This window comes from Meles meles, chromosome 19, assembly GCF_922984935.1.
Source record: "Meles meles chromosome 19, mMelMel3.1 paternal haplotype, whole genome shotgun sequence".
NCBI classification, from domain to species: Eukaryota; Metazoa; Chordata; class Mammalia; order Carnivora; family Mustelidae; genus Meles; species Meles meles.
Window position 1 is genome coordinate 32,310,692 of NC_060084.1, and position 63,530 is coordinate 32,374,221.

Consider the following 63,530-nt stretch of genomic DNA (forward strand, 5'->3'; position numbering starts at 1 on the left):
CCTTCCCGATCTTTTGTATCAGAACAGTGGACTGGACAGAAACGAACACCGTGGGCAGAGAGCCCACAGGCAAGCCCACACGCAGGAGCCCACGGACATGCCACCATATTTCGCAAGCCAGACCCACAAAACCTGGCCAGGGAGCAGATCTCACTTCGGTGAGAAGGCCCCCTGAGCTCATTAAATGCAGCTGAGAATGATTTCAGCAAGACCTTCCCAGGAGGCTGCTTTCTAAGAGCTGTTCCAGAACCTTCTCCATCCTTCTCCTGCCAAAGACTCCTGGAGCCTACATTGGCCCTGCCACCCCACAGGGCACCACGAGACTTCCGCACAGCCTCAGACTTCACGCAGGGTTAGACCTTTCTAAGCTGAAGCCCAGAGCATTTTGTTTGCAGGCCTAGTTCTAAGAACTGCCTTTGCCCTAAACAATAAATTTTCTGGTCCAAACATCATTCTTCCCCCTCCAAGTAGAAAACTGCTGCTTTAATATCTGACAACGTTCAGGAATTTTTTTTTTTTTTAATATTTGGTCACAGTGAAGACAGCTGGGGTGGGGGAGGGCTCTCCACCATTTTCTTCGCTGTGACTATTTACAGCGTAAAATCCGTGGCTGTATTTTTTATAAGAAACAAACTGGGGAGAATAAAATAAAGTGGTTTGTAAATATTAACCAGTGTTCACAAATAATAATGTTTAAGTAATAACACGTGCACAGCACCTGACAGTTTACAGAGCCTTCAACATGCATCATTTGGGGAAAAAAAAAAATCCGGGAAAACATCTGTCTTATAAGGAAAAGTCTTTGATCTTGCCCCTGTAAACTTCTGATCCATAACTTTCTATCACGTAACACCGAACCACCTCTTCTGAATCTATTTTGGAAGTCTGCCGTCAGAGTCCCTCTCCCAGGCACCAGCCAGAGCCCTGGGGGGATCACTCAAAATCCTGGCCAGGACTGATTCTAAAACACTGCATTTGGGTGGAGAGCGGCTTCCAAAAGCTTAACTGAAGACTAATTGATTTCCCAGGAAATAAAAGTGTGTGTGCGATATCAGCTGTAGTGTGGTCTTATTTTCCTTGAAAATCCAGAATGTCTGGGGGAGCTAAATGGCTGTCACATGTCCCCTTTCAATAATGTCTTAAGTATTGGGAAGGACAGCAGGTAAATTATAGCACTTCCCACCCTGCATTTGCGGCTCTAAATATCAAAGCTGACAACACCCAGTATTCTGAATCCTTCCCATGTGCAGGGGGATCCAGAATGGGGGAGGGACCAGATGTGGGGAACAGCATGGAGAGATGACCATCCAGGAGTTAAAACCTGGCAGAAAGTTGCATCCTGAGTACCCCTCCTCATTGTGAGTCAGGTGGGAAGGGGCCTCTCCTACGGATCCAGGTCTTGAACCCACAATGATGCGATAATATCCATGGGCCCTGCTGCCTGTGTCAGATCAGCAGAAGGCAGGAAGGAGCTGCCCTTCTGCTACATTCCGTGCCCATTTCTTGGGCAGAACCGGACGTAAAATTGGCTGCAGAAAAGTATGCTCCGAAGGACCCTGTTGCTCCTTCCTCTGCTGGAACAGAGATGACCTGCTGCACCAGCCCTGATCTGGGCAGGACACGGCCCTGTATCCAGCTTCAGGGGTCCAAACCCGCAGCCTGTTCGCAAACACGCTGAGATCAACGTTGGCCCCCAGGCTTCAGAGCAAGAGTCTGGTGTCTCTCTGGCCCAGCCTCTCCACTTCCTCAGCAGAGAACATGTTGCCTCGGAGCCTAAAGGGGACAAAGCAAAGAGAGGTTCGGATGAGTGCTGAGCCACGATGGTCTTTTAATGGGAGGCTGCTACTTTCTAAACCTGGGCCTCGATGGCCTGGTCCTTGGGCCCCACTGCAGCCCTGCCCTGCTGGCGTTAGCCTCAGTCCACCCAGGGCAGCTCACAAAATCATTGTGTGTGATGAAGCAAGACTTTATGACTCTACAGAGAAAATCCGCACCAGACCCGGCTGGCCCCGACTCCCCAAAGCCAACAATTCTTTTTAAGGCAACAGCAGAATCTACCAAGAATGCAATGAGCAAACCCTCATGCCCTCCCAAGTCCTGCCAACAGGTGGCAAATAACATCAGAACCCTTAAAATATCAACCCGATGCTGGCTTCTTCCCCCTGGACGCAGAATGTGACATTTCCTATGACTGTGCGATGGTTTAAAACAAACACAGAAACAAAAACCCACGCTCTGCCCAGGTCCCGAGGACCTCACGGCCTACGAGGCTTATGCAATCATACAGAAAGGAAAAATCTCTTCCCGGGGCATGACAAGTTTTTATTCTTAACTTCATCATCAAATTTTTTTTTTAATATTTTATTTTATTTATTTGTCAGAGAGAAGGAGAGAGAGAGAGAGCACACAGGCAGGCAGAGAGGCAGGCAGAGGTGGAGAGAGAAGCAGGCTCCCTGCCGAGCAAGGAGGCCATGCGGGACTCTATCCCAGGACCCTGAGATCATGACCCGAGCTGAAGGCAGCGGCTTAACCCACTGAGCGTCCCCATCATCAAATATTTATTGTCACTGTTGCCTTGATATGATTTTTGAGGGAGGGACCGGTCCACCAGCATATGCAAAGCAGGGGTTACAAGCTTCAGGGACGAGACAGGCCACACAGAGCAGTCAAAGGGGCCTGGTGCAGGACACCAGGCTTGCTGGATATGGGTGGGCATGAGCTGCTCTGCCCAGCTCAGTGGGGTCAGCCCTGCTCTACTCTGCTTACTTGCTGGCATTTTCCATGGGGATCCAGAATTGGAAGCCTTGAGAAGAAAACTCAGAAATATAGATTTCCATGGGGGAATCTCCTAGTTTTTGAAAGGAGGGCTTGTAGCTCAGTGCCCAAAACACGTACAGTGAGACATTCACTCGTTAGATGCCAAACTGGGGGGAACCTTTGTACTTACTCTGGGAGTGAAAAATACATCCGTGGAGGGAAGGAGCATATATCTCTGAAGGTGAGACTCAGTGTTTTTTTCAAACACATGAAGGATCATGGTTTTAATTACTAAGATCCAGAAACACTGTGCAACAGCACCTCCCTCCCCCCACTCACCCCTGCTCCCCCTACCCCAGCCAATGTCACCTGCACCCAGAGACCACAGCCCTGACCTGAGAAGGCAGGTGCAATGCCCCCAAGTTCGTGTCCATGTCCATCTTCCACCACACCCCTTCCTACACTGTCACCCAGAATGGAAACCTTCCTGAATACTCGGGATTTAAAAATGAACCACTTGGTCCATGCTGGGAGATGGGAAAACATATTCCCCAACAGAAATTAGATCCACTGTAAGCAGAACAGCATAGAATGTCAGAGCCCAGAGGGAAAATGCTCGGGTTCCCCCTTTCTCCTGGCCCCATTTTACAGATTGGAAAAGGGAAGCTCAGAGAGGTAAAGGGGCTGGCCCAGGGGCCTTACCAGACTTCTAGGATGGTATCATTCCTTTCCAGGGCCCGCAGGAGGGCTTCTGCCCCAAAGTAGGTGATACAGTTGTCAGACAGCCTAGAGAAGAAGAGGGAAAGGTGAGCTTCAAGGATGCTTGGTTCTCCTCTTGGGCCTGTCCGATTAAAAGCGGCTTTGGGAGAGGGCCAGCCTACAGAAGCCCACCTGCCCCCTTGACATGTCCCTCTTCTGTTTGAGATTCCCAAAGAACTCATCCATAAAGGCTCAAGGCCCCCAAGGAAATGTACCCCTCTCTCCCCCATTCCCCGGATTCGTGTATCTAGTCAAGTAGCTACTCCCTTTGGAAGGAGATCTGGCATGAGGGGTTAAGTATGTGTGTTTTACTCCCTGGGTTCCAATCCAGCTTATACTGCTCCTTTTTTGATTTCCGGCAAATTAATTCCAAATTCCTTTAGGTCTTCCTCTGTAAGACCTAAAAGAGCACCTACCTTGTGTAGTTGAAGAGTTAAAACAAAGGAATGGAGGGTTGGTTCAACATCCGCAAATCAATCAATGTGATAGAACACATTAATAAAAGAAAGAACAAGAACCATATGATACTCTCAATAGATGCTGAAAAAGCATTTGACAAAGTACAGCATCCCTTCCTGATCAAAACTCTTCAAAGTGTAGGGATAGAAGGCACATACCTCAATATTATCAAAGCCATCTATGAAAAACCCACCGCAAATATCATTCTCAATGGAGAAAAACTGAAAGCTTTTCCGTTAAGGTCAGGAACACGGCAGGGATGTCCATTATCACCACTGCTATTCAACATAGTACTAGAAGTCCTAGCCTCAGCAATCAGACAACAAAAAGAAATTAAAGGCATCCAAATTGGTAAAGAAGAAGTCAAACTATCACTCTTCGCAGATGATATGATACTATATGTGGAAAACCCAAAAGACTCCACTCCAAAACTGCTAGAACTTGTTCAGGAATTCAGTAAAGTGTCAGGATATAAAATCAATGCACAGAAATCAGTTGCATTTCTGTACACCAACAACAAGACTGAAGAAAGAGAAATTAAGGAGTCAATCCCATTTACAATTGTACCCAAAACTATAAGATACCTAGGAATAAACCTAACCAAAGAGACTAAGAATCTATACACAGAAAATTATAAAGTACTCATGAAAGAAATTGAGGAAGACACCAAAAAATGGAAAAATGTTCCATGCTCCTGGATTGGAAGAATAAATATTGTGAAAATGTCTATGCTACCTAAAGCAATCTACACATTTAATGCAATCCCTATCAAAATACCATCCATTTTTTTTCAAAGAAATGGAACAAATAATCCTAAAATTTATATGGAACCAGAAAAGACCTCGAATAGCCAAAGGAATATTGAAGAACAAAGCCAAAGTTGGTGGCATTACAATTCCGGACTTTAAGCTCTATTACAAAGCTGTCATCATCAAGACAGCATGGTACTGGCACAAAAACAGACACATAGATCAGTGGAACAGAATAGAGAGCCCAGAAATCGACCCTCAACTCTATGGTCAACTAATCTTCGACAAAGCAGGAAAGAATGTCCAATGGAAAAAAGACAGCCTCTTCAATAAATGGTGCTGGGAAAATTGGACAGCCACATGCAGAAAAATGAAATTGGACCACTTCCTTACACCACACACAAAAATAGACTCCAAATGGATGAAGGACCTCAATGTGAGAAAGGAATCCATCAAAATCCTTGAGGAGAATGCAGGCAGCAACCTCTTCGACCTCAGCCGTAGCAACATCTTCCTAGGAACAACAGCAAAGGCAAGGGAAGCAAGGGCAAAAATGAACTGTTGGGATTTCATCAAGATCAAAAGCTTTTGCACAGCAAAGGAAACAGTTAACAAAACCAAAAGACAACTGACAGAATGGGAGAAGATATTTGCAAACGACATATCAGATAAAGGGCTAGTATCCAAAATCTATAAGGAACTTAGCAAACTCAACACCCAAAGAACAAACAATCCAATCAAGAAATGGGCAGAGGACATGAACAGACATTTCTGCAAAGAAGACATCCAGATGGCCAACAGACACATGAAAAAGTGCTCCACGTCACTCGGCATCAGGGAAATACAAATCAAAACCACAATGAGATATCACCTCACACCAGTCAGAATGGCTAAAATGAACAAGTCAGGAAATGACAGATGCTGGCGAGGATGTGGAGAAAGGGGAACCCTCCTCCACTGTTGGTGGGAATGCAAGCTGGTGCAACCACTCTGGAAAACAGCATGGAGGTTCCTCAAAATGTTGAAAATAGAACTACCCTATGACCCAGCAATTGCACTACTGGGTATTTACCCTAAAGATACAAACATAGTGATCCGAAGGGGCACGTGTACCCGAATGTTTATAGCAGCAATGTCTACAATAGCCAGACTATGGAAAGAACCTAGATGTCCATCAACAGATGAATGGATAAAGAAGAGGTGGTATATATACACAATGGAATACTATGCAGCCATCAAAAGAAATGAAATCTTGCCATTTGCGACAACGTGGATGGAACTAGAGCGTATCATGCTTAGTGAAATAAGTCAATCGGAGAAAGACAACTATCATATGATCTCCCTGATATGAGGACATGGAGAAGCAACATGGGGGGGTAGGAGATAGGAGAAGAATAAATGAAACAAGATGGGATTGGGAGGGAGACAAACCATAAATGACTCTTAATCTCACAAAACAAACTGGGGGTTGCTGCGAGGAGGTGGGATTGGGGGAGGGGGAGCGGGCTATGGACATTGGGGAGGGGAAGCGAACCATAAGAGACTATGGACTCTGAAAAACAACCTGAGGGTTTTGAAGGGTCAGGGGTGGGAGGTTGGGGCAACCTGAGGGTTTTGAAGGGTCAGGGGTGGGAGGTTGGGGGAACAGGTGGTGGGTAATGGAGAAGGCACGTTTTGCATGGAGCACTGGGTGTTGTGCAAAAAGAATGAATACTGTTACGCTGAAAAAATAATAAAATGAGAAAAAAAAAACAAAAAAAAAAACAAAAAAAAAACAAAGGAATGGTGGTGCATTTGGCCCCGTACTCAACTGATAAGACATAATCAATGGACGGCAATATTTCCATTTGGGGAGTAGATGGGGGACACAGGGACATGGATTTGAGCAAATTCAAGGTTGGCAGTTGGGAGGGGAGAAGGCACCCTGTTAGGGACAATGGGGGAAGAGCCACTACCCTTTGCCGTTCTTTTAGCTCATAGCTTGGCCTTCCAGACATCTCCAGGAAGTGTCAGCCTCCTCCAGGATTTCAGGACCATTCAGGAAGCAGCCCCAAAGTCAATGCTAATAATAACAAGGGCCAGTATCTGCTGAACTCTTACAATGCAGCAGCCCCATACCTCCGTCAGCTCAGTGATGCTCACGACCCTAAGAGCAGGGTCCCATTATAACCTGCCCCCCCTTTACACTCAGTGCCAGTGAAACACAAATCCAAAGAGAAACAGTGGGTAATGTTGGAGCCAGGGTCCAAACCCAACCCATCAGGTGCCGGAGCCCATACACTGAACCAACGTTTGGTAGTCACTTTGTCTGGAAAAAGAAGGAAGCAGGCTTTTTTTTTTTTCCTTTTTTTCCTTTTTTCTTTCTTTCTTCCTTTCTTTTTTTTTTTTATAAGATACACAAGAAGCTCGCTTTTTTTTTTTTTTTAAGATTTTACTATTTATTTGAGGGGGAAGGGGGAAGGGGCAGAGGGACAAGCAGACTCGTCTCTGAGCAGGGAGCCTGATATTGGGCTCGATCCAAGGACCCCAAGATCATGACCTGAGGCAAACCCAGATGCTTAACTGACTGAGCCACTCAGGTGCCCCCAGGAAGCTCGCTTTAATGGGGAAACCATGAGGGATGATGGAATTCAGGGGTGTTTCCTTTCTAAGGCTCTCAACCAGGCAGCAGGGAACAAGGCCGGCTGCTCTCCCTGGCAGTCCTTGGGGTCGCCTGGGCTAAGTCTGTGTCGGCGACGGAGGACAAACATGCCGGGTCCACACCGGTTAGTACTAAACTAGGAACTACTGCCAGACCCCATCCCCCATGTGCAAAGCCTGGTGTCCCCCCTTAGACAATCCAGGCATCCCCCAGTCCTCCCAGCCCGGTTTCACCCAAGTGACGAGTGGAAGTGTTTTCCCCCAAACATTTGGCAACTTCCTCGCCCCTGCAAAGCAACACAAACAAGTGTTGCCAGAGTGGCTGCCGGGCTGGCAGCAAAGCAGACACTCTCCCAGAGGCAGCTGTCTGCCCGCCTCTGAAGCCGAGCGTGTTCCATGGGCCACATTTGCCAGGGCGGATGTCACCCTTCCTGCCGTACAAGGAGCCGTGTGAGGCTGTCCCTCTCCAGTAAGACCATTGGTACCCCAGCAGGCACGGCTCCATCCTTGAGAAGCCCACGCACCAGCCGGTGATGACCCCTAGCTGGGCTCCTGTCACATCCTTTGTCCCTTTCCTGGGGGGGTGGGGGGGGCGCTGCCAAGCCCACCACTAGGGGAGGCCACCACTTCTGGCCAACGCTGCCGCCCTCCAGCTGGTGGCTCCTGGACCCTCCGCAGGACCTTCAACCAGAGCCTACCCACCTTCACCAGCCTTCTCCACCACCACCAGCCTGATCCAAGTTTCCTTCATCTCCCGCCTGGAAGACAGCAGGCACTCCTGCCTTGTCTCCCCGCTTCCATCTTACCCCTCTCCCATCTGTTTTACACAAAGCAGCAAGTATGATCTCATTGTGTAAATCGGATCATGTCACCACCCAGATTAAAATCCTCCCAAGGCTTCTCAATGCCCCTAGAATAAAGCCCCAGATCCTTCCCAGGGCTCTGAGGCCTATGTACCCCACCCACCCTGCCCTTTCCTCCCTCCACCCTCCCCTCCAACCTTGTAGGCCCTGCCTGCCCTTCCCAACATCACAAAGCTTTTCCTGCCACAGGGCCTTTGCACTTGCTGTTTGGCCCACCTGGGGTGCACATTCCTGAGACCTGAGCATTACAAGAACAATAATGTTTCTGGTTATTCAGGTTTCGGCTCCAAAGCCACCTTCCCAGAGAGGCCTTGCCCAGGCAGCAGCAACCCTGCCCCTCCAGACACTCCCAGACACATCTTCCCCTTGAATTCTCTTTAGAGCCCTTAGACATCATCTTGTGTATCTGCTTACTTGCTCATTATCTGTGTCTCCCACTAGAAATGAAGAGCTGAGGGGGTTGAAGCCTGCACGGTTCCTTCCACCACTCTATCCTCGGGTCCTCCAACAGTGCCTGGCACAGTCAGTGTTCCGGAAATATTTCTTGCATCAATACATAAATGGATGAATGTAGGCATGGATGCACAGCAAAGAAATAAATGAATGCACCCATGAATAAAGGCAAGCGTGCCTGCCTGCACAGCGCAAGAGAAACCGCTGGCGACGATGGAAGAAGACATCTGCCTGAGCTAGAGGTGACCCCGGCCCCCAGAGAGGGGGCAGGCAAGTCCTGTAAACCCCAGAGCAGATGCCATCGGCAATCCATCCATATGCCCTCAGCTTTCCCCTCTAACTCCAGGGGCTGCGTGCTGGGAAAACCTCCACTCTCTGCCAGAGGACTTTCTACAGACCCCCAGCGTGTGCTTGGCCATGTGCAGGGCAAACCAGAAGCCCTAGAAAATTCACATCCCCACAAGCACACGGTCACAGTACAGGCAGTTGGTGGATAAATATCCCAGCTGCCTCGCTCCTTGGTTGGGGAGGGGTTCCCGGAGCTCCCCCAGCAGGTCTGAGACCCTGCTGCCCTTGGTGATAAGCAGGGTCATAACTGCCTGATGACACCCTTGTTCCTGGGTCCGTGTCCTCCCCGATGTCATGTCACTGACCTCTCAGCATCATGAACTGGGACCACCTCCCCAGTAAACAACTCGCACTAGAATCCCCCTCTGTGTCTGGGGGATCCCTGAGTTAGCTGGGTGGAAAGCTTCCCGGATTACTGACCCACACCCAGGCCCCTACCAGGCCAGTCATTGTCATCCCAGCTCTTGCTCACGGGTCCTTACTTCAGAACTTTCAAACTTGAATTCCTCTCAAGTCCTTCGGCAAGAGAACACACACCTTCATCCTGGAGACGGTTCTCCTCTAGGCTGGCAAGAGCAAGAGAGAAAACCCGGTTGATATGGTAACGTTTATTAGGGAAGAGGCTTCTTCTAACTGCTTCCCCCCCAGTTAGAAAAGCCGACTTTTGAAAAATCTACATTTACAGGAAAAGTGAGAACAGGGAGAGTTGGGGGTGAAGGTTTTTATTCTGGGGGTGTCTCTAGGAGAGAATTCACCCCAGGCTTCCTCATGTCCCAGTGACCTAACAGCCATTTTCCGTTTCTTATTCATGGAAGCCTTACTCCATTTGGGCAGCCCTGTGCTTGATTCAAAAACAAACAAACAAACAAAGCTCCATTTCCCACTCTCCACGATGGCCGGGTTGGCCAGGGATGTCCACATGGCCAAGTGCTGGCAGATGGGGCTTCTGGAAGTCGTCTTTCAAAGACAGAAACCTCGGTTGCCTGTGCCTCCTGCCCTTCCTGGATATATAGACTGAATCTGGGGACACAGAAATAGTGCTGCAGGTACCAGAAGCCGTCTGGTGACCATGAGGCACCCAACCTTGAAGCCACAGACTGAGGATGTGAAGGGACAGACAGACAGCGTTTCCCAGCCCCTGCTGGCCTGCCGGAGCCATTACACCAGCTCCACGTCCCGATCCCTGCCTCCAGACTGGTCCGACGTGAAGACAATAAATCCTTTACTGGTTTGAGCCCCTGGACATGGAGTTTTTCCTGCCCTGCAGCCCAGCTATGTCATCATAACTGATACACCCAAGGGTGAGACCTGCCCCTAACGAGAATTTCCAAAGGGTACAGTCAATCAGGATATAACCAATGGGACGTCAGCAGAGCTATGGAGCACTGCTGACAGTCAAGGCCACTAAAATATCCATTTTGTGACAATGATCAGAGGTTTCAATGCCCTTCCACTTCCTGGAGAAAGCAGCATATGATCTCCCTGATATAATCAGGGACTGCCCAGAACATGTCATATGAAGACCAGACTAGTGGCATCTAAAGGACGGGAAACCTAGAATCAGTTTCAGGTCAACAATGTAAGTACAATTTACAGTTCACCTTTTAACTTCCTCCAAACCCCTCTCCACCTTCCAAGGTGGCCCTCACTCTACTTTCCAGTGATCTTAGATACTCGACTTAGAAATAACAAAACAGGGTGCCTGGGTGGCTCAGTGGGTTAAAGCCTCTGCCTTCAGCCCAGGTCATGATCCCAGCATCCTGGGATCAAGTCCCGTATAGGGCTCTCTACTCAGCAGGGAGCCTGCTTCCCTCTCTCTCTCTGCCTGCCTCTCTACCTACTTGTAATCTCTATCAAATAAATTTAAAAATAAAATAAAATTAATTAATTAAAAATTAAAAAACTAAAAAAATTTAAAAAAAAGAATAACAAAACAGGGACGCCTGGGTGGCTCAGTCGGTTAAGCGAGTGCCTTCAGCTCTGGTCATGATTCGGGGGTCCTAGGATCAAGCCCCGCACCGGGCTCCCCAGTTGGTGGGAAGCTTGCTTCTCCCTCTCCCTCTGCTCGTGTTTCCTCTCTCTCCATCAAATAAATAAATAAAATCTTTAAAAATGAAAAGAAGAAGCAAAAACATTTTGCGTACGATAACATCTGCTTTACCATTCGAAGCCGTCATCCCCTCATTTTCCCGTGTCCCCAGATTCAATCGGTAAGAAACCTGGGATGCAGGGATGGTTCGACGACTTGCCGGAGACCACAGCAGGCCTGGAAGCTCGGCCGGCTCGATTCCAGAGTCTCTGCTCCCCACCATTATGCCACATGGAGGAAGGACACAAACCCATATGCTCCATGCCACCCGGGACCGAGAGAAAGACAATCCCCAAAGGACAACTGCTCGATTATCCAGCCTGTTTTATTCCACAGAGGAGACCCGGGAATGAAGAAAGGCTGTTAACTGCCTCCCCAGAGCAGGGGATCCCCCCCCCACCCTCCACCAACTCACCAGAGTTCTTCCAATGCTACGTTCTTTTCCAGCATTAATGCCAAGGCTTGAGCCCCCGCGCTGCCAATGTTGTTGCCCACCAGGCTAAACGAAATCAAGGATCGAGAACATGTCAGGGCCGGGAGGGACCTCAGAGATCAGCTTAGCCAAGAAGGGAAAAATGTATGACATGCATGGCCTACTCCCTAGTCCGTTTCTCGGACGTGACTGATTGATTACCGTGTTCTCCTTCCTGAAGCCAGGAAGCAGCCTTACACTCCTTCCCAACATGATGTCCTGGGCAGCCACCAATAATGGACGGGAGTTGGTCCTTGAGATAAAATATATGGGAGGCAGCCCCACATCTTCAACTTATAGATAAGGAATCAAGACCCATTTTAGAATTTTTTTTTTTAATTTTTTAGCAAGAGAGACAGAGAGAAGGAGAGAGAGAATGGGGAGGGGGAGAGGGAGAGGGAAAGAGAGAGAATCTTAAGCAGGCTCTATGCTCAGTGCAGAGCCAGACATGGGGCTCGATCTCCTGACCTTGAGATCACGACCTGAGCCGAAATCGAGGCCCAGATGCTTAACTGACTGAGCCACCTAGTTGCCCTTGAGAATCAAGACCCTTGAGAGGAGAAGGGACACTCCAAAGTCACCCAGAAAAACTCAGCTGTCCTGATTCCAAATCCAAGGGTCTTTTTTTCTCAGGGTGGGGGGAGGGGGTAAAAATAAAGTTGAAGCAAATGAAGGATTTTCAAATCTGGCCCAGGCTCCTCCCGCCTCATGCTGGCTCCCCACAGCCATGCAGACCCCAAAGCTTACCTGAGCCACCTCAAGCTCTGGTGATCCCCCAAGGCTTCAGCCAAGGCCTGGGCCCCCTCGTCACCCACCTTGTTGCCCCACAACCTAAAAAGGCCAACAGATTCTGTCAGTCGGTCCATGAGTAACTGCTATGTGTTCTAGACCCGCAGAAGGAGTACCCTTCCCCTCTATGTCCCCGGTCAGAGAAGCTAGGACCACCCAATTCCAGAAGGGTCTCAGTGGGGCTCCAAGGTCCCCAGCACAGCGGACCCACCTCCACATTTTTGAAGGGATGGACAAACTACACAGCCAGATTTACAAACAGTCAGATTTACAGAACAGGAGCACATGCCCTCAGGGACAGGGACAACTCATAGGGTTGTGACATTTTTCCTGAGCTTTAGGTCAAAGCAGCTTCCCAGTGATGGCTACCCCAGGCCCTGAACTACCCTCCTGGACCACCCAAAACAAGTCTCACTCTTTTCCCACAAACCAGCTCTCTTTCTTGCTCCTCCCTAGCGTTCCCCATTCCTAAATGGTACCAAACTCCTTCACCTCCGCGGTTGTCCCCCCTCAGACCCCCTGGGTTGAGATGGATGTTTCCCTTTTCAAAGGTGGTGCCCAGCTCAGACCTTGTGACCTGGCTGTTTTACACAGGGAAAGTGAGCCCGGACCTGGATGGGCCCACAGGAGCAAAGCTGGCCAAACTAAGAGGTTGACTGCAATTTCATTCATCGGGTAGATATTTCCTGAGCCCTGGCTACAGACCAACACGGTTCTGTGCCCCAGGGAGATTGCAGAAAACCCTGTAACAGCAAAAAAAAAAAAAAAAAAACAAAACAAAACAAAAAAAAAAACAACCTGGAACAACCTCAGTGCGTCTGAACAGGAGCCCCGGTTAAATAGATTATAGCCATCCAGCCCGGGGAATACTAAGCAGCTTGTCTTTCCAAAATGAGGTCATTAGGGTATGAAAGATTATCGCTAAGCAAGAAGAAAAAAACCAACATTGTGAACAGTTCGCATCAGAGGACAACATCCGGAGGTCTGAGCACAGTGCCTGGTCCAGACAGGTGCCTTAAGAAACACCTGTTGAAAGAGAATGCACCCACCCCAATCCACTAGTTGTGACCCCAAGCCCAGAGAGCTTGGTGGAGCCGGGGCCGCCTTTGTGCTGGACTCCGTGGGGCTCAGCATGCAGCTTGGAGAGGAGCTGATCTCTCAAGCTTGTAGGCAGCTCGTCTGCCTATGAAATGGGTTGGGTCCTAAGGGTTTAGCCTCTCTTCTTAGAGCCTTGGGTCTTCAAACTCCTATTTCTTATCCAACGACCCTAGCTCATGCCAGGGGAGGTGGGACGGAAGGGGGTTGCTGCATGGATGCCATCCTGGGGGGGTGGTCACTCTGCCTGGCAACCAAAGGAAACCACCTCCCCTCGACCACCGCCACCCCAGAAATACTCTCTTGGGGGCCTGTGTTCTATGGGACAGCCCTCCCAGCCCGCATCTGACTCGTCTGCCCTCCCTGGAAGGCCTGGCCCGGCTCCATGGCAACGCTTGCTCTGAAGGACCCGGCGAAGCCCTCCTACCATGCTGGGGCCAGTCTCTAGCCCCGTCCACCTCCATCTCTTTCCCTGCTTCTCATCTCTGGCTGCATATTCTCTGTGGAGCTTTTTTGAATGACCGATTCTTAAGTCCCACCCCTGGGCATTTCATTTAATCAGTCTAGGCAGGGGCCCAGGGAATGGCATTCTTCAGAGGCTCCCAAGTGGTTCTGATGGACACACGAAGACGAGAACCACGGCCCTGGCCCCAGCGAGGCCCAGAGGGCTTCCTGTGGCCACCAGCTTATGGGCACTGCCCACCACCACCACCACCACCACCACCACCGTCCCCCCTCCCCCCACCGCCGCCACCACCGGACATCTTGAACTTCTTGAGTGAAAGACAAACACCAAAGCAGCCAACGGCCATCCACACTCTCCCACCACCTCTGGGGCCCTCTGGCTGAAATGCATTACCTACCTCTAAGTCCCCTAATCCCCCCACCCCAACGCAGGTCCCTCAGACCCAGAATCCAACCTACCCCAAGAACTGCAAGGATGCATTGGCTCTGAGCCCCTCGGCCAGCACCTGGGCTCCTGTGGCAGTGATGTGGTTATTCCCCAGCCTGGAAGGGAAGGCAGGGAGGCTAAGAGAACGCGGGACAGGGGGATGTGAGTGCCCAGAAAGCCAGGGGCTGGTGGGGAAAGTGTGTCCCAGACACAGAACATGGAGAAAAGCTTTGAGGACCTCCCTGTAGGATGCAGGATCCCATCCTCTTGCTCCTGTCTGCCCAAAAGGGAGTGCCTGTGCTTTTCTATTCCTGTTTGGGGGAACTTAGTAATGATTCCCGCTACTTCAATTCCCAGCTGCAAAGGGAAAGAAGTGGGGGAAACCTGTTTTGCAAAGCAGTGTGGCAGGTATAGGCAGGAGGCACAATAGGCAGGTGTCCTCAGAGGTGGTTTCCCCAGGGGAGGGAGGGTGACTCACTGTCACACCTTTTCCTCCCGTGTCAGCCACAGGCTGGGGCTAGACTCTATGCTCCCTCAGCTTTCCTGGGTCCACTGCAGCTGGAGCGAGCATTCACCTGTTCCAGAAAGAGGGCAGGCCCAGGCTGCTGGGAGAGGGAAAGGGATCCCGCTGAGCAGGGGCTGGAGGGGGGAGGCTTCAGCCACATCTAGATGACTCTGAGAGTTTCAGGGAGGACCCCAGAACTCTTGCTCACAACCCCAGGCTTCCTGGAATTAATAATACACATTCCTCTTTCAAGAGAACTTCCAGACCTTTGAAGTCACTGTAGCTCACAGTGCCGTAGGGCAGACAGCATCATCCCCTTCGAGAAGGAGCGCGGTGGCCTCTCACACCTCTGACCACAGGCCCTGTAACTAAGGGCCCTGCTGCTGGGCTGGGAAACCCAAGGTCGCCTCTGTACCAAGGCCCACTTCCCACAGGTGGCTCCCAGCCAGTGACCGGGAGACCTGAGACCCATTGGGCAAACTCAGTGGGAGGATTGGCCCCGGTCATCTTTGCGCTCAGAACTGCACGGAAAGCCATAATACTTCCTCCCAGCCCTCTTTCCCTCCTTCTCCCCCTCACTCAGGGCCAGACCTGCCCTGTGGTCCGCTGACTCTCCCAGCCTCCCTCAGCACCTTCCCCCACTGCTTCTCATTGGCATTTTCCCCGACAAATTTCTTGCACATCTAATCCCTCCTCAGAGGCCTGAACTACCGTTGGACGTACACACGGAGAACTTTTGTGATGATACTCCATCTTTTAGCCACTGAGCTCACTACTTGAAGTATTGACTCTATTCTGTCAGCTTTCTACATATGTTAACTCGTTTCATCATCGTAACAACCTACGAGGAAGCTGTCATTATTATCCACATTTTACAGAAGGGGAAACAGAGTCACAGAGACACTGGGTAGACCCAAGGCCATGCAGCAAATGAGGATTCCAATCTCAGGGGCCCTGGACCCAGACCTCGGTTGGTCTCATCCCAGAGCCCCGTGCTCTCAACTCTTCTGCTATTCTAGCCCAAAACCCAGGCCTCAAGTTCACGTGCGTAACACCTTCCTGCTACCCCACAGCCCTCCCTGGCCTCGGGCCACAGCAGGTCTCAGGATTCTAAGTCTTGGGGAGCAGGTGGTGGTGGCAGAAAAGAGTCCTTTATACAGAAAGGCCCCTCTGGGGTTGGCCTCAGTAGACTGGCCTAAGCCTGAGCTCCATGGTTAGCAATTTAAAAATGGCAGCTCCCATCCCCATACCCAGCCCAGGCCATAGAAAGAATGGATGAAAGCAATTCTTGGCTTTGCCTTCCTTCACGGTCACATAAATCCAGGAGGCAAGGCATTCCCAGAGAAAGAGAGAGAGAGCGAAGCCAGGACAAGCCAGCGGCCAGCAGGAGAGATTTCATGGTCTCAGGAGAGAGACTCCAGTTCAGCCAGGAGGACCAAGAGCAGCAGAAACGCAGACATCAGGGACTGCAGTACAAAGCCGGCACCCACCAAGCGCTGACAGGACCTTCTGAGAGCTTTTCAATGACTGGCTGCCACCGCCGTGCTGACAGGGGACTTGGAGCACGCCTCTGCCCACAGCTCCGTAACCCCAGAGAGTTCATGACACTCTTCGACACAGGGAAGGAAAAAGTCCTAGAAACCCTCTTCAGCCCCAAGGGCTGAAGGTCAAAGGTCAGGAAGCCCTCAGCGGAGCTAGTCTGGAATTTGCTGGGGAGGTCAGAGCGTTGGCAAAACCCTGCTCCGGGGGCACACTGGCCCTGTCTGTAGCCAGGAGATCGCCAGCCCAGCAGAGGCCAAGCTGGGGCCAAGCCCAAACCAAGAGGGCTCAGCTGGGCAGAAGAAAGGCAGTTTCCAGGGACTAGGAAAGGCCCCGGGCTCACCTTAATGCCAGGAAGTTCCGCTTGCACGAGAGGAGCCTGGCCATGGAGGGTGCACAGCCATCGGTCAGTTTGTTGTTGAAGAGTCTGGAAGATTCCGAAAAAGAGGAGCCGTGGTGACAAAGCACAGCAGTCAGTGACCACCCAAGCCCAGGGTGGCCATTCCCTCCACACAGAAGCCGCCCGCACCCTGTGACCAGGCGGACACCCCTGGCGCAGCTCACAGCCACCACCCCCGTGGCATAACCTGGAGCGTGGCTGGGGGCACGAGGCCCCGACCAATGTCCCCAGCCAAGTCCGACTTACGCTAACTTCTGCAGCTGCTCACAGTGCAGGGCACGCTCCACAAGCTTGCAGACACCTCGGTCTGAGATGTTGTTATCCCGCAAGCTGAAAAAAAGACAAAATAAATCTGAAAAGGGAACAGATGAGAGAAAAATCAAAGAAGCAAGAACCCCACTCCCCAAAGAGATTCTCACTCAGGCCTGAAAGTGCCGGCATCTGGCCGGCTTCTGGGAAACACCGCAGGTCCTGAGCACCCCAGAACAGGGAAAAGCCCCATCCCTGGTTAGGGTCCCGACGTCAGGCCCTGGGTGGGGGGACGACTCAGCAAGCTGGGCACCCATAGCTCCTGTTAAAGAACACTGGGACCCTGAGGGGGTGGTCACTGGCCTTGCCTGAGGCACTGTTTTCAGCTCTGTAACACAGAAATGATCTCCATAGCAGCCTCAAGGAAGGAAGGTTCCAGTAGGTTCCAAAGTGGGTGGGGTGTGGTGGGCACTAGCCAGCGCCTCCCCCAAGAAGAGATGGTGGATACTGGAGGACAGTACCCCCCCAAACTCGCCTGATCACCTGATCTTCACAAAGCATCTCTAGAATGCAGACTCTCAGATCCCTTCCCTGGGTGGGGGGGATGGTGGGGCCCCAGCATCTGTGTACAGTAACAGCTGTGCCCGTGATCCCCATCTTCAGGCAGATCCTGGAGACCCCAACTTAAAGGTTAATGACCTGGGCTCTGGGATCTCTCAATGGAAATTCGGATCCTTAGCAGCCATTTCTGGGCTATTTGCTGTTCCCTTCCTCTCTAAAAGAGAGAGGATGGCATTCCCAGCCCCACCCGGCTTTGGAGGTCAGATTTAAAGAGACAGTGCATGTAAAGTCCTGGGAGCACCTGAAAAGGGTAGAAACTTCCCTATAACCGGGACGGCTTGTGTGCATACAGCACCCAATGCGTGGGCGCTCCCCTAAGCACTTCCCAAAAGTAAAGGTATTTAATCCTCATGAAAGCTCACCGTGTAGGTACTATTATGATGTCTATTCAGGGGAAGGAAATTGAGGTACAGACAAGGGGAGTGACCACGCAAAGGTCGCTCAGCGCCTAAAGCATCAGGGCTCCGGAAGTCTGGCCTCAAAGCCCACCCCTGTGCATGACATCACATGCTTCTCTCCCCCTCATGCCTTCCGTGGGCTTCTAGAGCCCCGATTTTCAGGCTGCAGGTTGTGACCCATTGGTGGGTCATAAAATCAACTCTGAAGATCTAGCAGCATTTTTATTAACAGGGAAAAAGAACAGAAGAGAGCAGAAATGTATCCGAGTTTACACAGGAAAGCCATTTTGTGAAGTTTTTGTTTCAGTTTTAGATGGCTGTGTGCCTGCTTGTACCTTCTCTTTCACGGTGGGTCACAGCCAAAAAACCGTGAAAGCCCGCAGCCGGGAGTCAGAGCCAAGGTCGAAAAAAACCTAGATGGGGACACTTTATAGACACGTTTCCTGGAGGCTGAGCATTTCTGTTGGCATGGAAACATTTTAAGTGGGAGAGAGACAGTGTGGCTATGGGGGAGAGGAGCCCACTCGCCCCCGTCCACTAGCCTCTGTCTCTGTCTGTCTGTCTGTCTCTCTCTCTCTCACTCACACACACACACACACACACACACACACACACACAGAGGAAAGGCCCAAGCAGCAACCTCCACATCCTTTCCCCTCCCACATAGCACTGGCAATTTCGGTACAGAGAGTAAAGACCAGTAGAACTTGGTCAAGGTTTTTTACGGCTCGTGGAAAATCAAGCTAGTTCCTACAGACCACCCTAGACCCACAGAATGAGAATCACTGGGACAGGTCCTAGAATCTGCATTTCCAGAAGCTCCTCTGCACCTACAGGCTGAGCACTGGACCCAGAACTTCCTCACCTTCCTCTGAAAATAGAGACAGACCTTGAGCCTCCCCTCAGCCCTTTGACACATCCCAGGAGTGACATGGGCTTTCCTTAACTGAGAAGAGGGGATCCACTCATTCTATGGGTGGACTGGTCTATAAGGATCAACCAGACCAGTGGTTCCTGACCTTTTGGGGTTTGAGGACCCCTTTGAGAATGACAGGTCCACCATCCAGAAAAACGTTCATATTTTATCAGGAAAATGACTCCCACAGACAGGCCTCAGACTTCTGGAGTGAAAATATGGGGATTCCTCCTTCCTGGGAAAACAGAGTCTGGAGCTGATCGTCTTCATTTGCCTGGCCAGATCCACTTTTCCTCTCTACCTGGCTCTTGGTCCTGAGGAGCTGATGCCCACGGATGACAGCAGCGGCCACCCAACTCCAGGCTGGGTGGTCAAGGCATAAGTAGAAAGAGGAAGAAGGGACAGGGCCCCATTCTCCCAGCTTTCTATAGCCTCTGCTCCTATCAGACAGCCTTCTCCACACCTGCCCCCCAAGCCCTGCCTCTCCAGGCCTACGGAGGGTGACAGTCCCATCCCTACCCCCACCCCACAGTCACTGGCCCCAGGACCTTGCTCTATCCCTTTAGGCTCTTCCTAATTGTTGCCCAAGCCTCTGAAAAGAGTCCCTTTATTAAACTCTCTGCAAATCACTCAATTTAAATGTGTTGACTATTTCTTCCTGATATATTCTTAACATTTACTATCTATAATATACATGTTCACTTACAAAATACGCTACATATTGTGTTATTATTACCTTATATTTATAAGCTTATGAGTATGGACCCTATGTAAGGGATAACACAGGCCACCATAGTTTCTAACAGATATGCATGTTTGCTCCAGAGAAAAAGAAAATCTGGCTGCTTTGGCTCAGGGAAGGTATGCCATCCTAATATATTCAAGGAGAGGTTTGTCCCTTTCTTAGGGTCCAATTAACGTCATGTGGGATAGACTGAAAACCCCAGAAGGCTGTGAGTCGATTTTAACATTAAGCTACCACTTCTGCTTTCTCGGAGGTTTTTTGTTTTTTTTTTTTGTTTGTTTGTTTGTTTTTAAAAAATTTTATTTATCTATTTGACAGACAGAGATCACAAGTGAGCAGAGAGGCAAGCAGAGAGAGAGGAGGAAGCAGGCTCCCCGTTGAGCAGACAGCCCGATGTGGGGCTCGATCCCAGAACCCTGGGATCATGACCTGAGCCGAAGGCAGAGGCTTTAACCCACTGAGCCACCCAGGCGCCCCTCTCGGAGGTTTTAAATAGGGAGCGAGACATGCCCTTTCAAGGCAGGGAGGGAAGTAGGGGAGCCTGCAGCCTCCTGGCTGCCAGACCTGGGCATGCCCTCTGCGCGCACCTGGCCCAAGACGTGGAGAGGCCCTGCGGGGGCTGGAACAGACATTCTGAAGGGGGAAGCTCCCACCTCCAGATGCGGGTCCAGAAGCAGTACAGGTGATGGAATCATCTCACGGGGGTGCCACACCACATGAGGGATAAAAGGGCAGGTGCCATTCTGCAGCCCCTTCCAGCTCTTGGATCCCGATATTCGCATCTCATTGTGATCTCAAAGTCTCTCATGGGGCCTCAGTCACCTCTAAATTGTGGGTGGTTCCTATAACTCACACATAATACACAAAACTGTACGTGTCACTTCAAGGTTCTCGTGGAGCCCCCAAAATCTATCCCTGGGGCAGGCTGCTTAGAGGGAGTAAGGACTTGTCACAGGAAAGATGTGATCTGTTCAAACCAGCTCTGCCACATCCGGCGTCACGGTACACCAAGGACTTTGCTTCTCTGGGCTTCACACAGAGGATAATGGGGAGATGGCCCAGGGTGTTCACCGAGATGAAAGGAATTAATTGTAGGAAGTGAGTAACACAGCGCCTGACAGGCAGGACACTCCATAAGCATGGGGTCATCACCACTGCGAAACTAAGGCCCAGACTGGGGAAGGGGTTGGGCTGGAGTTGCTCAGACGGGGTGGTGGGGCCCAGACTCCCGAGGCCCAGTGCCGAGCTCCCACAATGCACCTCAGCACCGGCACTCCCCCATACCTAGCCAGCGCCGCCGAGCAACACTCACTACAGAGCCTTGCAGACGTTGAGGCAAGGCAGCAGCTGCTCCACACCAACATCCCCTACAGAGTTGTGGTCCAGCTGCAGGGCCACGGGACGCCGGAGGTGCCGCAGCACAAATGCCAGGGCAGCACACTCAGCGGGGCCCACGCCGCAAAACGTCAGCTTCAGGTGCCCGATCTTGAGCCCCCGCACGGCCTCCCGGGCCAGCCGCTCCTCCTGCATCTCGTACAGGCTCCGGATGAGCCAGATGAACCCAGGCATGGCGTGCATGCTCTTGGCCTCCCCCGGCACGGCCGGAGGGATGGAATGGAAGTGCTTGCGGAGGCTGCGGGACAGACAGCTGCGGGTGCAGGCCTGGCGCTGGAGCAGAGCCTTCTCGGACACCTGGCTCCCAGCCAGCAGGCCCTGGTGCTCCCGGGACAGCAGCCCCGCTAGGAAGGCTGCTGTGATCTGGAGGTTGTGAGGCTCAGCCTCTTGCAGCAAAGCGGCCGTGCTGCCCTCCTGGTGCTCTGAGCGTGGCACGCACATGGGGGGCAGCAGCCGGGCCAGCAGCGAGCTGCGCGGCCCGTGACAACTGAAGAGTTGTCTGAGCAAGGACGGCGACAGGTCAGCACTAAGCACAAGGTACAAGGCTGCAAAAAAACACTGGAAGGTGATGTGCAGGAATTCCAGGGGGGCTGGGCCCCCCTGCACAACGCTCTTGGCATGTACCAGGAAGCCAAGAGAAATGTCCTCGCTGTCAACGTGTGCTGCCTGGAGCTGCTTGTCTGAGAACACGTAGCAGCACGTGCCCAGGCCCCAGACAGCCAGCCGGCCCAGGTGCAGGAGGGAGGGGAGCCTGCCTTGAAGCAGGCCGGGTGCCAGACCGCAGGGCACTGAGTCTGGTGGGGACGCATGCAGCAGAAAATGCTGCAGGATCAGCAGGTACAGATCCGTGGTGGTCTTTGGGGACCCGCCGCCGTGCAACAACAGTTCCTGGTGGCATTTGGACACCATCCACGAGACAACAGGAAGGTGGCACAACCCATGCAGGGGTGAGGTCGCTTTGAGCAGGCGGACGAGGCGGTCAGCCACCCCCGGCTCACGGTGGCACTTCCTCAGGTACAGCTCGATGCCCTCTTCCGAGAAGCCCTTGAGGTGGAGTTCCAAACGCAGGTACTTCCTGAGCAGCGCGGACACTGCATCCGGACGGCTGGTCAGCACCTTGCGGGCGTTCTTGAGCAAGTTGCCCTGCAGAAGGTTGAACAGCAGATTCTGGACAGAGGTGGGGTCCGTCGGAGAGCAGTGACGCTCACGATCTGAGAACCTGAACTTGAACTCGTCGAAGCCATCGAAAGTTAAGAGGACACGGTTGGGGTGGTCAAGGAGGAACTGGAAGACCTCCTGTTGGCCAAGGTCAGGCCAACAGCAGTGTTCAAAGAGCAGCGTCTGCACAGACAGCGGCTTGGCCACACACCGCAGCTGTCGGCAGCTGAATGGGAAGACGAAGAGAAATTCCTGGAAGTCGCGCCCTGAGGCCCACAACAGGTGCATCTGCTGAAGCAGTGTGCTCTTGCCGCTGCCTGCCTCGCCCACCACCAGCACAGTGTCTGCATCTTCATTGAGGTGGCCCCGGGAGCCGAAGAGCTCCTCCAGGCCCAGCGTCACAGGGCTCTTCTGTGGGGGTCCGGCCAGGCCCCGCTCTGTCCGGACCTCCAGAACATTCTCTGTGTATATTTCCTCCAGGCAAAGATTCTCTGCCCCATCATAGGTGCTCAGGAAGCGAGACTGAGCAGATATCGTGGTCCTCAGCTTGGACGTGTACTTCTTACATGCAGCATCTGGAAGACCGAAGAAGAGGCTGATGAGGTAGGACAGTGGGGAGGATGGGCTCTGGCAGAGAGAGGGCTGCACGAGGGCACGTGATGTTGTGCGTGCAGAGAAGAGCCGGCGCATGCCAGCCCCGGCTTCTGCACTCGCAAGCTATGGGCTCTGATGACAGTCTCGTAACCTTCCTAAGCCTGGGAATCCCCTCACCCCCACAGGCTTGAAATGGGAAAATGGGGGTCCCTGCCTTATAGGGTTTACATGGAGCAATTAAGATAATTCATGTCAAGTGCTTCATTCAGCATCCAACACAGTACTCCAAAGATATTTGCTAGTGGTATTATTATTACTACTGACATCAGGAAGAGCTGTAGATTAGGGGCGCCTGGATGGCTCAGTGGGTTAAGCCTCTGCCCTTGGCTCAGGTCACGATCTCAGGGTCCTGGGATCGATCCTCACATCGGGGCGGGCGGGGGTGAGGGGGGTTCCCTGCCCAGCAGGGGACCTTCTTTCCCCTTACCCTCTGCCTGCCTCTCTGCCTACTTGTGATCTCTCTCTCTCTCTCTCTGTCAAATAAATAAATAAGTAAAATGTTAAAAAAAAAAAAAAAAAAGAGCTGTAGATTAGAAAGAGCATCAGGCTGGGGTCAGAAGACCTGCCTGCCGATGCCTGTCCAGCCGTATTGGTTAGGATGGCCTTCGAGAAACCTCTTCACCATTCAACCTCAGCTGCATCTTTCTAAAGAAAATCACAAGGAATAAGAGCCTGGCAGCCCAATTTCTGAAGTCAGATATGCCTGGGTTTGAAAGCTGGCTCCCTCATTAGCTTGCGCAAGCCACTCAACCTTCCCCTTCTCGGTATACTTATCTCCATAATTAGGGACAATCCACAGCCTGAAGGATTGTTACAGGAGGAAATGAGATACAATAGAATTGAGCAAAATCTGACATATGGTGAACTCTTGAAAGATGGTGTTTATTAGCATGATACTGATGGGTTTGGTAGGCGTAACAGTAGTACAGTAGTACCATGTCCCAATCCTCAGGATCTGTGAATATGTTACCTTACTTACAAAGGAGGGACTAGATAAATGTGATTAAACTAAAGAGACAGGGATTTTATCCTGGACAATCCAGGTGGACCTAGCACTATTTGGCGTCAGGGTCAATGGGGTGCTGGGGTCAAGCACTTGGACAAGATTTCTTGACCAAGATTCACTTCCCCATCCTCTTCACTTAACCCTGGGCAACCCTCTTGCACATGGGGTGTGTCCACAAGGCTGCTGCTTTTCCTTTACCATCCTAATAACCAACGCGAGCAAACTACTTTCTGTATCCAGGAGTCAGTTCCCCTTTCAGGGAATGGGGAAGTGGTAGTCCAGGGCCCCCAGGGTGGGGGGACCTTTGGGCATCACAGCTTCACTGCTCCCGACCAAAGATCGGTGCCCTTGTTCTCAACTCAAAAGCTAACAAGTAATTCTCCCAGAGCACACTTAGCATACTGATGCTCTACTTATGGTCCTCCAAAGCAGTTGTCCCCTGTTTCGGGTCCATCTTCTGTGCCCAGAGCTGATGAGCATCATTGCCCTTAAGGCCCTCCAAGAACACTGAACATAGATAACATAAACTACACACCTTCCTTTCTAATACCCTGAGCTCTAACGCAGGATCTCCAGATACCACCAATACAAAATTCTCCAGAAAAACAAGGATCTCTCATTTTAAAAATAAACACAGATCAGTTGTCAACCTCGGATTGGTCACCCTGGGGACTCTGACACCATGTCACAGAGTTACAATGCGTGATATCAACAGCTGACATTAACCAAGGCGGAACTGTGCTCTATGCCATGCAGCCCCAGTTGGAAAATGATGGCTGTGCCGTGTTCTCAGGGAGACGATGCACATCGAGGCGCCAAGACCTGGCTTCTAGCCATCCTTCCTGCAGGCAATGCTTGCTACCCAGAGGGTAGAGCTCAGACTAGTAAATCTCTCCACTAGCACCACCCACAGCTCGGGGGCCCTCACTGCCAATGACCAATCCCTACGGTGACAGGGGAACAAGACGTACAAGCCTCCTGCCGGCTCTTTACAACGGGCGGACAATCTCTCTTCTCCCAAGGAAAGGGGAAGCAGCCGGGAAGACAGTTTAAAACCAGACCCATCCTCCCCACCTCAACCCCTGCCCTCCTTGCCCCAGTTTTCACATCCGTAAATTGGAAAAAATGACACTGATTTCTCAAGGTTGCCGTCAAGGACAGATACCATAAATAAAGCACCTTGCAAGGATGTCTGCCGGTTCCACTGCAGGATCCGAGCCCCTCCCGTCCCTGGGGTTGGGTTGGTGACGGTGTGCAAGGAGAGATATCACATTATCTCAATCCCTTGGGTCCTGCAGTTTCTGATAGTGAGTAGCTAAATTGCAGAAATCAAGAGATAACAGCCCTATCTCAAAAGTGTACCCTTTGCAGCACAGATAATAAGAGTTTGGCTAGTGAAGCTCGGGTTATCACTGTCCAGCTCCGGAAGTAATAAAAGCTAACGCTAATATTACATATGGTAATCCTTTCGATCCTAGTGGTGGTGTTATTCTTGAAATCAGGAAACTGAGTCCTAAGGAGGCCTGGCCAGCCAGGAAGTAAAATTCTAAAGGACACGTCTAGCTCCAGAGTTCTGCTCTTAATCAGGACTCTGTACAGCCTTTCTTTCCCTTTCTGATGAACGGAGAAGAACATAGAAGTATATACCTTCAAAAGGCAGGGCCAACGAGACTGGCAATTTCTGAACATGACGTAGAAGGAAGGCAGCCAACCCATTCGCCTTCACTGTGGCAAGATCGAGGAGCCTCCTTGCCTATGGGGAGAGAAAAATAACATAAAAAAAGTATCTTTCCAGAAAGGCGGATGGAGATGGTGTGGGAAGGTTTCTACTGATCACTACAGTTTCATAGGTGTCTCCCTTCCACCACAGTTAGAGGCCAGAAAAACCCCCAAACAGCAAGACAAGTTTAAAGAAGTCCTTAGATGCTGCGTGGTGAAGCGGACACTAAAGCACACACCCCCGATCTGGCTCCCACTAAAAAGGAACAACTTAAAGGGAAAAAAGCCATAAATCTATAAACCTGCAAGGATAGGAAAAACAATTCTGGAAGCGAGAACTCATTTGGAAGACAAGTGATTGCATGGAGCCACGAGGCTTGGCATGCCATCCCTGAGCATGACGCCCACATTTTCATCTCCAAGCTCACCTGCTCCCCTGAACCTTGGACATGCACACCCGAAACTGCCTGCCCACCATCTCCACTTAGATGTCCCCAAAACACCTCCGACTTAACATATCCACAACTAGACTCCTCATCTCCATCCACCTGCAAACCTATAGCCTTCCTCCTCCCAAGCTAATATCAACGCCACCCTTCCAGCCGCTCAGCCCCAGACTTCCAGAATCGCCCTGGAAGCCTCTCCCCTACAATCTGCCCAACAAATCCTGTTGGCTTGAACACGAACACGTATCCAGAAAAACACAACAGAAGTAGAACGCTCGCTGCCCAGAGGGTACACACAAATGCGAGATGTATTTGCAATGCTGGATCTTCTAGTATCCATATGTTTTTAAATTAAAAACCAACGTAATCCATTTCAATCATATATTTTACTTAGCCAGATATAGCCAGAATATTACCATTTCAACATGTAATCAATATAAAAAATTGCTGGGATATTTTACATTCTTTCTTTCATATTAGGTCTTTGGAATAGAATCCCCATCATGGACCACAATTCCCAATCCCAAGGCCACATTTCAAGTGCTCCATAGCCACGTGTGGCCAGTGTTCACCCCAGTGGACACACAGCTAGAAAGCCCGGCCCCTTCTTGTCCCCTCCTCTATGCCCCCTCCTCTATGCCCCCTCTGTGTCCCCTCATCCAAGCCACCATCAATGCCCACCTGGAAAACAGCAAAGGCTGCCCAACTGGTGTCCCTGATTCTGTCCCTGTCCCCAGAATCTATTCTCAACACAACAGGCAGAGTGTCATTCTCTAAAAATAAAAGTCAAAAAAACAAAAATAAAAGTCAGATCATACCTCTCCTGTTACAAATGTCCCAGCACATCCCTCATTTTCTCAGAGTAAAAGCCCAAGTTCAACAGTAACCTACAGGGCTCCAAACAGACCAAAGTGCTATCTGTGACCCTCGGGATCCTGCTTAACTTCTCTGACCTCCCCCCCTTATTGCTCTTCCCCTTGCTCATTCCACTCAGAACACCATCCTCAGGGTTTCTGGAAACATCAAGCATGCTCCCACATCCCTTTGCTGGGGCTGTCCCCTCTGCCTGGAAGGCCCTTTCTCCAGCTGTCCACATGACCCCTTCCTTCACCCCCTTCAAGCCTTTGCTCAAATATCACCTTCTTGAGAACTCCCCGACCACGCTATTTAAAATTGCCATCACTACCTCCACTCCCTATAACTTTCAAGCCCCAGACCCACTCTACTTATTTTCTACAGCACATCCATCACTTTCCAATGTGCCCTGTCATTTGCTTCCTTTTGCTTATTGTCTCTTGCCCTGCACCGAGACATGAGCATCTCCAGGACGAGGACTGTTGTCTGTTTTGCTCACTGCTGTTTCCTCAACACCTAGAAGAGTGCCTGGTACAGAGCATGCATTCAAGGACTTGCCAAAGGAATGACTAGTAATGGACTTAGAAGAGCCCAAAAAGCCAGATCCTAAGCCAACAGTGGGCAAGTTGAAAACCACATAACATGTATCTCAGACTCTATAAAGATCTGTAGAATTAAGAGCATCAGGTACCTCCAGAACCAAAGGAAATGATTCAAGTAAGGAGGGTTGAATCAACACAGTTTATAAAACAGATCTCTTGGGCGCCTGGGTGGCTCAGTGGGTTAAGCCTCTGCCTTCAGCTCAGGTCATGATCTCAGGATTCTGGGATCAAGCCCCGAATAGGGCTCTCTGCTCAGCAGGGAGCCTGCTTCCCCCTCTCCCTCTGCCTACCTCTCTGCCTACTTGTGATCGCTCTGTGTCAAATAAATAAATAAAATCTTCCAAAACAAAAACAGATCTCTTGTTCCCCTGACCCACTCCAAGCCAACAGCAACTGTCCCTGCCCTGCCATGGCAGAATGTGGAGATTTATATCTGGAAAGGCTAAACCATGGCCCCTGGACTGGGAGGTAGCAGGCACAATAAAGGAGGTGGGCATCATGCCCCCAAAATAAGGTTTAAATGACCATGTGCGCAATGAGTGCTGAACGCAGAGACTCTTTTAAGGAGTCTATTTCAGTCATCAGCAGCCAACTAAGGAGCATCATATGCCCAAAGAAAGCATCTCATGTGGGAGATCAAGACCAAATAACTGGGGAAAGGGAAAGCAACTTGTAGGATAAAAAGGTTATTATGCGGGGTGGGAAAGGATCTGTCCCTCACCAAATAAAACAAAACAAAACAAAAAAACAAAAAACAAAAAACAAAAACTCACTGTATCTTTATGGTCCTTGGGTAAGATAAGAAACTGCATCCATAATACAAGAACAGGATGCTATAATAAGAAATATTTTATAATAGCTCTTGTAAACTAAAAGTGGTAGCAACAATGAAAAACACAAGGGTGTAAGAGTTTAAAGATTAAGTGGAAGATACAATACAGGAACTAATGCAAAAGGACACAGAGATAGAAAATGGACAAGAAAGAGAAGAAAATTAGGAAATCAGTCTAGGAGTCCTAAAATTCAAATAGTAGCTCCATAAAGAGAGAAGAGAGAAAAGAGAAAAAAATCACAATAATCATCAGGAAAATCTTCCAGAACATAGAAAAATCTGAGTTTTCAGATCCAAAGCTCCCCTGAGTGCCCAGCACAATGGAAATACACCAAGGCACATCACTGTGACATTTCAGAATGACAGAGAGCCAAAAGAAAATGTCACATGCTTCCAGAAAGAGTTATAAAAGAGTTCTGGGATTCTAGCAATTCTCCTTTGAAAGAAAGCAGATAAGAGAGCAATAATCTCGGGGCGCCTGGGTGGCTCAGCGGGTTAAGGCCTCTGCCTTCGGCTCAGGTCATGATCCCAGGGTTCTGGGATCGAGCCCCGCATCGGGCTCTCTGCTTGGCTGGGAGCCTGATTCCTCCTCTCTCTCTCTCTGCCTGCCTTTCTGCCTACTTGTAATCTCTATCTGTCAAATAAATAAATCTTAAAAAAAAAAAAAAGAGAGCAATAATCTCAAAATTCTGAAGGAAAATGATGACCAACACAGAATTTTATACCCAACCAAAATGTTGATCAACTGCAAGGAAACTTATAGCTATATGCAAGCTTAAAATTTTAATTCCCAGATACTCATTTTACAGATTCTAGAAGATATCATCTCCCAGAATAGAACAAACCAAGACAAAGGAAGACTAGATGATTCAGGATAGAGGAAAACCAACGCAAGAGGACTAGGAAGGGAAATCTCAGGATAATGGCTCTACCATAAGTAGAGGGAGATTGGAGCAACGTGACTTAAGAGTCACACATGTTCAGGGGAATTATTTCCTAGATGTCCAGGCACGCCTGGCTCTAATCCTTATCTATATTTCGCTTGTCTGCACCACAGGCTAATATCATTCTTTCTCTCAACCCCTGTGGCCTGGGTCAGCTGAGGACACCCATTTCACCCTTCAGAAGTGCCTGGCTTGGCCCTATTCCTGGGAGCTGGAAGAGCCTTGGAGAAGCTTACAGCTGAACCTATACAGCAGCCCACTTCCTCTGACTATTCCTGGACATCCGGCCTCTGACTCATCCCTGCCCTAACAGACCCTCCAGCTCTCAGGACTCACTCAATGACCTTGCCCACTGACTTCCCAGTGGGAGCCCTTAGAAAGCCTCCAAACGATAAAGCCAAGACCAAGTCTCTGAGGCCCTGTTCAGTTTCCCTGCCCCTGGGAACCTGCATCCAAGAAGGAGAGGCAGGACACCTCTTTCCTTGACACTGTTATGCTTGTGCTTGCTAGAACTTTTTCAAAACAAAACACATTGTTTGGAGAATTATTGCATAAAGTGTCAAAACTATGAAGAAAAGCAAAGAAATGATTTTACACGAAAGTCAGGCTAGGGGTAGCAGTGGAGGAAAGTACTAGTAACATTCTAAGTCTTTGTGTGGGTGATGGGAACATATCGAAATCACACCTTATGAAATTAAACACTTCCTTACAGGCATGCTACATTTCCCAAGTTAAAGGTGTTGCAGTTAATACCACAAAAGAGTCAAGCTATTCAGTTCAACCCTGGCCTAGCAGCTTGAGCAGGTGCATGAGTCAGATGGACTGCTGGTTTGATAGCCTCAAGTCTGCTAACAACTCTTACACCCAACTGTGCAAGGTCATCACACAAAGCCCCACATTTCATGTCAGAAAGAGAAGAGCAATTGCTCTGGGGACAATCAGGCCTGGATTGGAACTCTAGCTGGGCTACTTCCCAGATGGGTGGTTTGGGCAGTTCCTTCATTGTTAAGAAACAGTAGAACCAACACGACACCCCGAGAAGGTTGTAGTGTGGCTTAGAGATCACAACCTTCATGGGCTATGGACCGTGCCTGGCACGTGGTAGGCACTCCCTCAGCAAACAGTAGCATTTGGGTCTTTTAGGGATCTGGTTCTACAACTTGGATCCAGTTCTTGCAACACTGCATCCAGTTCTTCAACTGAAGCATTTTCTCAGTCCCCAACCTGCAATCCATGACAACCGCCTCTTTCTAGAAAATTACAAGGTCAGTTTAGAAGAGTAAACAAAGCAGCCCTGGACTGGGGGGATATGTCGGTTGGACATACCACAAATACCAGCCACAGTGAATCAGAAATTCAGCCGCAGAAGGCAAGCCATCAAGTTGGAGAATCAGAGAATGCTGGCGCTCAGAAAAAGCTTAGCGAGAAGCTGCATTCCAGAAACTTAAACCTCAGGCCACCCAGTCCCTTGGGAAACGCCTATGACCCTCAGAGGTCTTGTCCATCATATGCTCTGCACAGTCCCAGCGACGGGTGCTTTTGCTGTCCACCCAAACCTTTCTTAACATGGAGTCTTAGCTCATTAAAATGCAGCCTTGCTTCTTTCCTAATATTAGTATTTAAGGTTATAAATTTCTCTCTATGTTCCACTCTAGCTGTACCCCATACATTTTTACAGATCAGATTCTCATTACTGTTTGGTTCTAAATTATTTTCTGATTGCCCTTATGATTTCTTCTTTGGCCCTTGATTACCCTATTTTCTTTTCTCATCAATCCGAATACCTCCTCGATGCATATCCTATCCCCTCTAGGCCCGAGGCTACCTTCTCTAATCCCCTCAGAGCATCCACACCGGACCACAGTGTTGAACACTTGATCAAAGATGACAAGACACAATCCTTAAACTTCCCAAAGGGGCTGATTCACTCTCCACAACGGATCACAAAGATACCAGGGCAGGAGCAATGACAAACATGTTTTCTGGAATCCCCACAGGCTTGAGGAGCTGGGGCCCAGGGTAGAACTATAGGTTTCATGTGCACGGATGAGTGACAAGAGGGGCCCATAGCATGTGTGCTCTGTAAACATGCAGCCGCCTTGAGCCAGCTTTCAAACAGCCTTAAGGAGACACTGGCTTATCCCATCAGTCCCAACCTAGACTCACCTAATCACCAAAGACATTTTTTTTAAAAGATTTTTTATTTATTTATTTGACAGAGAGATCACAAGTAGACAGAGAGGCAGGCAGAGAGAGAGAGAGAGGGAAGCAGGCTCCCCGCTGAGCAGAGAGCCCGATGTGGGACTCGATCCCAGGACCCTGAGATCATGACCTGAGCCGAAGGCAGCGGCTTAACCCACTGAGCCACCCAGGCGCCCACCAAAGACATTTTTTTAACTGACAAATAAAAACTAGAAAATTCCCCAGTTCAGTTCATCTTCACACTGCCATTTAATTCCAATTCATTCATTCATTCATTCATTCATTCATTCAATAACTGAGGTGTTTCATCAACGGGTATTTATTTAGTGTCTATTTCAAGAAGCTTTAAGAGCCTGGCACATACTAAGCATCTAAACAGATTCTGGCCAACAGGGTGCCTGGGTGGCTCCATCAGCTAAGCATCTACCTTGGGCTCAGATCATGATCTCAGGGTCCGGGGATCGAGTCCCCCATCAGGTTCCCTGCTCAGCTGGGGAGCCTGCTTCTCCCTCTGCTTCTGTGCCACCCCCCACTTGTGCTCGCTCTCTCTCAAATAAATAAATAAATAATCTTTTAAAAAAATAAATAGATTCTAGCTGAATAAATGAATGCATACATTAACAATGAACGAGGGAGTCAAGGTACCAGGTCCAGCATGCGACTTCCGTGCCATCAAACCACTGTTCTGGGCATCAGTTCTCCAGTACATAAAGGGGGATGTCAGTGACGGTTCCATTTGTATCTCAACAGCTCTGAGGGTCGCTCTTTAGGGTAAAATGAATAAAGAGTCTCAAAACCACCCAAAAGACACTTTTCCGGTCTCATGGAATGGCGTTTTCAGAGGGAGTTATACCCTAGCTCTGAAAGTCTATCAGCCAAAAGCAACCTCGTATCAGAAATCCAGTGTAGACATGTGAACAGCACTGGTCCACAGTGTGCTAATTATGAACGAGTAGCAATTAAGTGTTAAATTATCTGTTAAATATAATGAATAATTAATTATGAAATATAAATACAACTTAATGAATTTTGATGTTGAGCTGTTAATTTAAGACCATCAAAAAGCGTACAGAATATCGTCGTAACACAACTATTGGTGGCCAGTGGGAATGATAACGAGTGGTTCCTATGCGCTAGACACTGTCAAAAGGGTTACACGAACCAAGTCACTGACTTCACCTGAGAACCTTACTGATGTTTCACAGATGAGAAGAGACAGGAGATTAAGGAGGGAGAGTTTCCACAGAGAAGCCCCGAAGACACAGAGAACAGGCCCCGAACAACTTTTACCTGCCTGGCAACCTTGTTAGGGGGAAGGCCAGCACCTCTGACTCCCCAAAGATAAATCCGTCCTGGTGACTAAGCACCCTTTTCCTGTGAATTCTGATTACCCAAGACCCAAGTGCCTTACCCGTTGGGAGGACGTGAAGATAGGCAACCGGATTTCATCACATTCGTACTGGCTGATGAAACCATGCTCCCAGGCTAGATCCAGCACGCCCTCCACATGGCTGTGGAGTCTCCTGACGATGGCTGGCCGGTGACTCTGCAGGTCCCGGGCTGGGTGAGGCGAGTGGGGGTCCCAGCAGCTGGACAGCTCCCGAGCCTGGTAGTCGGTCTGGGCCTCCCGGACGGCTGCGACGAGCTGTTCACAGCCCCAAGTGCCCTTGTTCCAGACAGTGTCCAGGAGGCGCCTGGCCAAGTGTGAGAGCGGCTGGCCCAGGAGGCTGAGGCCCTCGTAGTCTTCCCAGGAGAGGACATCCCAGGAAAGCAGCCAGTCCAGGATGCTCTCGAAGCCCTCCAGGGACCCCGAGACGAGCAGCCCCACCATCTGGCTCCTCTGAGCCTGGAAAGCCTCCTGGGTACACATTTCATAACCTGGGGAGGAGAGTGAGGTCAGTGCAGGACTCCTCTGAAGGCAGGCAGGGTGCAGTGGGGGCGGGGGTGGGGAGTGAGGAGTCAGCCCCACCCCAACTCCCAGGAGGCCATGGCTCTGCTGGGACATGACCCAGTCCAGGATTCCAAGCTCCCCCTTGTGCAGATGTACAGACTGAGGCCCAGACAAGGCAAAAAATGGGCTCAGGGTCCTACAGAGAGTTTGAAGCTGCCAGGAGTTCAAGCAAGGCTCCTGGGTTCCAAATCTGCATTTCATCCCTGGCTCAAGAAGTCTTGGTAAGGCTTGAGCTGATAGTCAGAGCAAGGATTCCCAAGGGATCTGGAAATTAACTCTCTTTGGGTCCCTAGAAGCGGACTCTGCCCTGCTGGCTGGATTCAGGCTGAGGGCTGTGCTCTCGCCAGTAACAGCTGATATTTACTAAGCACATGCGAAGGGCTGCCAATCAGTGTAAGTGTTCCCACATGTGAATTCATTCAACCCGCCCAACCACTCTGAAGCAGGTGCTGCAATCGACCCATTCTACAGATGAAGAAACTGAGGCACGGAGAGGCCAAGGGACTTGTACAAGGATTCCAGCCAGATGAGGTTGAGCTGGGGTTTGAACCCAAGCAGTGTGACTCCAGAATCCATGTCCTTAATTCCCCCACATTTGGGATCCCCCACAGAGCCCCTAAGCCCATGCCTGTTAGCGTAACCCACTGCGACCCCAGGGGGCAGACCAGAACATTGCTATAAAGATCTCAGCCCAGGTGAAGCAAAAATCCAAGTGCACACTAAGTCAGTTCAAAGCTCGGGGGACATGGACCCCATTTCAAACCGCCTCCTTCCCAACTATCTCCCGGCCCAGGCCCTCATTTCCCTCCCAGCCCCTCACCACCACACAACTTATGCTGTCCTCTCTGCCCGTGGCTTACTCTGGGCTCAGCCTTCAGGATCTGGGCTCTGGGAGTTTGAAGGGAAGTGATTTCTCCACGCTCCAGGCCCTGGGAGGATCCCCAAGCAGCAGAGAAAGTCTCTCAGGTGGGTCCATGCCGCGACTGTCACAGGGACCAGGGACATGGACGGGTGCAGTGCCCAGAGAAAGTGAAAGCAAAAGGGAAAAAGAAGAGGAACACCTCCTTCTTTTTCCAAAACAGGGACATTCTGAGTTACTCGAGGGAGCAGACGCCAAGGCACTTGGAGACTTTGTCTCTCTCCTATTTGCTGTTTATGTGTCTCTCCCCCTTCTCGGCCCCAGTAGAAGCCTGGGTCTTACTCATCCTGGCATCCCTGAGCTTGGCACAGGGCAGAGCCTCGGGAGGCATGGTAGGAATGCTCATGAGTCAAAAATCTACCGAGGAAGGGGAGGGCCTGGAACATTCTGTGCCTGCCCTCCTATGCCAGCCAAGGGAAGGGAAAGGAGACATCTCCAACTCAGACTGTTGCCAGCACTCAGGTTGGAAGCCTTGGGCTGGCCAGAGAGCAAACAAGGCAAGGCAAATTTTCCCGCATGTCTGGAAGCTCGGGAGGGCATTCCCCATCTAGAGGCTTCTATAGGGCCATTCTCTCTGGCCAGGAAGGCCTCCACCCTGGGCCCACGGCCAGGCAGAGAAGTCAGGAGGGTAGACATGGAGAGATGGGAGAGGGGAGAACAGGACAGGTAGGAAGACCTCTGGGCTTGCCCCTGGCATGACTCTTGGCTGTGGAAACCCCAACACCACTGTCACCCCTGCCCAGGACCTGGGGAAAAGAACCACCACCCTCTGGGAAGAGCCCAGACATGGGGTGGGCACTCTCACTCTGACCCCATGCCTGGAGGGCAGGCGCGCAGCCAGGAATTAAAGTTGCAAAGTTCACATGAGACCTGACAACACCCACTCCTCTTACAGAGCCGATACTTGCGGATGGACAGCTCCTCCCTCCTCGGTATCCCGAGAACCTAGACCACACTCTCCCCCTGCAAAGATCATTAGCTTGAGCAGCAAGGCCGAGGCTGAGTGGCACAGGGCTGGCAGGTCTGGATTCACCCACAGACCCCGCTTCCCGGGGAAATCCCAGAAGGACGGCCTGGAAGCCAGAGTTGGCCAAGCTACTGTGCAGTAACTAGGTCCTTCTCATCAGTTCTTCTGTAAAGCCTTGTGCATCCACGATGACCTGCACTGAGACACTCCCTGGACCTGAGACACACCCCCCAGTTGTGCTCACCCCAGGGGACAACCTGGGAGTAAGCAGGAGTTCTTCCCAAACACCCCAAGTCTGGAGCAACTGACAAATGCTTGAGCCACACACATCCAACCAGTGACATCAAGGATCTGCAGACACCAGGAAGGAGAGGCAGGCCTGAGCTCTAAGGGCTGATGCTCTGTCCCCCTCAGCAGCTGTAAAGTCCCAACTCTTCCCTGGCCTCCTTCCAGGAACCTCAAAGCAGGAAGAATCCCCAAGGATGCATTTGGTCAAAACCCTGTCTCTGAGCAGGCATTGCCCTTTCTTGCTGTAAACGTCCCTGGGGGAGAACCTGGCCTTGCTGCAGTCCTCAAACAACCAGCTCAGGAAGTTCGCCATCATGTCCAACTTAAGTTTCTCCCGCTTTGGCTTCAATTGGGCGTGAGAGAAAACAATGACCAATCATCCCCTATTTCATAAAAATTGTCCCTGAAGTCCTGCTTCTTGCCCCTATATCACCTGTTCAGACCACTTCCCACCAACACCCAGAGCCTTCTCTTCCGCTGGCAGCTCCAACTGCAAATTCTCCAACCTCCCTTCACAGCAGGACTGCCGTCTGTTGTCTGTACTGCTGTCCTCCATTCCTTCCCACCCGTCCCCTCCAGGCATGGCCCCCCAGACTGTCCTTGTCTCAGCTGGGTTCTCAGCCCTCGACCAGGTGGCTAGGCCAAAGGCATCAATCAGAACGGCTCTCTCTCCCCTCGCAGCACGCTCTTCCCTGCCATCGGGGACCCCCCATCTCTGACTTCTCCCATCCCACTGGCCGCTCTGTCTGTCTGTCTCCTTGGCTGGCTCCTGCTGCTGTGAGCCCCAGAGCTCCCGGGTCGGGTCTCTCTCCTCTGTACCACTCTCTCCCTAAGTGAATTCACCTGCTCTTACAGCTCTAAATGCCAGCCCCAAATTTTATTTCCAGCTCCAACCCCCCCTATTCAACTTTCCCAGTTGCCCCTGGGCACCTGCCCGTGCACCCCTAACGGGCATCTCAGACATAGTAGGCACAAACCAGCACTCCAGCTCCTCCCCCTAAACAGCCCCCATTTCAGAAGATGGTAGCTCCAAGCTTCCAGACTCTCGGGCCAAAAACCTTCCCGTCATCCCCGACTCCACCTTTCTCTCACATCCAAATCCTCCTGACCCTATCTTCAAACTTGACCCCAAATCAGAAAATCTGATATTTTCCCATGGCCTCTATGCTGTGCGTACAAACCCCCGGGGTCTCTCCCCAGAATGGCAATGGTGGTCAAGTCACTACCCTCCCCCGCAACCTCCTGCCCTGACTCAGAGCAGGTGACTCCTTTCTTCAAAGTCCTCCAGTGGCTCTCACTGCACTCAGAGTAAAAACCCAAGTCCTCACAGTGGCCTTCAAGGTCCCAGGCAATGGACCCCAACTTCCCAACCCCTTACCTCTCTGCATTCATCTCCTACTAACACCCCACCCCACCCCCCAGCGCTCCTCACCCATCCTGTTCCAGCTGCACAGACCTCCTCCTTGTTCCTGGAACAAGCTGGACCTGCTCCCACCGGGCATGCCTCTGCCTGAGGGCCTTTGCACAGGCTCTGTGCTCTTCCCTCCACAGGTGCTCTGTCCTTCCCTTCAGATGTTCACATAGCTCACCCTTCACCTCCTTCAAGGCTCAGTTCCACTGTCACCACCTCCAAGAGGCCCTCCCTGACTATGCTTTATAAACCTGCAATACCCAAGCACAGCCCTCACCTCAGTTGTCTGCTTTGTTTTTCTCCACAGCACCTCTCACTGCCAATAGATCATGTATGTACTTATTTGATTGCTGTCCTACTCCTTTCTAGAATATGAAATCCATTAAGGCAGGGAGTTTCATCCGGACTTTTTTTGTTTTTTATTGCTACAGCCCCGTGTCTCGCCCGGTGTATCGATAAAGATCATCTGAATGAATAAAAAAGTGAATTGACTCTGCATGGCTCCAGGAGACAGAAGTGGAACAGAGCGGTGGAAATCTGCAAGCCATAGATTTTAGCTCAATGTAACGAGTGCTGCAGGATGATGAATAGGCACCCTCATAAGTCATCATCACTGACCATATGCAGCCAGAGGGGTCCTGCACCAGGTGGGAGGTGGGTGGGCTAAATAGGGGTTCCCTCCAACCTCAGCTCCCCAACTGGCAAATGGGATCTGAGTAACCAACAAACTTAAGGGCACAGTGATGGGGACAGGAGAGCAGAGGCAACGTGAGTGTCACTCTGATCTTTACCAAGGGGACAGGTGACATGGCAGACAAGTCCATGCATGGTCCATGCGGAGACCAAGGCCACACGAAGGAGAAGCCTATACGGGGTCAGAAAGAGGGAGACAACCAAGAGCAGACACACAGCCAGGGATCCAGCTGTGGGAGGAGATTTGGGGAGGCTTTTTAGTTTCTTGGAAAGCAAACAGTAGGACCAGATGGCTGTTCCCCGACATGAGGACCAAAGGACATGGCAGAAGGCACAGAGGATGCGAGGCTGGGCAGGCCCCGGTGTGGGCCCCTGTGGGAAGGGGTGGGGATGAGCAGAGGTCTGCACACCCACCAAGGGAAGGAAGGAGGCAGGAGGCCCCCCTAAGAGTTACAAGGCCATACGGGCAGGGTTAGAGACCATCCAGACACTGCTATCTATACCCATCCATTCACAGGCATGATGAAAATGGGGAAACTGCGGCCCAAAAAGAGGAGTCGTCTCAACGGAGCGTTGAGGAGGCTTCCTCTAAGAACTGAAATCTCATTTCCAGGCCAGCCCTGTGCCTCGGGACTTCTCCTTCTGCATGCTCCCCCTCCAAACCCGTCAGGATCACAACACACATCCTCTCTCAAGACCTCAAAGTTTCAGGGGGCCCGGAAGTCCTGCTCACGCCCCCAAGCCTCCTCATCCTCTGTAGCTGCTGTCCGCCAGGGGGCTTCGCTACCTCGAGACTCCCCCTTTTCCTTCGACCTTCCATTTAGACCCCTGGACTCCCGAAGGGAAAACCAGGGCATCCCCTCCCCCCAAGCCCAACGCCTAGGACAGCTCAAAAGCCAAGCGTCCGAGTCCCGGGCGCAGCTCCCCGCGCTCCCATGCAGGGTAGAGGGGCACTCACCGCACAGTCACCTGCGCCCCAATTCCGCCTTGCGGTCTGGGCACAACCCTCCAGGCTCGGACTTCCACTCCGGCTCCTCTCGGGCCCCGCCCCTTCTGTCCCGGAGCCCCGCCCCCGTGCTCTGCCCACCCACCCCGCCCGGCGGGCCGCACCCCTCCGGTCCGGACGCCCCGCCCCCACGCTCTGCCCACCCACCCCGCCCCGCACGCCGTAGTCCCGGGGTTCAGGCGCCCCTCCCCCGCGCTGTACCCTCCCCCCCACCCCGCGCTACCGGCACAACCCCCGGTCCGGGCGCCCCGCCCCGCGCCCAACCCTGGGCTGCCCAGAGGTTTCCCGAGACTGGGCAGGAGCGCGGACAGGAACAGGCCTGGGCAGCTCGTCAATAGGACCCTGGGCCAACTGTGTCCCACTTAGTGAGCCACCTTTGTATTAGAGGGAACCAGAGACCCACTCCGGAAACACGCCCCAGACATCCTGTGGAAGGAAAAGCTAGGAAAGCTGTGGCAGCCAGAGTTAACCTCCGCACCCTTTGACAACGAGTAAGCCCATAGTCATCTAAAGCCTTAAATATTGAGAAGTCCCAGAACAGTGTTTTCCAAAGTGTGATGGGTTTACATGTCAGGTGAGAGTAGAGAGAGCATTTAAATCTCTGCAAGCCTTGTGTTTCAGCTGAAGCAAGCCCTCCGTGTTTGGAACTAATGGGGCTTGAGCCTCTGTCTACCACGGGGCCCGGTCCACTTGGCTCTGTTAGGACGTCTAACTAGAATTTAACAGCGCTGTTTTGTTTCCATTAAATTACATTTATTTCATTTTATGGTTTCCAGTTCTTCCGAGCAAGTGACACTGGTTTTCCGTTGAAGGTATTAAAACGTTCCTTTTAAAACACTCGTTTTCGGAAATTTTCTCATGTAAACCAAAATATCTGACATTTTTACATGATGCTTATTATGCACCAGGCTTTACCTTTATTAACCCAATCAATCTCAGCTACGGGATACTGGCTATCATTATTTAAAATTTATAGATGAAGAAACTGAGGCACAGAAACGTTAATTAACCCATCCAGGTAGTGACTGCAGCGCTAAGGTTTGCTCCCAGGCATCTGGCACCAAGGTTCTGGCTCTGACCACCACCCCGCATTGCCTCTAGGTATGTACCTGCACAGGTGGCGTGCAGTGGCCTCAGGTGGGGGATGCTGAGTTAGAAGGACTGCGTCTACCCCAGGGAAATCATTCTGGATGGTCCACACATCCATCTACAGGATGTTGACCACCCTCTTATCTGTAACGGTGAAATTACTGAAGAACGCCGACAGAGCGACTGAACTGATTCATCTTCTCTCCTACCCCATGGCCAACCTGGGAGCACATTTTCCAGCCTGACCTTCAGAACAGACTCAGAATGCAGCCACTTCTTAGCGTATCCACCACGACCACCTGGGTTCAAATCGCCGTCGTCTCTCACCTGGGTTATGGCAAGAGCTCCCAGCCATTGTCCATGATTCCAGCTACAGTCTTCAACACAGCAGCTGCAGGGAGACGGTCTAAAAAAAGAGAGAGAGAGTGTGTGTGTGAGAGAGTGAAATTATATCACTCCTCTGCTGAAACCCTTCCGATGAGTCCCATCTCAGAGGAAAAGCCAGTGGAGGTCCTTAAAACTGCTGTTTGCTCCCAGTTCCCTCTCTGAACTACCTCCCCATTCATTCTGCTCCAGCCACACTGGTCTCCTGGCTGTTCCCAGAACATGCCAGGCCTGCTGCCACCGCCGGGCCTTTGCATTTGCTATTCCTTCTGCCTGGGATGTTTTTCCTCTAGAAATCTACATGGCTCCCTCCTTCATCTCTTTCAGGCCTTTACTTAAAAGTGTGACTTTCTGGGGTGCCTGGGTGGCTCAGTGGGTTAAAGCCTCTGCCTTCGGCTCAGGTCATGATCCCGGGGTCCTGGTCAGCAGGGAGCCTGCTTCCTCCTCTCTCTCTGCCTGCCTCTCTGCCCACTTGTGATCTCTGTCTGTCAAATAAATGAATAAAATCTTAAAAAAAAAAGTGTGACTTTCTCAAGGAGGCCTTCCCTGACCATTCTAAGTACAACGGCACCCCCTCCCCCTGCACACCTTTCCTTGCTTTATTTTGTATTTTTCTCCAGCGCACCTCTCTGTATACAACACCTTGTGTATATTTCCTGTTTTACTGTCTTTGATGTTAGTCTGTAACAGAAACTTTTCTGTCTTGGTCCCTGTCTTATCTCAAGGCCTAGAACAAGACCTGGCATGCGATAAATAGTTAAGTGAATGTACCAACAATGATGCTCTAGTCTAATAACCAAGGAAAGTGGATGAAACTAGAGCCCACAGGAGTCACAGTGTCATAAACATCATATTGGGCGAAAGAATCCAGATGCAAAAGCATCATACTCTCTGATACCATTTATATAAAGTTCAAAAGCAGGAAAAACTAAGGTAGGGTGATGGGAGCCAGGATAGAGGTTACGACAGGGAAAGAGGTTGGAGGTAGTGACCAGCAGTGGGAACAAAGGGGATTTCTGGGGTGCCAGAAATGTTCTATTTTTTTTATCTGAGTGGCGGTTACATGGGTGTGAATTCCTTGTGAAAACTGATCAAGCTAGACGTTTACAATATTTGCATAAAGGAAAATGCAATATATTTGCATTTTCCTTTACACTCGTTGTATTTCAATAGAAATTTATTTTTAAAAGATGCTACAGAGGTATGCTTTTTAGCAGAGCGAGACACCATGGTATATGGCTAAATTTAAAAAGTTAGCTGCTTTTCAACAGGAACACCAAGACGAGCGAAGGAGGGAAAGTAGTCTTTTCATCCAATGGTGCTGGGAAAATTGCACCATTTGCCACAAGCCCACGCACAAGAGTAAATCTGGTCCCCTACCTCATGTCCACAAAAATGAATTCAAAGTGGATCAAAGACCTAAGTGTAAGAGCTAAAATAAAAACTCTTAGAAGTAAATATAGGTGTGAATCTTCGTGACCTGTTATGTCTCAGAAAAACCATAGCAAGCCCCCCCGCGAGTCTGTGGCCCCAGTTTGAAAATCCCACAGTATTGGGGCACCTGCCTGGCTCAGTCAGAGGACCACTGACTCTTGATCTCCTGGTCATGAGTTCGAGCCCCACATTCAGTGCAGAGATTACTAATAAATAAAGTATTAAGCCCCTTTGAACATTTTTTTGAAAAATAATTTTTATAATAATATTAGGTTCAGGTGTACAACATAATGACTCAGTGTTTGTATATATTATAAAATGATCACCCCAGTAAGTCTAGTCATAGAACATAGTCAAAGAATTGTTGTTTCTTGTGATGAGTTACTCTCTTAACATCCCAGTAAATGATACAGTATACAGTATATATAGTATTAACTGTACTTTATAGCTTCATGATTTATTTATTTTCTAACTGGAAGTTTGTATCTTTTGAACCCCTTCACTGATTTCACACCCCCCACACCGATCCATTCTCTCTATCGGTGCGCTTTTGTTTCCTTGTTAATTTCCACATGTAAGACATTGCCAAGTGTTTGCCTGATCTATTCCACGTAGTATGTGAAAGGTCGACCCGTGCTGTTGCAAATAGCAAGAATTCATTCTTTATTGTGGCTGAATAATATTGCATTATATCTTGGTACTACATTTTTTTACCCATTCATCCGTCCACGGACACTTGGGTTGTTTCCTGTTACAAATAATGCCGCAGTGAACATGGAGATGCCGGTCTTTTTTCAAATTAGCGCTTTGTCTTTGGTTAAATGCCCAGAAGTGGAATTACTGGATCATACAGTAGCAGAAATTCTGAGAAGTTTTGTTTTTTGTTTTGGTTTTATTTGTTTTCTGTTTTTTAAATTTATTTGGAGAAAGAGCACGTGAACAGGGGAGGGGCAGAGGAGAAGGAGAGAGAGAATTTCAAGCAGATTCCAAGCTAAGCGCAGAGCCTGACACGGGGCTCAGTCTCAGGACCCTGAGATCATGACCTGAGTTGGAACCAAGAGTCGGATGCTCAACCAACGGAGCCACCCAGGTGCCCCAGAACCTTTGAGAGTTTTGAAAGGTTTATGTGTGTCCACCCAGCTACAGGAAAACAAGATAGACATGACCCGATTTTGCATCACCTATGAACACCTCATGAACACCTCACCAGTTCGGGTTTTCTTTGCCGTACTTGTGGGGACACGCCTTTATCAAAGGGGGTAGGTATGTCCGTGTTGGAGTGTCAAGCTCATCAGACACCTGGAGCCGTGGTGAGGGGTAGTTCCCAGGCTTCAGTTACTTGCCCAATGGTGCTAGGAGTGGTGCAGGTTGCAATTAGGGAAAGCAGATTCAGAGAGGGGTGGTGGCCTGCCGAGGTCACACATGAGTCCTGGGTCCAATCGCCCCTTCTCTGCAGGCACCCAATCACTCGTGCCTCGCACTACTGCCAAATGCTCACTCTGTGGCAGCCACTGGGGGAGGCACTTGGGACACAATGCTGACACAGGCAAAGTCCCCGTCATCACGGCATTGAGACTGGCAATAAACAAGGAAACAAAGAAGCAAAATAATGGTAGGTCTTAACAGAGGGGGCAGGGAGGGCCACGCCAAGGAGGGACAACTGAGCCTTAGAATGAGAAAGAGCCAGTTGTGGAAAGAACCAAGAGAGGGCTGCTGCTGGCTGAAGGGACCGCGAGGACAGGGCACAAGGCAGGCTGAGGCCAAGAGAGCAGCCCGGGCAGGCTGACGTGTGGCAATGCTGGGCGTGGCACAGGGCGAGGTCAGGAAGTGAGCAAGTGGCAGGTCAGAAGGCCTCCAGAGGGAGTCCAGACTTAACTCTGCCTGTGGGAGGAAGTCACTGAAAGGTCCAAGATGTCTGAATTCTGGAAGAGACACCCAGACTCTGAGATGCTAGCATTTCCCTGTGGTGCCCTTTCCTCAGGCTTTGGTGGCAGCTGGGCAGTGGGGGGACATCTCGTCTTTGCCCCCATGTTAGCGGGGCCTCGCCTGCCCAGGGGAGCCAACAGCCAGCCGGGGGCCAACCGTGGCCACCCTGGGTCAGCTCAGTCCTTCCCACACCAGCCAGACACCGCTGCGTGTTCGGGGGTTTCCGGAGAACACCTCCTGCGCCCAGAAGAGGAAGCAGCAGCTTCCACACACCCCTCCCCCCATCGGCTGGCTGCTGGGTGAGAGGCTCGGAGACTCCAGGCCCAGGCAGATGGGAGAAGGACACAGAGCCGCCATCCCCCCGGCCATGCCTGGCCCTCTTCAGGGTGGTAGGGGGCAGAGGTAAGTGAGGTACGGCCCCTCACCGGCCTGCCAGCCAGAGGCACACAGTTCAGGCTACTCCCCTCAAGCGCCCCAAACCCTGACATACGGGGATACCCTTTCCATAATGACAGCACTACCCAGCCACGGGACCTGGTGGCCATTTCAATAAGCAAGGCTGGTAAATATGGAGGGAAAGCACAGGGCCTCCTACCTCACGCCATACATGAACAACTACTCTATGGGCATTAGAGAACCCCAAATGAGAAAGCACACTGGAAAGGTGTTGAGAGCATCAGAAGGGGCCAACACCTTCTTCCGTGGTTGCTAAGGACCAGAAGTGTTTGAAGTGCCTTCCGGTGCTTAAACATCCCGGTGGCTTGCCAAAGTGTTGCAGAATCAACGAGAAAGAACAATGGAAGAGAAATCTCTCCCCAGTTTTAAGGTACCACATGCGCTGTGAAAGCCAAGACTGATAAGGTTGAATACTTTCAAGTTGGCAACTTGCGTTCATCTAAAGACCCTCTTTAGAGAGTACAGTGCAAGCCACAGGATGAGACAGAATACTGAAAACCACGTAGATCCAAACGAACACATGAAAAACACCTACAAACCATAAAGAAAAGAAGTCGTGAGCAACGTGGATGGGCTCAGTCCGGGAAGCATCCGTCTCTTGATTTCAGCTCAGGTCATGGTCTCAGGGTAGCGAGATCGAGTCTCGGGTTGGGCTCCGCACTGAGTGTGGAGTCCGCTGCTGGAGATTCTCAATCTCTCTCTCTCCCTCTGCCCCGCCGCCCTAAATTAATTCATTAATTCGCTCTTCTTTTAAAATGAGCAATGGACTTGAACAGAGGATAGAAGGATAGAAACTAAGCCCACGAAAAGATGCCCCATGTCACTCCTCATTAGGGAAAGGCAACTTAAAACCATAATGAGACGCCACTACACGCCCACTAGAAGGACTACAATAATAAAAAAAAAATATATCGCATCCAGTGTAGGGGGGCGTCGCAGAGCACCTAAAAGTCACAGGTGCTGCGGTGGTGCCTGGGAACACCAAGACCACAGCCATGGGGGTGGGGGGAAACGTTTGCCGTATCCAGCAGAGTCCAAAGCTATTCAGCAATTCATAATCTAAGACCCAGGGATTTCCTCTTCAGAAGAATGGGCACTTGGATAAATGTAGAAGATTATCCCCAGCAGCACTGATCACAATGGGCCAAACCAGAAACAACCCAAATGTGTATTCACAGACCAAAAAAAAAAAAAAAAAAAGGAGAAATAATGATGTATTCAATTAATGTAGCAACACAACAACAAAAGTGAAAAAACTCCAGCTACGCACACACACAAAGGGATGCATCTTATGCACAGAAATGTTGAACGAAGGAAACAAGACACCAAAGCTACAAACTCTACGCGTGGCTCAATTTATATAAAATTCCAAGGTAGGTACAATTAAGCTCCATTGTTTCAGGGTCTGTTCATGGGTTGTCATTTACAAAAAAAAAAAAAGCAAAGAAGGGACTCCAGTTAGAACTCTGAGTGGGACTGCCTCTGATGGGGAAGGAGGGGATCCTAGCTCAGAAGAGATACATGGTGGCCTTCTTGGCAAGGCTCTGGTTTGTTTTGTTTTGTTTTGTTTTGTCCCAGTCTCCTACCCTCAAGGTCACAAATACTCATGGCTGTGAATCATGTCACAGCCCAGAGCTCTGACTTCCCCGGTACTTTCTGTTGGGAGAGTTGAAAGCAGTTTTGCCCAGAGAAAGTCACCAAGTGGAACTGTGAGTTTACCCCATTTCCCTTCCATACCAGGCACTGGCTCTGATCCCTGCAGCTCTGTGCTCCAAACCTCTGTTTCTGCACTTGTCAGTGGAGCATGAAGACCCGCATCAGGCCTAGCTCGCAGGGGAGGATAATGAATGTTAAAGAGGGATAGAGGATGCTGCTGGAATGCCAGAGACTATCTGCGACTCTGCCGCACCGCCAAGCTCTTTGCAAGGCTGTGTGAGGCCCATCTAGATCCCTCAGAACTGGATCCCTCAGGGCTGGCCCTGCCTTGCCCCGTCCTGCCCCACCCCTGCCCTGTGAGGCCACCTGTCAGTGGGGTTCAATATACTGTCTGTCATCAGCCAATGGGCTGGGGCACCAAGAGCGGGTCACATAGCCTATTTCCTGTTTTCAAACGGGGAACTTAAAAGCAGCAGCTCGCAGGAGCCTGGAACCGAGAGGGGCTGAAGGCGGCCATGTGACACTCCCCCCGGACCCCTGGACCCACACAGGACCAGAGAGGCTTCAGGTCAGTGTTTGATCCCAACCTCAGTGGGGCTCTGCCCTCCCTGTGGTCTGAGCCCCCTCCCCCTGTGGCCCTCCTTCAGTACCTGTTGGCGGCAGGGCGGGGTAGGGAAGGGCTGGTGACAGCCTCTCTGTGTGGGGCTCTCCTTAGCTCACTGGGGTAGAGCAGGAAGCAGCTCCCCAAACTTCCATCCCCTCAATTCTTTTGAGCTACTTCTATGACCCCTCTTGAGGCAGGGGAATACGTCACCACACCTGCGTTTCTCAAAAAGTGGTGTCAGGGAACCCCTGTGTCAGCATAGCCTCTGGGCACTTGTACAAAATGCAGAATCCAGGGCCCATTCCCAGACCTGCCAGGTGGGACTCTCCTATGTCAAGAGCCAGGAAACCTGCTTGTTACAAGCTCCCAGCACCTGGGAGAGTCCCAAATGTGAGTGTGCCCCCCAGTGTCTGGGATCCCTCACTCTGATGGAAAGTCCTCTGCAGCCCCCTCAGGAAGGTAGCATGGGCTCTCAACGTGGCCCGGTATAGCCATCAGAAGAAGGCCTGGCCATGGCAGGCAGCCCTCAGAGGGAGGAGAGGCCTGGGAGGGAAGGAGCAGAATGTCTGCACACACAGCTGGACGGGGAGGGGGCTGGGAAGCTGCTCTGTCTCCTGGGCCAAGCACAGGACCCCTATCCAAGAGCACAAACATTTGTAGGATTTTCTGGTCAAATCTAGAAAACTTTGTTATACAGGGTATGGCCTGGGGAGAGAATTACCCACAAAACCCCATGTGTGGTTGTCCCCAAAGAGCTTTTGGAGTGACAGGCTGTTTTCCCCATTTCACAGATGAGGGGACTGAGGCCTAGAGAGGAAGGGGAAGATGACCAAGACTCGGTGCATGCACCAATGAATGAATACCTTTCTCCTTTTCACTCCCCTCATGGTGACTCCCAGAAAATCCTATAAGAGAAAACATAAAGGAACTGGCTTGACTGCTGAATTTGATTTTTATTCAAAGCCCTGGGTTCGTGCTCGGCTTTCCCAGGTCTTGACTGCTGCGTTCAGTCAAGGCCATGATTCCTGGGGTCTCACAGGGTCTCTGGGGAAACTGTGCCCTTCTTCTGACCTGGCATCAGCTGCCTGAACAGGACAGCAGAGCTGGAAGGGCTGGGACAACAGAGGCTTGCTATCACCCATTCTACAGATGAGCCAACTGAGGAGTTAGGAGTGCCCACAGGAAGCATTGGGCTTCCACGAACCTAGGCCACCCTGAGTCCATTAGGTAATAGAGCATGAAGACCACTCACTACCCCGCCTGGGCACCCATCAGGCTCTAGAGAACATGTCCCCAACCCTCCATGCCTAGTCGGCAAGATGAAGCCTATAGCCACACTTCTCAGTTGGGGATACTGAGGCCTGGAGATACTAAGTAACTTGCATACAGACCCACAGCTGGTCAGGATGGAAGCCCTGACCCCTTAAGGGGAGAAGCAGCAAATGAGGCATGCAGGCCCTAGTGGCTCAAGTGTGTGCAACCCTGGGCCAGCCACGCCCTTGCTCTGTGCCTCAGTTTCCCATCCATATAAAGTAAGTTGGAGGAAGGGTCCTGGAGAGACGCGCACTGGGCAACAGCACAGAACCACCAGAGAATGGTCCAGGGTTCCTTTCACTTGAGGAAGCAAGAGCTTTCCCCCGAAGGAGGAACCCTGGCCCCAGCTGACCTCAGCTCTCCCCAGGCCAGGCGTGCCTGGGGGGGTGGGGGGGCTGCAGCCGTGGAGCTGGGATGGGCTCAGTCACGCCCAGGGACAGAGGTGGGACTGTTACAGCAGCAGGAGTCCCACCCCTCAAGGCTATAGTCAGCAGAAGTGTTGAGACATGGGGCAGGTTCAGACACGGAGCCAGGAATAGGGCAGAGCGGGCCAACCAGAATTTGTGTCCCAGCTCTGCCCCATGTGCCCCTTAGAGCTCCCTCAAAATCTCACCCTTCTGATTTTGGATTTTTTTTTTAAGACTTTATTAATTTATTTGACACAGAGGGAGAGCAAGCATAAGCAGGGATAGTGGCAGGCAGAAGGAAAGGGGGAAGCAGGCTCCCCGCCGAGCAGGGAGCCCGATGTGGGACTCGATCCCAGGACCCTGGGATCATGACCTGAGCTGAAGGCAGACACTTAACCGGCTGAGCCACCCAGGTGCCCTGATTTTGGATTTCTGTGCCAAAGGGCTGCCCCAGCTGGTGACTCCATCCGAGCTAATCTTTTCATCATCCTATTTCTAGTTTGTCTCAGACGTGTTAAATTCTATTCCAATTTATACCTTAGTGGAGAGTCACTGATCTTCAAATATTTCCACAAGGACTATTATGTGTCCCATATCAATAGCAGGGACTACTTATTATACAGCGTCTGGTTTGTGTGGAGCCTGAGCATGGTCTCCCCAGCTTAACCCTCACGCCAGCCTCATGAAGGCAGGCTCCATTCTTAGACCCATTTTATGGGAAACTGAGGCACAGAGAACTGCTGGCACCCGGTCCTCTCTGTTCACGGGTCTGGGTTGCAGACAGAGTTACAGCATAATCTAGCTCCCTTCCCCCACTCCGGCTGGCTGCCCTCCCCCTGGCCCAGAGGAGGGTTCCACATGCGTCCTGACCATCACCTACGAGCCTTCAGATCGTAGGCAGCTCCAAGTCCTGGTTCCTTTATCATAAGATGGAGGTAAAACTCCTCCTGCACACAGACTTGGTTAATTGAGCGAGTGGGTGTTGAGGGCAGAGCGTGCGCACTGACACGTCACAGACTTGCAGCTTTGCTCGTGGGTTGGGCTCACCAGCCGCATCACCTTGGGCTAAACCTCAGTTTCCTCTTCTGTGATTGGGATTCACAGAAGATTTTTGTGGGTGTGAACTAAGGGGGTTTGAAGCACTTAGGTGCCTATGAAGTGTGTTTCACAAACCGTCAGTGTTTTCTTAAAGAGGGAGAGAGAGATGGGAAGGATACGTCCCCAGACCCTCACTTGGGGCACTGAGATTTTATTTACACGTGGAACATAAATGGGATATTGGGATGTTCTTCAGGACAGGCTGGCATCTTTCTCCCAAGTAATCCCTAAAGCCACTACCTTGGCTTGGAATCACTGCACTTAAGATTCAGAGAACTTGATCATAGAAGCATGGTAACAATAACAGAGGGCCTTGGACCAATCGGTCCAGCAAAGGGGCAGTAGGCCCAAGCCTTGCATGTGGCAGCTGGGCGGACGGCTAGGTGGGCAGGGGAGGGGTCAGCCGTGGGGACAATGACACAGATCCTAGCACCCCAGGACCCTCCTGGAACCCCAACGTCAGCGAGAACTCACTGTTGTCTTTCGTCCCCCTGGCAGCCTTGGAGCATGGCCAGTCCCAAGCATCCTGGGAGCCCTGGATGGACAGGACCCACAGCCAAGTGCACAGCAGGGACCAGGCAGGAAGCATCAGCCGCTGGCCGAGACCTCCCGTGTCCAGGACCCGAAGGGCACTTAGGTGGGCTTGGAGTATGGTCAGAGATAGAGATTGGAAGACATTCAAAAGATAAACATAGGGTCCTTCAATGGGTGCCACCGGAGAGGGAGCAGCTTTCTCAACTTGGCACAAGTATTTGATGTCCGTTGTTCTTCTGGGAGATGGTCCCAGGAATCATAGCAGGGAAGGGGTACATTGAGGAAAGGAGCAAAGAAAGAAAGGGCAGGAAGCCAGTATCAAGGGTTGATGACTGCTTTGGGCAACTGGGCTCGGTCCCAGCAAGGGTCCTCTGCATAGATAGAACATATCTCAGACTTGTCCCATCCAGGAGGCAAGGAGGCTAAGCTACTACTCACCAGCTCTCCAGTCCCATGCTTCATCCGCGAAGGGCAGCTCCAGAACAGGGTGATTTAGCTCAAGAAAGACCCAGCATGAGAGCCGTAGGTGCGTTCAGCAGGAAGCCAGTGGGGACATTTCTGAGCAGTGAGTGCCAAGCAGCACTGCCCAGCGCTGACAGTGTCCACCGGAGCGCCATCTCCTGGAGCAAATGTATTTACTCATTCAGGCAGTCATTCAATACTTCCCTATGAAACGTCTGCTCTGTCCTTGGCCCTGGTGGGAAAGGGACCAGCCCAACACTGCTGGCCCTCGAGTTTGGTGGGGAAACAGATCTGTGAAAAATAATTCGATATGTCACCCAAAAGGTGGGTAGGGACAAGGTGAGTGGCTCTACCTCTAATGCCAGGGGACAGTTGAAGTGACCTATGGCCTGGATCTGGAGGGACACCAATGGAGAAGCCCCACCAACCCCACCCCGCCCCAAGGCTCCATATCTCTTGAAATCACATGCACAATGATCAGTGCATTTCGGTGGGGAAGGAGGCTCATCTTTCCTGAGATGATCACAATGGCTCAGCACGTGAGCTCTAAGAGACACTGTGAGTTTTCCAGGCAGAGAGATAGGAGGGTTGCATTTAAGGCAGCATGTGCAAGCAAAAGCAGGAAATGTGGAAAAGGAGATGAGAGAGCGGGGAGGGGCCCACCACGCGGAGCCAGGAGCCCCGCATTTTCGGTAGCTCCCTCCACTGGTAGCTGATGCCTGTGCTCAGTCCCCAACCCCCACCACTGTGTCAGTGCCCTAGGGAGTACAGAAAGGTACAAGCCACCATCCCCGCTTTTCAGGAGCGTGGGTCTCACAGTGGCTAATCTGCAGGCCAGAAGAGGATGGTGCAACACACGCGTCCGCGTGTCGCAATGGAGAAAGCAGCTGGGGAACGCCGGGCTATTTCAGGTTGCGGGCGGCGGGATGGCTGCAGCCAGGTTTGCGGGAACCAGAGTCTCGGTGGGTGGAGCTGGGGAGGAGGCTAGGCACAGCGCTTCCAGATTCGGACTTCCCAGCCATGTCCCCAGACCCTTGTCCCCAAAGCGCCCTGACCTGGTGCAAGGGCTGACGGTTGCCGTCCCTCCAGACGTTCCGGGCAGCCCCAGCCCTAACTCCAGCATGACCACCGGGGAGCTGCAGGAGTACTGGCGGAAGGAGAAACGCTGTTGGAGGCGCGTCAAGCTGCTCTTCGAGGTCGCGTCCGCCCGCATCGAGGAGAGAAAAGTCTCCAAGTTTGTGGTAAGCTGAGATAGGGCAGGGAGGGCGAGCCTTTCACCACTTCCTTCTAGGCCCTGGGCCTCAACTTGCCCATTGTGAAATGGGCCGGTGCAGTCTGACCAACAGAGTTCTAAGGGAGACAACGGTCAAAAAGCAAGATTGCGCGCATGCTGGGTATTGTGTTAGGTACTGTGAGAACTGGAGAGCAGTGAGTCACGATCGCCAATCCTGAGAAGGAACTAGCCCAGATTTATTCCATGTCAGCCAGAACCAGCCATCTGTGTCCTTTCAACACAGTTTTTGATATCCCCAATCATTAATTATATATGCGTAAAGTAATGATAAGTAATAACAATCATCCTCTTTTTCTAGAAATCAGATCGCTTTCTAAAAACACGAAATCAGTATCTTCCAAAGGGAAATCAGTATCACGTAGCACAAAGAAAAGGTAATCCTGAAAGTAAATACAAGGAAAGCTAAGTGCTGCCATTAGATTCTAGCTGGTTGTGCCAGGGCAGGCCGCAACCTCTGGGCTTGGGGGCGCTGCTCTCTGTTAAAATGGGATTTGAGCCTGTGGTCGGGGCTCTGTTCAGGTCCAAGTAGGAGCAAGGCTCAACCTTCGTTCCCCACCTGGCCCCTTAACCAGAATCCCAACAGTGGGTGCTAAAGTGCTGACTGCAGGTTGAACCCAGTCCCCCATGGGTGCCCAGTGTTAACCCATTCCATCCTCACCCGGCGAGGGAAGTACCATGACTATCCTCTCATTTCATGGATGGGCACACTGAGGCCCCCGGTGGTGCAATTACCCGCCTAAGACCACACAGCTAGACCGCAACGGGGCTGGAATTATAACCCAAGGAACCGGAGCCCTTCATCAGGATTCTCTAACTGAAAGAGACGTGAAAACCAATCATTTCCTTACCATAGAACTTCACCGCCTGCCTACCACCCCAAACCATCTCTCACATTTCGCTCGCTGGGGAAACACAGCTCAAACCCAAGCTCCCTGAGTCAGGAACCCGAGACCCCGTTTTGACAATGGAAAGTCTGAAGCACCCCCAGGCCCCCCATGCCACCTGCTTTGGTGTTCCTGGTCCCACGAGATGCCTCCGAGCTGCTGGGTTTGTTATTCTCAGGTGGCCTCTTGTCACCGATCGCTTTTATAGCTCGGCAGATGCTGATGGCAATTTAACACAGAATTACATAGAACGATAACCCATTTTCAGGGTCTGCTTTAAATGATGATCATCATTATTTTTATTTGCCAGGGCTCACTCTGCCAGTGAAAAACCTCCCATTAGGATGTAGTCAAATGCTTTCTCTCTCTCTCTCTCTCTGCAACGCAGATGTACCAAATCGTCGTCATCCAGACAGGGAGTTTTGACAGCAACAAAGCCGTGCTGGAACGGCGCTATTCAGACTTTGAGATGCTCCAGAAAAACCTCCTCAAGACGTTCAGGGAAGAGATCGAAGACATCGCCTTCCCCAAGAAGCATCTGGTGGGCAACTTCACCGAGGAGATGATCTCCGAGCGCAAGCTGGCCTTCAAGGAGTACCTGACCTTGCTCTACGCCATCCGCTGCGTGCGGCGCTCCCGCGAGTTCATCGACTTCCTCACGCGGCCCGAGCTCCGGGAGGCGTTCGGCTGCCTGCGCGGGGGACAGTACGGCCGGGCCCTGGACATCCTGGTGCGCGTGGTGCCCCTGCAGGAGAAGCTGACGGCCCACTGCCCGGTGATGGTGGTGCCGGCGCTCTGCGCCATGCTCGTGTGCCACCGGGACCTGGAGCGCCCCGCCGAGGCCTTCGCGGCCGGGGAGAGGGCGCTGCAGTGCCTGCAGGCCCGGGAGGGCCACCGTTACTACGCCCCCCTGCTGGACGCCATGATCCGCCTGGCCTACGCGCTGGGCAAGGACTTCGTGTCGCTGCAGGAGAAGCTGCAGGAGAGCCAACTCCGCCAGCCCAGCCCCTGGGGCTTCACGCTGAAGGAGCTCACAGTCCGGGAGTATCTGTACTGAGTCCCTCTGGGGGGCAGGCTGGAGACTGGGGATCGTGGCCATGGCGGGTGGGGGGGGGAGGGGACACGGACTGTTGGGGGGTAGTGTTTAGTGGGAGGAGCCACTTGAGGCTTGAACTTGATGGGTGACACTTTGGACAAGCCTCTCCTCTGGTCCTCTATGTCCGCATCTGTGTGGATGGGAGGTGTGCCCCCACCCCCGGGGTCCCTGGAAGCCTTTGCCTGTGTCCTGGGTCCCTTTGATGTCAGACTCACTTCATCTGGAAACCACAAATCCAGCTGCCAAAGTGCCTGAGAGTGAGAGCCAGCTTTCTGACGTTTTCAGGGGTCGCTGGAGGGGGCGGTTTGCATTGCATGCTGTGGACAAAACTTAACCTTCCTCCAGACAGCTCTCACCAGCTGCCCTGTCTTCCCTCTCTGCTCCTGCTCCCTCAAGATTGCCTGCCAAGATCCCCACTATGGTCCTAACCATTCCAGCTCTTCTTTCTTAACGTGTAGACCCAACTTGTCTAAACAAAAGTTCACCCATGGCTCTTCAAGGCCAGCTTTGTCCCTGGGATGGGGTGTATGTTGCCCTTTCAAGGGTGGGAGGACTCTGGGCTAGAACGTCATCCTGTCACAAGAGCCTGTGAAACAAGGCGTTAGTAGGAAGGGTATTGGCCAACAATTCTCTGGTCGGGATGCTGTAACTCGGTGTCCAGGTGGGTTTTCATTTATAAGGCACGTGGCCCCTGACGAGGCTCCATGAGTTACACAGACATGGCCCCGTGGGAGGGGAGTGATACCCAGCGGGGTGAGACTGAACGCTTACCGCCTCCCCCATTTGAAGGACAATGTTCTTGGAACCTCTCTGATGGATTGGAATGCCCTTGACTGAAGTCTGCTGTCAGGAAAGGACACCAGGAGCCCAGAGTGGAGGGGAGACAAGACTGATAACCTAGGTTCAACACTGGGCTTGAAGTGGATGATCCAGGCTGGTTTGGGGCAATATGTGTTTGAGGCTGGAGGTCCCTGAAGACCTAAACCATCTGGCTGAGCTTATGAGAGTGAAATAAAGAGGCTGTTACTCGGTATCTTCGTGTGGGGAACCAGCTTGTCCCATGTAGGGATCCGGCTGGACAAAGAGACCACTGTAGCGGTGAACAGGCATTGACCAAACTGCACCAGAATGTGTTCAACAGCGACACCATGTGGCAGCAGCTGGAATGGCCCTACCAGGCTCTGCTCCGGAGGTGAGAAACCAGCCTGACACTTAGGGACAAAGAAAGCTTCCGATCTCTCAATTTATTCCGGGAGAAGGACACTTTGCATGGGAGATGTTGGACCTCTTGAGAGAGAAAGTTAAAGTGTTCTGTGGAAAAATAAAAGGCCGTGGCTCTCTTTGTAATGGTGAAGAAGACCTTCCTGACTGTGTAAGTCATTTCATCAAATGTAAAACGCCATCGATCTCAGGTGCCCCACACAGTCGCTCAGAAGGAAAAAGTGCCCAACACCGGCAGTTTAATAGGCGTGTGATATGTGTGTGTAGTATATAGAGAGAAGTTTTTTTAAAAAAGCCTATAATATGGGGTAGAAGGAACCCACAAGGTCATAAGCTCCACCTGTCTTCTCCCCATGCAGGCTTCTTCCCATCCACATGTCCCCAGCCAGGACCCAGGGAGCTCCGCGTGGGAGCACCATGCCAGCCTCACCCACTCCCAGGAACCCCACTCTGGGGGCTTGTGCCCTAAGCCTGAGGGGGCTTGTTCCCATGAAGGCCTCCTGTTGGCTGGGATCAGGTTACCCGGTGAGCCCCTGTGCCCGGGATGTGGGGCTCTTGCCTGATCCCAAGCCAGGATGGGAGGACGGGCACTACCACAGGCTACCTGTGCATGAAAACCCAGAGCTCCCCAGCACTTTCGTAGCCCAGCTGTGTGTCCCAGGCTTTCCTCATCACTGCCGGCCCAGCTCTGCTCAGGAGATATTCTTATCTCTTCTTACCGATGAGGACACAGACACCCTGACAGGTGAAGTGATGTACCCAAGGTCCCACGGTTCACAATGGGTAGAACAGGAAATTAAACTCAGATCAGTGTGACACTGCCCCACCCCCACCTCCCCAGCCTTTCCCACTGAGCCCGACTTTGGAGGGGAGAGGGGAGAGGAGGTACTAAGGATATGTTCCTGGTCCTTTCATCCTTCAGGGCCCTTCAAGATCATTTCACTCATCTCTGTTTCTAGGTGGGAAACAGACCTGGAGAAGGAACTCCCTCAAGGTCACACAGGGAGACAGGGAGAGCTCCAGCACCAGGCCTGGGATGTCCACCTCCAAGTGACATGGTCTAGAAGGCAGGACAGACAGAATAAGGGCTGGAATTCCAAGAGGCCATTGGGGGTCACCCACCCAGACCTGGGGGTGCTCCCAGTGTCTGGAGGCTTGGGCCAGGGCCGGCTGGCCTGGAGGCTGAGTTTGGGGTGGGCTCTGGAAGTTCCTTTGGCTGTAATCCACCCCGGCGCAGCAAACCCAGTTGCAATCCCACCTGCTAGTGGGGGAGGGGTACTTGCTCAGAGGCTCTCCAGATGCTTCCTGTCCCTACTGCAGCAACTCAGCCAAACGCTGCCTTCCCAGCATCCTCCGGCTCAGCCACACGCCCCCTCCCCTGGGGCCCCACAATGCCGCCACCTGTTCCATCATCCACTTGCCATTTTCCTTCCAGCAGTCCCCCTTACGCTTATGGAAATTTCTTTGAGAAAGAAACTTCCGATTACCACTCTAAATGGAAAATCAGAATCACTTGCTATAATTAGAAAGGTAGCTCTAAAAATCAACACAATGAAACCTATTTCCCTTAGTACACCTCACAGGCCTTTGTCCGCTACGGGCCTTGAACATGAAGCTGCCAGAGGTTCTTCGTTAAAAGAAACAGAGAGACAGGTGTTAGGGACCCGTCATCACCAAGCTGAGACTTGTCTTTGATTTACTCAGAAGGACTGAAAAATACCGCAAGAGGAAACAAGTTTCTGACCATGTGGACTGGATCGTTCAATGTCGTCTGTGCATTCTCCCCTCCTATCTGGGTCTTGCTCCCTGCAGCTGGGCCTGGGGCCCTGGTCCCCCAACCCCCAGCCCTGTATTCAGCCCCTCTGGCTTTCCAGCTCCTCGGTCCTGGGCCTGGTTTTGACTTTGATTGACATCCTTGGCTGGCTTGCTTTCTTTCTGTCTTTCTTTTTTCTTTTAAGATTTTATTTATTTATTTGACAGAGAAAGAGAGGAAAATCAGGGGGAGCAGCAGAGGGAGAGGGAGAAGCAGGCTCCCCGCTGAGCAAGGCGCCCAATTCCAGACTCAATCTCAGGACCCTGAGATCATGACCTGAGCCTAAGGCAGATACGTAAGTGACTGAGCCACCCAGGTGCCCTGACATCCTTGGCTTTCAACACCTCACTTGGGAGGCAAAACCTACGCTCCAGCTCCTGGCTTCACAACCGATTTCAGGTCAGACCCTCCCCTCCACAACTGGAAGGAAAATTCTAGTGAACTTATAGTATGTCCTCTGGTTGGTGTCACTGTGAGTGCCCCTTGTATGAACAAGAAAACACTGCTCCCCCACGGAGGCCTTGCACAGAGCCCTACCCTCATGGTCTGCACCCAGAATAGTCTCTTGGCCCGTATCCATCTATCTGTGCATATTCTCATTTTCTCGGTAAACAGTGACTGATGACACTCCTATTATTTTGCTAGATTCTGCCAAGAGCTGGGGACACAATGGTGAACGGCACAGCCCCAGGGCTGACCTCATCGAGGTTAGAAAGGAGTCACTCACCAAGCAAACAGAAGCTGAGACAGAATCTCCCTCAGTCAGGTAGTCAGGGAAGACTTCTCAGAGGAGGAGGTGTTTAAGGGAGCCACAGGGAAGGCTAAGGAGGCGGCCACTGCAGCACGGGGAGGGGAGAATTTTAGGCAGAGGGAAAAGAGAAGCACCCCCAAGGCAGGAGACCCCTCCGTCCCTGGGGACCCTTAGTGGAGGTCCGAGCCCAGAAAGGGGGCAGGCCCAGGATGCCTCTTCCCTGATGTGCCACGCAGGCAGTACTCACTGCAAGGGAGGGTTCCAAGTGTTGCCAGATATGCCTGGCAAGCCACATTGTGCCATCATCCATCTCCAGTGACTGGTTCGTTGCAAAGTGAGCAAGCTGGGAGCTTGTGTTTAGGGAGCACAGACCCTTTTGGTTACAAGCAACAGAAACCCAGGGGAGGAATTTATTATGGGAAAAGTCTAGGAATAGACGAGCTTCAAGCCAAGTTGGATCCGAACAATCAAACCCTGTCATCTGGTCTCTAACTTTCACTTTCTGGCTTTCTCTGTTCTGCTTCCCTGCTTTGCCTCTTTCTCTCGAGAAGCTCTCCTCCTGGTGATAAGATGGCTCTAGCAACACCAGGCTCCTAGGTTCCCTCCTGGGAAACCCCAATCGCTCCCCATCAAGAGGCTTGTGAAGCCTCTTGTCTGCAGGATATATACCGAACACCCCCATGTCCTTTCCTGAGGGGCCAGGCCAGGCAGATCCGGCCCCCAAAGTGCGGCCACCACAGCTAACTTGCCCAGTCTTCAACAGAAAGAAATCTCAACATATTGTTTTGTAAGCTGCTTTTCAAATTTTAAAATAGACTTTGTGGTTGTTGTTGGTTTTTTTTTTTAGATCAGTTTTCAGCTCACAGAAAAAATTGAGTGGAGGGTATAGAGCTTTCCCTCATAGCTCCTGTCCCCACATAAGCATAGCCTCCCCCATGATCACATCCTTCACCAGCATGAAACATTTGTCACAACGATGAAGCTGCATGGACACGTCATTATCACCAGTGTCCATAGTTTCCATGAGGGCTCACTCTTGGTGTTTCGCTTACCCCAACTGACATGTATCCACCATGATAGTATCATACCGTGGACAATAAAATTAAAGTATGGTTCGAGTTTGATTAAATTTCATCTATCATGAGCACTTTCCTATAATATATAACAATTTCCATATTATTTTTAATTTATGTTAACCCATCTTATAATGTAATTTTCCTCATTACAGGCAACACCTCAGCACACGCCTGGAGATCCAGTGTAGGTTTTTGCTCGCTGTTGTTGTACTGAAGGTTCTTGAAAGGTTCTTTTTCCCCCTTTGCATCTGGGCACTTCTGGAAGGAGGCGGGACGGAGGCGGGATCTCACCCCGCAACTTAAGAAGCAGCCGGCAGATGGCGCCGCCACACTGGCTGCTCCGGGAGCTTCCGCGCCATGCTGGAGAAGGGGGGGTGGGAAGGGGGGAGGGAAATTGAGCATTTCTCCAAAAAGGGGGGGGGGGGGAGATTTTGAAAAATCGTTCGAAGGGGTTTGAAATAATACGAAGAAGAAAGTTTTGCTGGGAAGGCGCTGACGTTTCGCTGCGTCCTTTTCTGCCACCTGTCTCCTTCGATTCCCCACCAGTGTTGGTTGGGGGTGCCCAGGCGACCCTCCCTTGGGGTTCAGGACCTCACTTCCCTTTTCTGCTCCAGGGTCCTCTTCCCGCAGCACACAGACCCCAGGGGGCGGAAGGAGGCCCCCTTGTGGTCGCTCCCCGCACCTCCAGGAGCTCTCAGAAGGAAGCGAAAGAAACCGCAACTGCTAACAAAGTAAGGTCCCTAAAAATATAGGGTGGCCAGCCCTTGCGGTGGGACATTTAACCTGCTGGCTCCTGGGGGCGGGACTGGAGTAAGCTTCCGTCTGTACAGTGGCAGGGCCCTTTCTCAGGTATGGGGGAGGGGCGTAGGCACCCTCAGAAGCCCGACCACAAGGCTTCCCAGGACGGAGGTTAGGGTGCAACCTCCGACCTTCTCAGGTCCGGGTTGGTGCTGAGGGGTTCTCATGCATCTGCCTACTGAATCGGGGGAGAATAACCACACACTTTGACTTCTTTTCGCCACAAAATAACCTACCCAGGGCCACCTTCAGAGGCTGTTGGTAACCAGTGGCTTGGATGGATAGAGGAACGGAAGGAAGGAAGAGAGAGAGTGGGAGGAGAAAGAAAAAAATCCACCTTGCTTGTTCGAATGGCAATGGGTACAAGCACTAGGAAAACCATCTGCTGAAGCTGAGCATAAACTCTTACAGGAAGACCCATCCCGTCCCCTCTTAATAGCATGCCATACAGATAGAGAGGCAAACATGTTCACCAGAAGACACGAACCAGAATTTCTAGGCAGGACTACTCCCCCAGAGTATCCCCCAGCTAGAAACAACCCAAATGTCCATCAACGGTGAGACCGTTCTGTAGATAGGAGGTATTGATAGTCATATTTGTAAGCTGGAATATTATATAGCCACGAAAACAAACTACCACAATACACCATCTACACATCTACAGTCGAAGCTCACAAGCAAGGCCATGTGTGAGCAGTCGGACACAAGAGAATAAAGCCTGTGGGATTCCACTGAATGAAGTCCAAGAAGAAGAAACAGGAAATGATGGTTGTTTAAGGATGCTTCCTTAGATCACAAAACCCCTAAAGGAAAGAAAAAAGCAGAAGGGGTTAATATGAAAGTCGAGATAGTGGTTATTACTTCCGGAGAAGGGGCGATGTGGGGGGAACACTGCAGATCTCAGCCTGTGGGGAGTGTCCTGTTCTTAGTCTTGTGCAGTGGTTACAAGGATATTTGCTTTGTAATAATGGTTAAGCTGTGCACTTGTATTTAGGGGCTGTCGGTTTGCATTACATCTCACAACAAAAATATTTCAATAAAGGAATGGATGGATGCAGCAAGTATGAATTCAGTATCTCTTATGCTAACTGTGACACTGTCTGTAGATAGCTGTAGGGTCTGGGGCCCTTGTTGGAAGAGGGTCCTGAAAGGAGATGCCTGGGCTGAGAAGTGATCAAGGCCAGTCTGCCCACTACCCTCGCCTTTGCTGGATTCTCTTCCAGACTCCAAGCAGCCTCAATGTCACCATCGCCACTGAGGCTCCTGATGCCTGGTACGCAAAGAGCACCCCTGCCAGGCGCCTGGTTAAGCCCCTTACACTCTTATCCCACTTAACCCTTACAGTAGCCCTATGGGGTAGGCGTTCTTACCACCCCTGCTTTACAGGCAAGAAGGCTGAGATGAAGAGGTCAGCTGGCCAGCTCATGGTCACCTGGCTTGTAAGAGGGAGCTGAGATCTGATGCCGGAGCCCACACTTTTCTCTCCTGTGCCATCCTCCTGCCCATCCCCACCCGCTCGCTCCCCTAGGAGCGCTTCCCCAACTGCAGGACGCAGTGCCTCGGGGCTCTCAGGAAGACCACCCGCCTCCCTCTGTTTGCCTTCTCCGGGTCCTCAGGGCCGCCCAGTTCCCCAGCAGGAAGATTGTGTTCAGCAGCAATCCTGTCCCAGAAGAACATAGCTCCTGTGGATAAATAAGATGCCAGCTTACAGAAAACAGCGGAGAGGACGCTTTGCAATAACTTCTAAGCAGGATGGAGTGTACAGGAACAGAGTTTGTCATTTGACAGAGAATCTGGGAGTATTTGGGTTGGAGGGGGCTCCTGAGCTAATCTGGTTCAGGTTTCAAAGTGTTTTTGTTTTTGTTTTTTGTTTTTCTTTTAAAGCCACAGAGGCTTTTTCAAATGAAATTTGATACAGAAACCCAATCCATGAGAAAGACCAAAGCCAAGCTCTTCAGGCTGGGAGGCCAGTGGGCTCTACCCCAGACCCTGGGGTATCCATGGGGCTCGAAGGAGCACTGTTTGAGGACCACTCTGGTGAACCAGTCAGGTCACTTTGCTGACTAGAAAGACTCTCAAGGTCACAAAGCACTAGCGTAGAAGAGCCAAGACTTGAACTGATTTCCTGCCTCCCATCCCTGGACTTGCTCTTCTGTTCCAAGCATTCAAGAATTTAAAAAAAAAAAAAAAAAAGCATTCATTCCAAAAAGAAAGGCATAAATCTTGATGTTTTTTAACATCCTTTTTTTCAGAATGGTATACTTGGCTTCTCACCTAGTCACTAGGATAGAATTGTTCAGCCATCAAATCTCAAGACCCTGTTTATCACTTGGTCCTGGGGGTCCACTAGGACCCTGGGCCCTTTTCCCTGGGATCATCTCCCTTGACTCTTACCCTCTCACTTTACTGAGCAGCCCTTGCATAGCCAGCTCCTTGCAGAGCAGGTACCCGCTAGAGCAGCTTCTCCCTGGTGTCTTTGCAACCACAAGACAGGCTGCAGGAGTCTGCAGATGTGAGAAGATGCTCCAGAACGTTCTGCGGGGTCCAGAGGGAGCCAGAGAGGCCAGGGAAGGAGCTGAGAGTCCAGCATTGGGTGTCTCTGGGTTTTGCCCACCTGGCTCTTTCTGGAAACAGCAGCTGGTTATTCTCCTCTGGGGAGGTTCTCCTCCCTGATTGCAATCCCTGTAGTTTGGGGGAGCTCGAGCGCCGGCTGTCCTCGAGCCGGCCCTTCCCTACACCCCGTTTATTCGGCTGCAGTTTCTTTGCTTGTAAGTTGTATCCGTTTCCTCATGCTGCACCTCACCACACACCCACACACCGGATGTTCAAACCACAGAAATGTATTCTCTCACAGCTCTGGAGGCCGGAAGTGTGAACTTGACGTGTCAGCAGGACCACGTTCCCTCCGATGTTCCAGGGGGAACCAGCTCTGTGCCTGGCTCCTGGCTTCAGGCGGCACCCCTCCGGCTTCCTCGATTTCTGGATACATCACTCCCATCTCTGCCTCCATCTTCACGTAGTCTTGTCCCTTCTGCGTACGTCTGAGTCCGAGTTCGCTTCTTCTCAGAAGGACGCCAGTCATTGGATTCGGACGCCTCCCGATCCAATAGGACCTCATCTTGACTTGATCACGGTTGCAAAGACCCGATTTCCAAACAAGGGCATGCTCCCGGGTACCACGGGTTAGGACGTGAACCTATCTTTACAGGGGATGCGATTCAGCTCCCGACATAAGAGGGTCAGGGGCGCACTGGGTAGAGGCATCCCAGGATTTTGTGAAATACATGTGCAAGGATTGAGCCAAATGACAGCTTACCAGCATCATCCCATCCCGGGCCATCACAGGACCCCACAGCACCCTGTGTGGGCCCCTCTGCAAGCAGGTGTCTAGTCCTTTGTGCCATTCTTTTCAGTGATGGGGATGGGTCTGTCTCCTCCTTGTCCCACCCTGGGTACCGGGGGCCACTCCTGGGGGCTGAGCGAGCAGACCACAGGCCTTGAATCCCTCTGGGACTCCTTTCCGTTTGCCCTCCCCATAGGCCCTGGGCTCCACCCCTTCTCTGCCCCCACAGTTCCTGCCTGACCCCAGCTCCCCTTGACAGCTCCGGCACCTGCTGGCCTTCTCACTGCCTCCCCCCTTGCTCGCTCGGCACTGCACTCAGAGAGAACTTTCCGCGCAGAGGTAGATCATCTCACTCCCCATCTCAAAGCCCACCTCTCTGTCTTGCGAGGCCCCTGATCTTCCATGTATTTCTTTAATAGCCCGGGGCCCCATGGGACATCATCTTGGGGGCGCTTGCTCTCCCTGTGAGGGAGTCCCTCTGGGGCACGGCTCATCGGGCACTTGCCCTGGGCACCTCGAGGACGGCGGGGCAGGGCTGGTGTGGAGGAGGGTCGACCTCTGCAATCCCACGTGACCCCTCCCCAGAAGGGCCTTGGGCTGGGTATAAGTCTCCGTTGTCTCTGTTGTCACTGTCAAATTTCTCAGTACTTTGTGAGCAAGGGTCCCATATTTTCATTTTGCACCAGGCCTTCTAAGTCATGCGGCCTAGACTGGTGTCTGGTAGATAGAAGGTGCTCGAGGGATAACTACTGAATGGTGTCGCAGGCACCCCTTGTCGGAGGGAAAGCAGATCTTGTGCCCTGCCCACCGCCCCCGTCCCTGACCACCTCCAATCTCCTTCTGAAAAACTCAGCCTAGACCCTACCCAACCTTAAACACAGAAGCCCTTGCAGTGGAATGGGAAGGGAGAGGAGAGGGCAGGGTAGGACACAAAGTGACCCTGAATCCCTGGCCTCTGTCCCTGGCTCCCTGAAGACACCTGAGAAACAGCAGTAGCAGAGCCCTGCAACCAGGAGGGGCTGTTGGTGGGGGTTGGGGGGTAGGAGACAGGCTGTAGGAACCTCCCAGATGTCCCCGAGGCACCTCAGGAACCTCCAGGATGAA

General features: G+C 51.4%; 2 protein-coding genes across 6 annotated transcripts; one reads left to right on the forward strand and one right to left on the reverse strand.

The window, feature by feature from the left end:
* Nucleotides 1–550: 550 nt before the first annotated feature.
* On the reverse strand, nt 551–38,798 carry NOD2 (nucleotide binding oligomerization domain containing 2). 3 transcript variants are annotated; one of them, XM_045986998.1, is made up of 12 exons: nt 38,739–38,798; nt 32,963–33,429; nt 25,599–25,704; nt 21,051–22,866; nt 17,056–17,139; nt 16,753–16,836; nt 14,398–14,481; nt 12,337–12,420; nt 11,533–11,616; nt 9,511–9,594; nt 3,460–3,543; nt 551–1,773 (listed from the first exon to the last, which is right to left on the reverse strand). In XM_045986998.1, the coding sequence occupies exons 2-12, from the start codon at nt 33,419–33,421 to the stop codon at nt 1,701–1,703; spliced, it is 3,042 nt and encodes a 1,013-aa protein (XP_045842954.1). In that variant the 5' UTR covers nt 33,422–33,429; nt 38,739–38,798; the 3' UTR covers nt 551–1,700. The 3 variants fall into 3 exon arrangements, 2 of the variants coding, with proteins under 2 accessions (XP_045842954.1, XP_045842955.1); XM_045986999.1 differs by lacking the exons at nt 551–1,773; nt 3,460–3,543 and having other exon boundaries at nt 9,571–9,589; XR_006816137.1 differs by lacking the exons at nt 551–1,773; nt 3,460–3,543; nt 9,511–9,594 and adding an exon at nt 13,177–13,299 and having other exon boundaries at nt 11,574–11,616.
* A 7,395-nt stretch (nt 38,799–46,193) lies between these two features.
* Nucleotides 46,194–54,750, forward strand: SNX20 (sorting nexin 20). 3 transcript variants are annotated; one of them, XM_045988156.1, is made up of 5 exons: nt 46,194–46,299; nt 49,653–49,791; nt 50,984–51,090; nt 51,240–51,391; nt 52,717–54,750. In XM_045988156.1, exons 2-5 carry the CDS (start codon nt 49,694–49,696, stop codon nt 53,383–53,385), a joined length of 1,026 nt encoding a protein of 341 aa, XP_045844112.1. In that variant the 5' UTR covers nt 46,194–46,299; nt 49,653–49,693; the 3' UTR covers nt 53,386–54,750. The 3 variants fall into 3 exon arrangements, with proteins under 3 accessions (XP_045844112.1, XP_045844113.1, XP_045844114.1); XM_045988157.1 differs by lacking the exon at nt 50,984–51,090 and having other exon boundaries at nt 46,200–46,299; XM_045988158.1 differs by lacking the exons at nt 49,653–49,791; nt 50,984–51,090 and having other exon boundaries at nt 46,225–46,299.
* The last annotated feature ends 8,780 nt before the right edge of the window (nt 54,751–63,530 follow it).

Excerpts from the sequence above, each read along its gene's own strand:
- NOD2 (XM_045986998.1), bottom strand. The coding sequence starts at position 33,421 with ATGTGTACCCAGGAGGCTTTCCAGGCTCAGAGGAGCCAGATGGTGGGG. Across the intron at positions 25,705-32,962 it reads TCTTCACGTCCTCCCAACGG|GCAAGGAGGCTCCTCGATCT; the intron begins GTAAGGCACTTG and ends CTCTCCCCATAG. Across the intron at positions 11,617-12,336 it reads CAGAGCTTGAGGTGGCTCAG|CCTGGTGGGCAACAACATTG; the intron begins GTAAGCTTTGGG and ends GATTTCGTTTAG.
- SNX20 (XM_045988156.1), top strand. The coding sequence starts at position 49,694 with ATGGACAGGACCCACAGCCAAGTGCACAGCAGGGACCAGGCAGGAAGC. Across the intron at positions 49,792-50,983 it reads AGGACCCGAAGGGCACTTAG|GCCAGAAGAGGATGGTGCAA; the intron begins GTGGGCTTGGAG and ends GCTAATCTGCAG. Across the intron at positions 51,392-52,716 it reads GAAAAGTCTCCAAGTTTGTG|ATGTACCAAATCGTCGTCAT; the intron begins GTAAGCTGAGAT and ends TCTGCAACGCAG.